Genomic DNA, 72,089 nt, shown 5'->3' on the forward strand with positions numbered 1-72,089 from the left:
GGCAGGACATTCTATTTGAGGTAAAAACTGGAACTCTGCCTCCAAACACTAAGTTTCTTTTTCATAAATCTATAACGGGTTAAAGAGTCAAGGTATCATCAGTGTAAATGGTTAAAAATTGTGATCATATTTACTGTGAAGGTAAATAAAATGGGTTAAAAAGTGTTTCGGGTCAGCCAAATCAAACTTTACTAGTCCTAATAATATGCTTCCATATTTTAAGTATTGGGATGAAAATATTGTTTTGTATATAGCTTTAACAAATACATTTTTGTATATTGGCATTTAGGTTTGTCTAATGTGAATAAAATCTTTTAAGAAAGTTTATTTTGTGCACTGTTTTCTGTATACATGAACAACACAACATGAATGTTGCAATAAAGGTACCAGGGGTAAATTGGTAACAGTCAGTTGTTTGACTTTATTTACTCAAACTGCAAGTGTTCGAAAAACTTGAATTAAATGGCTGCAGAATGATTACAAGGGGCATTTTAGTTATTGTGCAGGTTGAGGTTTTGTTACTTCCAGGTTCAGTTATGTTTACGGAGCAGTGAGTTACGGGTTATTTGTTGGTTTACAAGTGAAGATGTAAACACCCGTTGGTTCGGTTAATTTCGGACTATTTTGGATAGTTGTTTATGGTCGGTTTGTGCAAGGGCAATATTGGAATATCAAGTTTTTGGTAACACCAGGTGCATCAAAAGACTAAGATTTGTCTTAGGTGTGTATTGGCTAACATTTTGCTACATAATATGTTATATTTTGGCAATTATTAATTAATCAATAGGGAACTAAATTGTTAATGTGTCAGTTCTGTTTTTCAGTTTAGTTTAAATTTGTTAAAAAGGAACATGGTAAAAAGGGTACTTTGGTAAAGAAGGGGTATTTTGAAGTGCATTTTATTAAAACAAAAAAAAGTAAAAAAGGAAAGGTATCTTGTAAAAAAACGGGTATCTTGGTAAAACAGGTATTTTAGTAAAAAGGGTATTTTGGTATAAAGGGATACTTTGGTAAAAAAAAGGCTACTTTGCTTATTGTTTATGACAAGGTGTCAGTTTAAAATAATCACCCCATCATTAATCATTATATGTAGTAGTTCTACATATTTGTAAAACAATTATGTTCACAAACCTTAATAATCGTTATTTGCATATGTTTATAAAATGTACACATACCTTATATACCCAAAATGACACGTATTTTATACTTAAAATTTAGTTTTTATTGAGTTTGCTAAACTAGGAGTGTATTGTTCGTTCTCAGGGTTGGTTATGGGAATGAAAGAAAGCAAGGCGAATAGGTCAGTGTCCATATTTTTGGTGGAAGGTGATGAAAATGATGGTGTCTCAAAAGAGATGGTTAATAATCCAGATGAAAGTAAATATAATACCTTTTGGTGAGTTTATATTGAATTGGTTTTCAGTTCAAGTTGAAACAAGCCAAAGTACCTGACTGGGCAAAAGGGGATCCGTGTTGTTAGCGAGTCAATTTTGTGTTTGTCAACAAATTGTTTATAATGATTTTTAAATGTTTAGCAGCGAATTACTCCAAGAATTTAGTTGATTTGTTTATGTTACAAATGTTTCTTTCTTGTATGTGTATACTGTATAGCTTAGCTACTAATTATCTACGTGTGAATTCTAAATTCTACAAACCAATTAAGCATTGTCTTAACAGTTTCCTATTATTTCTATAATATTAACAAATTTAAAATGCAAAAAATAATTTTAAGATGATTAGTGCCATCTCTGCTATGTTATTTTCGTTTCATTTAGCTCATACACAAACCTGGTTTGCATATAGTCAACCCTACTTTAATCAAACATTGCAAGTCCTGCTAAAAAAACCATGTTGCCGTAGCATCGGGCTGGTTTTTTAAGTTTATAATGATTTTAATCATACATACATTGCTATAGAATACATATTTTAAGATGTCAAACGTTGGGTAAGGCAAAAACATACAACCCGTTCACATAACGTGGATTGCATAGTAGAGCAAGAAACAAACCTAAAAGATATCAGTTAACACGTCAAAGTATAACCATGCATACGCTTATTGTTCCCTATGACCTCAGTATTTCATATGGCCTGTCTTATGCTCATTTAAGTTAATTAATATAAGCGTCGCATTCCTGTGTTGATGTTCCCGTCCACCGGACGGGTAAACTACTAGTTAGTTAATGGTCAAGCAGTAACATTTATATGAAATATTAGATTGGTAAATCATATTATTGTGTTTAAATACCAAGGTTTTATCAATTGACTAATCATAATAATATGTTACAATATGAGTGATTATTGATTAATATCAAGTTACGGAGTTATTTTGTTAAGATTTAGCGGTCAACATAATTTGAACAAATGTTTAAATACCATTAATAATCAAGAAAGTAACAAAGCAAGCCATATTCATTACCTCATCGGCTCATCATAAGTCATATAACTGTTTATTTATTTGAATATGTCATAAAGTGACTCATTTTTCTTATGATAGCTGTGTTGCACCAAAACCAACTTGTTAGTATCGAAAAAAAAAATCCATAATAAAATACATAAATAACGTACACTTGGGTTTAGATACAACCATCTATACACTTTGTACTTACTGAATATAGGAATGTATATATAGTTATACAACCATCTATACAACCATGGTAGGCTACAATTGCGTATAGAACATGTAAGGTCATTTTAGGGTCTCCCATAGTTGGGATGTACGAATCTATGGTTTACACCGTATATTAAGAGTTTGTGAGTCTATGACATCTTTAAGATATTTAGAGTTTTAGAACGACAGGACTTTAAGTGAGAGAATGATAGAATGGTATACGAAGTTGCTATTTTTACTAAACTAGTAGCATCTAAACGTTTAAAGTATTTACTACACTTGTCTACAACACGCATTCAATATGCCTGGTTCTGAATTATGATGTATGAACAAACCATGTGATTATAATGGTGCGTTCAAACTATTGCAATAGCGCGTCTAAAACCGTATTCAATCGAATGGATGCATATATATCACATGAGGGATATTTCGTATGGTTCACACTTAACACTTTATATTAAAAGTCATATTATATTATTTGATAAAGATAAAGAATCTTGATGTGAGATAGATGCACATGAAGTGGCTTGAAAAGGCAGCATAAGCATTTTGGCCTAAATCACCGCCAACTAATTACGTATCCACTACTTCATTATCTGGAATAAATGTCATCCACTTGATGCGGAGTGATTGGCGCCTATCCCAGCCGTTGATTCATCACAACATACGACTAATTCTTTCTATGGTATCATTGCCAGGTTGTACGATGCCAACTAAATCATAAATTCTCTTGCCAAAAATAATATTATATATATAATTTATAAGCTAAATATAAAGTTTTATAATAAATACATTGAAAAATAACGAAACAAGTCAAATGGTTTGGTCGACCAAATAGGATCAACAACTACTTGACCAACATCAAGTGCGATCACAACAACTAGACGAGCAACAACCATGAGATCATCAATAACGGGTCGTCACCAAATAGGTTATCAACATTAACCAAGTTATCAATGATAGAAGCCAATTAGTGTCAGTTTTTGATGATAGAATAATAGAGACACTACTAAATATTAATGGCAACTGAATTTACTAGTCAGCCGTTGTAACCGCCGACTGACATACTCTTTGATGAAACATTGTTTCACTTCAATGAAAGTTTTGTGATGGTTCCGTAGCTATAAAACTAAACTTTTTGTACATGTTTTCTACAACATAAAAACACATGCTCTTGCTTTTTTTTTGAAACTCTCTAATTGAGACTTCAAGAGTATAATCGAAATAATTTAACCCGATACTAATCATACAAGATTCATAAATGTACATAATCATGGATATATTCATGTACAAGCCAAGATTCAATTTTTATGTCATATGCGACTTGTTTAAAATTATTAATTTCATATGTTGTGTTAAGTGGTTTCCAAGTGTGAAAACTTATGACAACGGGAAGAAATTTGGTACATTAAAGTGAATGTGTGCATGTACGTATCCATCACGTATCCATCATATTTCATATCTACTATTATAATAAACAAAAACCATAGTTGTGCCACACGGCGCATAATTTTCAATTTTTTGTTAAGTGGCATCGTTATTGTTCAACTTTAAAAGTCATAACCATCTAATTAATACAATTAATATATATTTTAAACATTCCATATTAATAATTTATCTATAATTTTATAGTAGTAAATAAAGTAAAATAAAATAGAATTAAAAGAACATATGTAGAACTTTTGAAATTCATTTTAGTGTGTGTAAATTAGTTTTGTATGTTTTAGTTTATTAGTGATCGATTCAGAAGATATCACGATTCGTCTTTACTCTGAGTAATACGAAAATGGTTCATCTCATTTGATTAATTTTTTAATATTAATTCTATATATTTTTATATGTATTGATAATTTTTGCTAAAATGACATAGTTTAGCACTCAAGGAGAATAGCTTGATTATTATAATAAACCTTTTTTTTTTAATTTTACATTTTAAGACCATAAAATGTGTTGTATGTTGTTAGTTTATTAGTGATTGATTCATAAGATGTCACGATTCGTCTTTACTCTGAGCAATACTAAAATGGTTCATCTCATTTGATTATTTTTTTACTATTAATTCTATATAATAAACATTTTTATATGTATTGATAATTTTTGCTAAAATGACATAGTTCAGCACTCAAGGATAATAACTTGACTATTATAATAAACCTTTTTTAAAAATTTTACATGTTAAGACCATAAAATGTACTTGACTATTATAATGATAGGAAAATGGTTGTATTTATCAGTGTTGCAAACCCATTTTATACAAAATCATTGTAATGATTAAGATCATGAGTAGGGTGTTCGAAATACTAATATGTTTCTTATAAGTTGGTTGTTTATTATTATGATTTGTTTGTGTTCTATCATATATACAAAAATCTCAAAATTGATTGATATATGGGAGGAATGACGGTTTGATTTTCAGTGAGATACTTATTTGTTGCGAATAAAATCTTTGTAACAATTTTTTACTATGATTTACGTAATGGGTCTTAACAAGTTTCACTTGAAACAGACCCACCATTAGTATGACTTGGAACATTTCGGGAAAGATCAACTTGTATTCGACACTTTAAATAAATGGGTCAAATTTGCTATTTGTGTTCTCTTATAGCTAGCAAAAGGGGCGAATCGTGTCAGTAGGCGCAACACAAAAGAATTGGTTTGGTCAGTACAAATTAGGGACAAAGCTGATTATTTTAAGAAAAATATTATTTTTGGTTCCGAACATGTTTTATTTACACATTTTTTTTACATTTACACACAAATATAAAACTCATTATAACTGTTTAGTTTCTTGTATTTCGTTGGAGTTGAGTAAATGTGTCAAGATCATCTAAAATTAAAAGTTTAATAAGATGACATGTTTGAAACTGAAAAAAAGTGTGATAAAATGCATATAACTTTATTAGTATTACATTTTTTTTGCCGATATTACCAAATATGTAGTTTTTCCTGCCTCTAATTTTATAACTTAAGGCATGATTTAAAAAAACAAAAGACATCAAGTAAGCAACACAAGTTTATTTTTTATTGGTTGGTTATAGATGGTTAATAATTTGATATCATTAATTAGACCCTCAATTTGAATCATTTGGTACTTTTTTTTACCGATAGAAACCCTTGCAACTGTTAGTTCAGTAGCAAGATATGTTGAAACTGATACAACAATATATTTAGGAGCATTTTTTTTTACATTTTTCAGCTCTTGAGACTTTTCAGCGGTTTTGATGTGATTTTTCTACATGATTATTGAAACTTGAAGAACCAGAATCGTACAATAAGATAATGAATAAGATTTAACTTTTTAAAACCCGTATAATACACGGGTTTACAACCTAGCAAGTAATAAACAGAAATGAACATTTATTAATGCAATGCATGCTTTATAGTATTTATTATGATATTGTATATCCTCAACAACACTGTTCGCTTTGACAATTTGGTCAATAGATCTTAAATGTGACTACGTGCATGAATGCCCTTAGTGGGAAGAAGTTGGCTCTTTTATTATGTGTATTATTATTGTAGAGTTTGGTTTTACAACCATCTATTCTTTTCGCACTCGATCTCGGTGTTAATAGGTTGTGTTCATGGGTTGGCATCAAAGTACATGTACCAAACACACGAAGCTATACACCACATGGGTTTTTTTTTGCCCTAACATAAATACAGTCCATGAAACCTGAAGTTCTAGTTCTACTTATTTACTCTTTTACGTATCAACACTATAAAAATTTAGTGTCTAAAATTCACACCATAACTATTAATAGTTAATTAATGATAATAACTAGATATAAAGAATACATGTTTTAGTTAGTCTTTGGATGCGCCTAATTAAAAGTGATTATTGTGATATAGAATTGACAATATGATAATTAGTTGCGTAAAGCTTGGATATATATGATAATTTGGACGCGTCTTTAAACTCGATGAGCCAATATCAATATCTTTTTTCGTAATGGGTCAACGACGAATTGTGACAAGTTAGAATGTAAGTTATAAGCTTAAAAGAATACATTTTGACCGGTTTTATTTTTTATTATTACCCTTTGTCTCTTTCTACTTTCTAGCTAAATTTTCGAATTGACCAAAGATAAAATACAACAAAATTGAACCATATATCATATGTGATATATGAAAACCTAAACAATATAGTCAAAACGAACTAAATTTTAAGGTAAGTTGGTCAGGTAAATCCACCAATGATCTTTTAATGCAGTGTGTAATTAATGTTTCATAATTGATTTCTACCAATAAAAAAATCAGGCACATTTGTAATGTGGTAAACACTTGATTCAAAATGTTATATTTCAAGGTAAACTACCTTATTTTACATGTTAAATAAAATTTAACTCAATTTTTTTTCGTGAAACAGTCTTAAGTTTTAATCTAAAACTCATAACTTTGTAGACACGTGACAAAAAGATGAGCATGATGACATTCTAACAACTTACAAAATAGTCATATTTTTGCAACCTTTTTTTGTATATAAAGTACAGATCATGGAAAATTGGAAATGTTTTGATAGAAGGTAAACATGAACACATGATATTGAGCCCTAAGGTGTTGGAATCACTTTTAGTGAGCTTACTGAAGCTTAATAAGTGAAGCTCATACTCAAGCTCAGGCTCGAACTTGTTTAAACTCGGCTCGATTTGAGCTTATAACGAGGCGATCTTGAGTAACTCACGAGCAACTAGTCTCATTGACACCCATATTCATTAGTGATTCTTCCTCCAAGCAATATGTAAGATGGCCATTTATTTAGATGTGTTGCTTGTGAGGACATTTTGTTCATTTCGACTCATTTTTCCAAGAATGCGTATCATTATAGCACCACCATCTACACCCACCAGACCACAACACAATACGCCGCCACCTCCATCTTCATGCACCACCGTTGATGGTTAAATGTAATCGGTTAGTCATGTAGTATATAGCCTTCTTGTTTTAAAGGTGTAATCACGTCATCTTTGTTTATTGTTTACTTTTTATAATTAAATTAAACAAATAAAAACTCATTAAATTAATTAAATAAATAAAAATATATTAAAATTAAAAAAGAAATACAAAAAAATACATAACAAAAAAAAACATAAAATTAGAATCTATAATATTCTCGCATTTTTTTACTCGTCATTTAACCAATAATGTGACCTCTTCGTTTAACCCGTTTGCAACGAGGAAATCGTAGTCTTGTCCAATTGCCGCAATTCAAACAAAGCAGCAAGGCGTTCGCGGTTTTGATTGGTTTGTTGGAGTGTAGCGGTACATTCCACGCGATGGGTTATGAAACGACCGAATACCTCGTGTGTAGATGTTCGCCTTCTTCGTTGACCCCCGCATTGGCTCGTGACGACGAAAACCCTCCACATTTTTCGTATTCTTATTTATTCTTCTCCCGCGGGGTCGAGCCATCACCGGTTGGGTAGACCCGAACACCGGCATGGGGTTGAGTAAGTTGACGTACATGTTTAAGTTCGTGTCGGGAAAAGGAAACAAATAGTTTATTTAGGTTAGGTTGGTTTTCAGTGTTCGGGAACCACTGAATGTTTAGCTCGGTTGATTCGGTTGGTTTTGCGGAACATGGTATTGCATAGAGGTGTGCACAATTAGGTTCGGCCCGAAAAAACCACAACTCTGACCAGTCCTATTTACTAATTTATAAATTTGGTCTTTAGTATCATGCCCAATCGGTTTCGGGTCGGGTCCATTAAAATCCAACTAAAACTGAATAACCGATGTTCACTAAGACATTTCATCAAACAGTTGGAGGATGTAATGAATCAAACAATAAATAAAACCTATATTAATGAATTAAGCACCCAAATTGAGAAATCATATTGTTATGATCAGTTATTTAAGAAGAATCTAGGAGAACATTCAACATATACTTCAAATTGAAAAAAAAATGATCTTGCATGAAGGTAATTGTACCTGTTGAAGACCCTAGTAATGGATTGATACTTGCAGTTGAATCCTCTCCAAGGATCCTTGCCTTAATTCATACATAACTATTCAAATTGTTGAATGTTTTTTGTTGGATATGTGCAAAGCATCGATAGACCGATTGTTTGAAGACCGATAACCGATCATTCCCATCAGTTCATACTTTGATCTTGTAATTTCAGTTGGATCGGTCCTTGGGTCGGGTCGGGTCGGGTCGGGTCATACACTTTGCACACCCCTAATATTTCCCAAAAGAAGGGAAATGATGGTTCAAGTTGTTTATAGGATTCATTTTTGTTTATTTTTTTTTGTAAGACTATATGTATTTTTGTATGATATAGGGATGAAGTTGGAAAATGAGAGGTATATAAAATCGGCCCTAATCGCCTTCATTTGCCGCCCACTATGTGTTAGGCCATGAATTTTATACTGAGGATCTTTTATCATTAACTGTCTTATGGATAGGTTATCTTTGAAATATATATCAGGATATAAAGGATCGACGATCCTCAGTATTACTTGTTTACTAATGATTGCGTTTAGTATGGTGATGTGTTAAACAGGTATGACGACTTTGAGACGTATTTGTATCAACTATCTTCATATAGCAACTTCTAGCTGAAGCATGGATCCAGGATCCTAATTCAACATAAATGATTATAGACGAATTCTCTAGAAGATTGATGATTAAATAATAGCAACGGCTATGAGACTCATTCTTCCGCTTATCTCGCTACTGGGTGGCTATTGGCACGTGGTCAAAGGTCGTGGAGCGGCTAGGTGGGAGACCTCCGAATAGATAGGACATATTGTTATTGTTATTATCTTATTTAAATGAGATATGATCGACTTAGGAAGACACATGTACTTACACACACACTAGAGCAGAAACTAATACTCTCTACACATTAGCATACTCTGTAATCTCGATCATATTCTCCACCACATTTGTAATCACCTTTCGTTCTAATAATATAATCGACGGTGATAGTTTTCACCGTCCGGGGGTGTGCCAGAGACCACGATAATCATATACTCATCGACCAAAGGTTACCTTGTTGATCATTGACTAAAGTAATCCGACCAAAGATTATCTTATTAATCCTTGACCGGAGTTATTTTACCAAAGATTACCTTGATAAGTTTTGACCGAAGTAAGACTATCTTGGTTAAGGGCTTTTTCCTTCGTGATCAAACCTTTGTGTTCACCAATATTACGCTTATACACTTATCATCATCGAGTTAGCACCTTACCTCACATAACAGATTTGAATACTTGATCCTTAGTAGATTTTTGTCCAAAACACTATGCATAGCCTTATTTGAGAGATTTGTAGTGTCGATGTAGGAGGGCCGGTGTTCCTATCATTCCCGCATCACCTCGCATAGCGTTAGTGTAAAAATCACACTTAGGCGTCGATTAACCGCTAGTCGGTACCCATCGACTAAGCGCTGATTAATTGTAATTTGGTTAAAATAAAAAAAGTGGGAAATTTTACATGTAAAATTTGGTGTATATATATGTACGTTTAACAAATTACATATAAATTCTTATCCGATTTATTCCGGTTAATTGTTAGTTTCTACCTCACCGCTCGACTAGTGTCTAGCGAGGTCGACAAAATTTCTTGAATTTGTTATATTAATTCGTCGGTTATAAATAAACAACGTGAATTTTGATAAATATTAAATCATAATTCAACTTTAACAGATGAATGCTTACAAGTTACAATGTATTTTGACCAACACCAATACCATTGAACCAAAGATTGAGGGTTTTATTTCTTAATTAACTTTGTTGTTCTATTTTGTATGTAAAAGAAACAAAACTTAGAGTTTTTTTCCAAAAGGGTGTTAATGGAAAAAATAATTATCAAAATAGTGTTCATTAAATAATATTTACCAAAATGTTGTTATTGAAAGTTGTTTGGGTTCTCACTTCAAAACTTATTGGGTAAACCTAAGATGGGACCAAGACATGTTTTTTTTCTAATAATATTTGTAATTAAGATCTAAAATAAATAATTAAAATTATATATTTTCTTCTTTTTTAATTAGTAATCGTTTATTTAAATAAATTCTAAAATGCTATACAAAATTGATGGTCAACATTTTTTTATTAATTCACTTATGTATTGAAATTATATATAGAAAAAAAGTTGCCGTGTGCAAAACTTTATTAGAACTACGTCAAGTTTTTTCTTGGGTATACTTAAATTAATATTATTTTTTTGTATACGTTAACAAAAGTTAATTTTAGTTTTGTGCGTTTTGAAAGTATAATATAAATATTTTTAATTTTATAATTACATAATTTAAATTAGTTTTACTTTATAATGCATTCCTAATTTTTAGTTGATTAAGATAATATACATGAAGTGTAGATTGAACTAGGGAGGATCTCCATACTAATATCGAAATTTGCAAAAAACGGGTACCAATTTTGATACCGGTAATGAAGAAAAAAATTAAGCAAAATACCGGTACCATATTGAACCGTATCGTATTAGTACTTTACCGATTTCGAAACCCCAAAAAGTTACTATCGAATGGTACTGGTTGTACCCAATTCAATACTGGGTACCATTACTCATCCATGAATCTAAATAAAAAAACAAAATTATAAATGTAAATGATGGATTTTATCTTAATAACTACATAATGGGAGCGTAAAAAGTATTAACATTTATTTTTTATTTATATGATAGTGTATAAAATAAGATAGGTATACTGTAATTATATTTGCATATCATTTTTTAATTTGTTTAAAGAGACGGTTTTAAAAAGAAGAAGAAAATATATAATTGTTTAAGAAAATTATATATTTTAGATTTTAACTATAAATATTATTTAGAAAAAAAAAGACATGTCTTGGTCCCATCTTAGATTTACCCAATAACTTTTGGAGTGAAAAACAAAAAAACTTTCAATAACATCTATATGGTAAATATTGTTTAATGAACACCATTTTGGTAATTATTTTTTCCACTAACACCCTTTTGGGAAAAAACTCCAAAACTTAATTGTTTTTTATTTCAATATCCCACATTAAATAAAAAAATATTAAAAAAAAACTTTTATTGAGAGGAAAAAACTAGTACAACAATCACGAATTTTGAAAATTTAAAGGATTTAGATTTTTGGCATTTGAGAATTTCTTTGGAATTCGATTTTTATTTACAATTTAATAAAAATTCATAAAGATTAGAAACATTTAAGACCGCTAAAAGCTCGATCCAACTCGAGCCGGCTCTCGAGTCTAGACGAGCCTGCCATTTGTATATTTTTTAACTAGTTTTTATTCCCCGTATTACGGGGGTTGGTTTATATTGTTTGTTCTAATATTTATTTATTTTTTGAATTTATATTTTTTTATTATATCAAAGTTAATAATATACTTATGGTTTGATGATAAATTGTTTCAAAAATAAATGAGATGTTATAACCCGGTTTAAAAGCTATATGGTTTTGATGAGACCCAAGACCCGTTTATTTTTTCTACTATAAAATTGGTTTTTTTAATTATAAATAATATTTATGAAAGTTAATAATATATGTATGGTTTGATGAGACCCAAGACCCGTTTATTTTTTTACTATAAAATTGGTTTTTTTAATTTAAATAATATATATATCTTTTTTAAAATAAATAAGATATTAATTTTTAGTGTATCCTATTTTATAGGATTTTTACATCAATAATTTGGTGAGAATAATTTTTTATTTAATGAGATGTTATAACCCGTTTAAGGAATATATGGGTTTGGTAAGATCCATACCCATGAATTCGGGTCAAATGCACGAGAAGCCTCCATTTAAAAGTCAAGCAAATCTGGTAACTCCAAAAAAAAGGGGAGCGGCCACATCGCGACACCTAGGATTTTTGGATCTTCGTTTATATATATTATAGATATATATTTAACAGTATTAATTAATATATATTATTTTGTACATAATATTATAATTGAATATATATATATAAATACTTACACATATAAAAGTATTAATTAATAAATACTAAACGAGTCGAGTCTGAGCCGAGCTCGAGCTCCATATAAGTTAAACGAGCCTAGTCGAGCTCGAGCTCGAGCTCGACTCGTTTGCACCCCTCGGAGTTGGAACAGTTCCACACCAACGGGTCAGAATGTTGCGGACTAAACTGTTGGTAGAAGTTGTTAGCCAACAAACAAATGTTTTTTTTGTATTAGTAATTGGTCTGTTTAGTCTGTTTTGCTCTATTTTAGTTCATGTAATTCAATATCGATGATCGAATGTTCATGATTTCAATAACAATTTGAGTGTTTATATATACTAACAATACTTCCTTGAAACAATAAGAACATTAAATTTGAAAACAATGATATAGCCTGCGCGTGAGGCGCCTTACGAGCTATGAGAATAGTAAAGCCTGCGCGTGAGAGGCGTCTTATGAGCTTTGAGAATAATAATTAAGCTGGCGCGCGGGGCGACTTACGAGCTGAGAATAATAAAGCCTGCGCGCGAGGGGCGTCTTACAAGCTGTAGCATAATAAAGCCTGCGCGTGAGGCGTCTTACGAGCTAAGAATAATAAAGCCTGCGCGCGAGAGGCGACTTACGAGCTAAGAATAATAAAGCTTGCGCGCGAGAGGCGTCTTATGAGCTTTGAGAATAATAATTGAGCTGGCGCGTGAGGCGGCTTACGAGCTGAGTAATAAAGCTTGCGCGCGAGAGGCGTCTTATGAGCTTTGAGAATAATAATTGAGCTGGCGCGTGAGGCGGCTTACGAGCTGTGAGTAATAAAGCTTGCGCGCGAGAGGCGTCTTATGAGCTTTGAGAATAATAATTGAGCTGGCGCTTTTTGGCTGCTTACGAGCTGTGAGTAATAAAGCTTGCGCGCGAGAGGCGTCTTATGAGCTTTGAGAATAATAATTGAGCTGGCGCGTGAGGCGGCTTACGAGCCGTGAGTAATAAAGCTTGCGCGCGAGAGGCGTCTTATGAGCTTTGAGAATAATAATTGAGCTGGCGCGTGAGGCGGCTTACGAGCCGTGAGTAATAAAGCTTGCGCGCGAGAGGCGTCTTATGAGCTTTGAGAATAATAATTGAGCTGACGCGTGAGGCGGCTTACGAGCTGTGAGTAATAAAGCTTGCGCGCGAGGCGTCTTACGAGCTTATAAGAATAATAACAGCTTGCGCGTGAGGCGTCTTATTGTAACACCCCGACCAAAGGCGGATTATACATCGGGGCGCCACATATTGTTTCATTACTCGTGACACTATTGGGTGTCAATATTTAATAAATACATTCATTCGCGCACGCGCAAAGTAAACATAAGATAACATAAATCATCATAAATCAATATATTATAAATCATAATATTCGAACAGCAATAACTTGTCTTGATACATTTTAATCTAGGTCAAAAATAAAGAACTTCCTACGTGTCCACAAGCTCCAAAACAGCTACTGCAAACCTGAACATGTGTTAAAATAAAACGTCAAACACTTGCGTGTTGGCGAGAAATCAAGTTTAATACAATACATAGATAACCATAAATCTGCGCGCAACATGTGTATGTCTGGTTTTCAACAAGGGTGTAATCTGATCGGGACCAACTCTAAGATTCATAAGACTGCCAGTGCTCACAATTGAGCTCACAAACAAAACAAACTGTGCATGTGTAAACAAAAGAGAAAATCATAAACGATAGTTCTCCCGTGTTCATCTAATGGTACCATGAAAACTGCGGAATAGACCGACAAGACGGTTAATGATCCACACATACAAATAAACAGCCAAGTCTACGTCCTCAACACATGGGATACTGCGCGACTAAAGTTCATAAACAAGTTTAAGACTCTAAGTTTGTATGAACACATGAACATCCCAAAACATTAAAAGCAAAAAGGGATTAGGTACGAGATTACTCACTTGATAATCGGTGCGGTGTAAGATAAAGCAAGAACCAACTTTAAACAAGCACAAGTTAACCTATAAATAAGATTGCTGTTTTAATGATTTGTTTTAAGTCTTGATTATAAGTTAGCATAATTAATAAGTAAATTATTACATATAATATATATTACCGGAAAAGTAGGGCAGAGGAGAGGAGAAAACGGAGGCAAGAGAGGGAGGCGGCAGAGAGCAAGGAAAACAGGAGAGAGTAAGTGTAGTGTGTGAAGTGTTAAGAAAATAGTACTATATATAGGCAAACCCTAGGGGACACAAACCCTAGAAAAGATCTCCAAAAGTAAAAGAAAAGATATCAACAGTAAAAAGTTCTGAAAAATAAAGATATCAAAAGATATGGTAGCAGGGAAAAAGAGAAAAAGGCTGACAGGATTCAGAAAAAGGCATGGGAGAGGACAGATAAAGTACTGGTCAAGCATGGCAAAAGCAGATTCTCAAAAGATTATGTCAGTCACTTTTTCTGTCAACCAATGGGGTTGGTGCGCATGCTGCGCCGAAAGTAACTTTTCAGACATAAAGCAGATTAGGTCAACAGCTCAAAAGATAAGACAACACAAAAGCAAACGGCTAGATTAAACAGAAGAAAACTCAAAGGGTTGAGCGCGAGAAGGCTAAGGCGCGAAGGCAGACACAGAAGGTCAAGAGAGCGCGAGCGCGAAGGCAGACAGAAACAACCTTAACGCGTCGCGGAAAGAACTATATTTCTAAGCGCGCCGCGGGAAGAATCACATTTCTTAGCGCGCCGCGGGAGGAACTAAAATTCCTAGCGCGCCGCGGGAAGAACTATAATTCTTCGCGCGTCGAGGGATGAACTACGATTCTTAGCGCGCTGCGAGAAGAACTACAAATCCTTAGCGCGTCGCGGGAAGAACTACTGTTCTTAGCGCGCTGCGAGAAGAATTAAAATTCTTAGCGCGCTGCGAGAAGAGTTCGTCTCGCGTATCGCTGAAACAGGTGGTCTTCACGCAGGATTCCTTGTAAGGGGTCTGGCGCGTGGAGCTGCGCAGACAACCTTAGGCGGAAAGGAACAAAGGACAAGCAAAGAGTTAGGAGAAAAAGAGGGAAACAAGGCGTAAGGGCGGGACGGCGACAAGAGGGAAAAGAAGGCGGAAAGAGAGAAGGAGAGGGACGGGACGGCGGAAAGAAAGAGAGAGAAAGAGGCGGGAAGGAAAAGTATATTATTATTAAAAGTAAAATATAAGTATAAATATTAAATAATAAAAGAAAGAGATAGGGTCAGAGAAACGGGTACCTGGGTCGGGTCGGATCAGGGCAGATGTCACAGTCTCCCCTACTTTAAGAAATTTCGTCCCGAAATTTATCTCGAAGTAGGTTGCGCAGAGAACAGGTGCGGGTACTTGATCTTCATTTGATCTTCCCTTTCCCATGTAAACTCGGCTCCGCGCTTGGACTCCCAACGAACTTTCACGATAGGGATACGACTGCGCTTGGTTTGCTTTACCTCGCGATCCATAATCTCAACAGGCTTCTCAACGAAATGCATAGATTCATCAACTTGAACTTCATCAAATGGAATGTGAAGGTTCTCGTCAGCTAAACACTTCTTGAGATTGGATACATGGAACGTTGGATGCACATTACTGAGAGCGGGCGGCAGGTCAAGTCTGTAAGCAACTTTTCCTACACGCGCGAGAATCTTGAATGGTCCAACATATCGAGGAGCAAGCTTACCTTTCTTCCCAAAGCGGACAACACCTTTCCAAGGCGACACTTTGAGGAGAACAAGATCACCAACTTGAAATTCGAGAGGCTTCCGCCTACGATCTGCGTAACTCTTCTGTCGGCTCCTGGCAGTCAGCAGATGATCACGGATCTTGGCGATTTTATCGGTTGTCTCTTGAACAAGTTCGGGTCCTGTGATTTGAGTTTCACCCACTTCGCTCCAACAAATCGGGGAGCGGCACTTACGACCGTAAAGTGCTTCAAATGGGGCCATACCGATACTGGAATGATAGCTGTTATTATAAGAGAACTCAATCAAAGGCAGGTGTGAATCCCAATTACCTCCAAAATCAAGAACACTCGATCGGAGCATATCCTCAAGAGTTTGAATAGTTCGCTCAGACTGACCGTCAGTCTGAGGATGATATGCCGTACTCATGTCCAAGCGAGTTCCTAGCGCAGATTGGAGAGATTTCCAAAAGCGAGATATAAAACGGCCATCGCGATCGGATATGATGCTCAAAGGAGTACCATGGCGGCAGACAATTTCCTTGACATAAAGCTGCGCGAGTTGCTCAACACGGTAGTTTTCACGAATGGGCAGGAAGTGAGCAGACTTAGTCAAACGATCCACTATTACCCAAATGCTATCATGTTTGCTTGCTGTCAAAGGTAACTTGGTAATAAAGTCCATCGCTATACCTTCCCATTTCCACGTAGGAATTTCTGGTTGTTCGAGCAAACCAGATGGGCGTTGGTGTTCAGCTTTTACTTTAGAACAAGTCAGGCATCTAGCTACGAACACAGCAATATCCTTCTTCATACCGGGCCACCAATAAGTAATGCGCAAATCCTTGTACATCTTATCAGCGCCAGGATGAATAGAATACCGAGATTTATGCGCTTCACTCAGGATATCAGCGCGAAGATTCTCATCAAAGGGAATCCAGATGCGATTGAGATAGCAGAGAATTCCACTCAGATTAGGGACAAAGTGCGCTTCCGCGCCACACGCTAACTCGGCGCGAAGGTTACCATTACTGATGGATGCGCGCTGCGCGTCACGAATACGCGATTCAAGGTTGCTTTGAATCGGCGCGAAGTGAAGCTGGGTGCGCGGCAAGATACAGTTAAGCTGGCAGGGTTTTCGGCTGAGCGCGTCGGCTACCACATTAGCCTTACCAGGATGATACCGGATCTCACAATCGTAATCGCTGATGAGTTCGTTCCATCGGCGTTGCCTCATGTTAAGTTCCTTTTGATCAAAGATATGCTGAAGGCTTTTATGGTCAGTGTAAAGGATACACTTAGTACCATAAAGGTAGTGTCTCCAGATCTTTAAGGCAAATACAACTGCACCAAGTTCGAGGTCGTGAGTTGTATAATTCTTTTCATGAACCTTGAGTTGCCTTGATGCGTAAGCGATAACCTTGCCTCGTTGCATAAGAACACAACCGAGACCTTGGTTGGAGGCATCGCAATACACGACAAAATCATCATTACCCTCAGGTAGCGCAAGAACAGGAGCTTCACACAACAAACGCTTGAGCGTTAGAAAGGCTTCTTCTTGCTTCGAGCCCCAAATATACGGTTTACCTTTGTGCGTTAGAGTTGTTAAAGGCAAAGCGATCTTTGAGAAGTTCGAAATAAATCGCCGGTAGTAACCAGCTAAGCCCAGAAAGGAACGGATCTCGGAAGGAGAGGATGGCGTAATCCAGTTCTTGATTGCTTCAATCTTGGATGGGTCGACATGAATACCCATCTTGTTTACAACATGACCAAGAAACTGTACTTCATCAGACCAGAATTCACACTTGGAAAGCTTAGCATAGAGTTGCTCAACTCTAAGCTTTTGCAACACCAACCGAAGATGTTGCTCATGCTCGGCCTTGGTCTTAGAATACACCAGAACATCATCGATAAACACAATCACGAATTTATCCAAGAAAGGCCTACACACCCGATTCATTAGATCCATGAAAACGGCGGGTGCGTTGGTTAAACCGAAGGACATGACCAAGAATTCAAAATGGCCATAGCGAGTTCGAAAAGCAGTCTTCGGAACATCTTCATCGCGGATGCGCAACTGGTGATAGCCAGAGCGGAGATCAATCTTTCTTTTTAACGAACAACACCGGAGCACCCCAGGGCGAAGAGCTAGGGCGAATGAATCCTTTAGCAGTCAACTCTTGAAGTTGGCTGGCCAATTCTTGCATCTCAGCGGGTGCAAGACGATAAGGAGATTTAGCTACGGGGGAAGCACCAGGGACAAGATCAATACGGAACTCGACTTCACGAGCGGGAGGGATACCAGGAAGATCATCAGGAAAAACTTCAGGGAAATCACGCACAACAGGGATATCGCGAAGCTTCTTCTCTTCAGCAGGTTTAACCACATGGGCTAGAAATGCAATACACTTCTTCCGCATGAGCCTTCGGGCTTCGGCGCAAGACATAAGTTTAAGACCGCGGGAGGGTTTTTCGCCGTAGATGTGAAGATCACCATTTTCTCGAGGTATGCGAATCATCTTCTTGGCGCAAATAACTTCGGCGCGATTATGCGTAAGCCAGTCCATACCAATGATAACATCAAAGCTTCCAAGAGGCATAGGGATGAGGTCAATCAGAAAATCGTTTTCGTTAAGGTTAAGCGTACAATCTTTAATCACCGAGTTAATTAAAACAGTTTCGCCATTAGCCAATTCAACTGAAAAATTTTCTTTTAAATCGCTGCGCGGTCGCGCAAGCTTCTGCTCGAAGGCGCGAGAGATAAAACTTCGATCGGCGCCAGTATCAAAAAGTACAGAAGCATAAAATCCGTTAAGCAAAAATGTACCATTAACTACGTCATTATTCGCTTGCGCTTGGTGCGCGATTATGTTAAAAGCTCGTCCACGCGTCACTTGGTTCGAAATCTGGTTCACCGGATTCGCCTGTGTGATTTGCACTTGTAGTCTCGGGCACGCGTTCAGGAAATGACTGGGATCACCGCAGTTAAAGCACGATCTGGGTCGTGGGTTTTGGTAGGTTGGTTGTGGGTTCTGCGGGTAGACTGGTGGTGTTGGCGCAATTGGGTTGGCGAGAAGGACTTTACAGTTTTCTGCAAGGTGACCAGTACGGCCACATCGGGTACAAAGTCGACACGGGGTTTGAGTTGGGTGGTGAAATCTACAGGTTGGGCAAAAGGGATGGTTTCCTGTGTAAGGTTTCTTAGTTGGCGGGGCAGGGAGTGCTGGATTGGTTAAGGCATAGTTGTGGACTACAGGAGGTGTTGGGTAGGTTGACAGAGGGTTAGGCGCATAAACTGGAGGTTGGTAGATGGGTTGCTGGACAATGGGCGGGTTGGTAAGCGCATAGGCCTTGCGCCTGCGCTTGAGGTTGTTATGGTTCGAGGGTTCAGGTTTGGTTTCTGTTGGTTCAGTGACAGTCTTGGTGAGTTTGGTCTTTTCTGTTCCCCGCAGGAACAGGGTTCCTGCTCTGACATGGTTGTCGCTGAGCACAGCGGCCAACTCGATGGCGTCAGAGAGGGTTACTGGGTTTCTGGCCCATACAGAATCTTGAATTTCCATGGGGAGACCCCCAAGGAATTTCTCTATGGCTCGGCGGGAAGGGGTAACAAGGTGAGGGACAAGCAGGCTTAGTTCATGGAAGCGCGTCGCGTACTCGCGCGCTTCACCGCTGTATTGCTTAAGATTCCAAAATTCTTCCTCCAGGCGCTTAACTTCGTTGGGAGGGCAGAATTCTCGCGTCAGAATTTCCTTAAATTCCTCCCAGAGCATGCTGGAAGCAGCTTCTGCGCCACGCGCATGAGCTACTCCATTCCACCATGTAAGCGCTCTAGATTCCAGGACACTGGAAGCATACAGGGTTCGTCTGTCTGAGGGGCATTGGGTATGGAGGAAAGTGTTTTCAATCTTTTCGAGCCATTGGAGCATCACGGTGGCTCCTTCAAGACCTGTGAACTTTGGAGGGTTACCCGCGTTAAAGGACTTAATGTTATAACTGGAGGTATTGTTTTGGCTCAAGGCTTGGGCTATCGCGGCGGCCATTTCCTGGGAACGTTGCTGTCTACGCATGCGCGAGGCTTCTCTTCTCTGAAATCGGCGAGATAGCGGAGGCATTCTATAAAAGTTTTAATTTTAGTTAATATCTTGGTTTTAGCGCAAAGTTTTAATCTTATAAAGCTTGGTTTCACGGATTTAGATGCTATCAAAAGTTAAAGTAAAATAAATGACCCTAATTGCAGACTTAATAAAGGTAACAAATTCGAATCAGAAATCGACAATTCATGTATCACCATGACTTTCCGAATTCCCAATTTAAAATATACGAGTAAACGAGTATTGGAGATTGACGATTCATGTATCACCATGACTTTTCAATCTTCAATATAAAACATACAAGAAAATGAGTATTGGAGGTTGACAATTCATGTATCACCATGACTTTTCAAGTCTCCAACCTCAGAACATAATCGTAAATGGAAATTGAAAATCAACTATTCATGTATCACCATGACTTTTCGGATTTTCAAATCCCACAAACGAATATGTAAGTAAAATCAATAAAAATCGAAATTCAGCAAAAATCGAAATATCGCGAAATAAATCATAAAATCATATACTGCGCAAGCGCGAGCATATTCATAAATAACGAGTAATTAACAATAAGCGCGCAAACATGAGATTTCTCTCATGCGCGAGAGGGGACTCTTAGGTATTCTAGGCCGTTACGTCTAACCACCTATCCTAAAGTCAACGAGCTCTGATACCAATCTGTAACACCCCGACCAAAGGCGGATTATACATCGGGGCGCCACATATTGTTTCATTACTCGTGACACTATTGGGTGTCAATATTTAATAAATACATTCATTCGCGCACGCGCAAAGTAAACATAAGATAACATAAATCATCATAAATCAATATATTATAAATCATAATATTCGAACAGCAATAACTTGTCTTGATACATTTTAATCTAGGTCAAAAATAAAGAACTTCCTACGTGTCCACAAGCTCCAAAACAGCTACTGCAAACCTGAACATGTGTTAAAATAAAACGTCAAACACTTGCGTGTTGGCGAGAAATCAAGTTTAATACAATACATAGATAACCATAAATCTGCGCGCAACATGTGTATGTCTGGTTTTCAACAAGGGTGTAATCCGATCGGGACCAACTCTAAGATTCATAAGACTGCCAGTGCTCACAATTGAGCTCACAAACAAAACAAACTGTGCATGTGTAAACAAAAGAGAAAATCATAAACGATAGTTCTCCCGTGTTCATCTAATGGTACCATGAAAACTGCGGAATAGACCGACAAGACGGTTAATGATCCACACATACAAATAAACAGCCAAGTCTACGTCCTCAACACATGGGATACTGCGCGACTAAAGTTCATAAACAAGTTTAAGACTCTAAGTTTGTATGAACACATGAACATCCCAAAACATTAAAAGCAAAAAGGGATTAGGTACGAGATTACTCACTTGATAATCGGTGCGGTGTAAGATAAAGCAAGAACCAACTTTAAACAAGCACAAGTTAACCTATAAATAAGATTGCTGTTTTAATGATTTGTTTTAAGTCTTGATTATAAGTTAGCATAATTAATAAGTAAATTATTACATATAATATATATTACCGGAAAAGTAGGGCAGAGGAGAGGAGAAAACGGAGGCAAGAGAGGGAGGCGGCAGAGAGCAAGGAAAACAGGAGAGAGTAAGTGTAGTGTGTGAAGTGTTAAGAAAATAGTACTATATATAGGCAAACCCTAGGGGACACAAACCCTAGAAAAGATCTCCAAAAGTAAAAGAAAAGATATCAACAGTAAAAAGTTCTGAAAAGTAAAGATATCAAAAGATATGGTAGCAGGGAAAAAGAGAAAAAGGCTGACAGGATTCAGAAAAAGGCATGGGAGAGGACAGATAAAGTACTGGTCAAGCATGGCAAAAGCAGATTCTCAAAAGATTATGTCAGTCACTTTTTCTGTCAACCAATGGGGTTGGTGCGCATGCTGCGCCGAAAGTAACTTTTCAGACATAAAGCAGATTAGGTCAACAGCTCAAAAGATAAGACAACACAAAAGCAAACGGCTAGATTAAACAGAAGAAAACTCAAAGGGTTGAGCGCGAGAAGGCTAAGGCGCGAAGGCAGACACAGAAGGTCAAGAGAGCGCGAGCGCGAAGGCAGACAGAAACAACCTTAACGCGTCGCGGAAAGAACTATATTTCTAAGCGCGCCGCGGGAAGAATCACATTTCTTAGCGCGCCGCGGGAGGAACTAAAATTCCTAGCGCGCCGCGGGAAGAACTATAATTCTTCGCGCGTCGAGGGATGAACTACGATTCTTAGCGCGCTGCGAGAAGAACTACAAATCCTTAGCGCGTCGCGGGAAGAACTACTGTTCTTAGCGCGCTGCGAGAAGAATTAAAATTCTTAGCGCGCTGCGAGAAGAGTTCGTCTCGCGTATCGCTGAAACAGGTGGTCTTCACGCAGGATTCCTTGTAAGGGGTCTGGCGCGTGGAGCTGCGCAGACAACCTTAGGCGGAAAGGAACAAAGGACAAGCAAAGAGTTAGGAGAAAAAGAGGGAAACAAGGCGTAAGGGCGGGACGGCGACAAGAGGGAAAAGAAGGCGGAAAGAGAGAAGGAGAGGGACGGGACGGCGGAAAGAAAGAGAGAGAAAGAGGCGGGAAGGAAAAGTATATTATTATTAAAAGTAAAATATAAGTATAAATATTAAATAATAAAAGAAAGAGATAGGGTCAGAGAAACGGGTACCTGGGTCGGGTCGGATCAGGGCAGATGTCACACTTATGAGCTGTGATAATAATGAAGCTGGCGCGAGAGGCGACTTACGAGCTATAATAATAATACCAGCTTGCGCGCGAGGCGTCTTAGGAGCTGTATTATGTCCCGTGCCAGGCGCAGATGTTGCATGCGCGTGCGTGTAGACTTTGGTATGTGTTATGCGCCACGCGCAGATGTTGCATGCGCGTGCGTGTAGACAGCGATATGTGTGAGCATGTGATGCGTAAGCATGTGTAATATGCGTGAGCATATGTGATGCGTGAACATATGTGGTGCATGAGCATATGGTATGAGGATTCCCAACCTTGAAGTTTGGCGCGAAGCCATATGGGATATTATGAGGATTCCCAACCTTGAAGTTTGGCGCGAAGCCATATGGGATATTATGAGGATTCCCAACCTTGAAGTTTGGCGCGAAGCCATATGGGATATTTTGAGGATTCCCAACCTTGAAGTTTGGCGCGTAGCCATATGGGATATTATGAGGATTCCCAACCTTGAAGTTTGGCGCGAAGCCATATGGGATATTATGAGGATTCCCAACCTTGAAGTTTGGCGCGAAGCCATATGGGATATTTTGAGGATTCCCAACCTTGAAGTTTGGCGCGTAGCCATATGGGATATTATGAGGATTCCCAACCTTGAAGTTTGGCGCGAAGCCATATGGGATATTATGAGGATTCCCAACCTTGAAGTTTGGCGCGAAGCCATATGGGATATTATGAGGATTCCCAACCTTGAAGTTTGGCGTGTAGCCATGTGGGATATTATGAGGATTCCCAACCTTTGAAGTTTGGCGTGTAGCCATGTGGGATATTATGAGGATTCCCAACCTTTGAAGTTTGGCGCGTGGCCTGATGCGCGCATGCACGGCGATGGAGTGGTGACTCGTGAGTGCGCGTGCATGGCTGAGGTCTCTTGCGCCAAACCCAGATGGTGGTTTCCGCGGCGGCATATGCACGGCTGCGGAGTGAGAATCCGCGGGGGCGCGTACATGGCGGCGGAAATCTGGTAATTTCTGGATCTGCAATTTTAGAGTCAGACCTGCAACCTTGGACCTAAAATCCAGGTCTGTAATCTAGACCTAGATCTGTAAATCAGATCTGGACAGATCTGAAGCTCGGAGCAGATTTAAAACCATCACAGATCCGGAGACCTGATCATTTGAATCAGGCCGTTTCTTCTTGCCCAGATCTGGAAGCCTCTTTTTAGATCTATGGATCTTTTTGAGCTTTAATAGAACAAGCCTTGAAGCTTTTTTCTGTAAACTTCCAGATCTGGGTTCTTCCTGGGAGAGATCCGACAGCCGAGATGAAGATCGAAGGGCAGTTCGTTGCCGTCCCACGGATGGCACCAATGTCGAAGCACGAAATGAATCTAACCTGATCCATGACGATGTTTCCACGGATTTTGAGATGAACGAACCACGTCTTGATCTTCTCCTTCAGCTGTGCTTGAGACCTGCGATGTTGAGGCCTGCCATCTTGAGACCTGCGATGGCTTTATGAGGGTGTGGAGGTGACTGCTAAGATATCCTGAGGATTTCTTGTTCACAGACACAAAAAAGTGGTGGTGGCTCTTATTGAGCATGACCCCTAATAAGGAGGTGGAGACCTCCTTATATAGAGAGTCTCATGGCCACCATCATGGTACCCTAATGGGCCTAGCCCAATTAGGGTTACCTCCACAAAACCCCCTCAGCCCAATAACATTGTATTAGTCCATGTAATAAAATAAGCCAAACATAATAGATTTAGGGTCGTAGAACCGGGTTTTAGTACCATACCCCTACAATCCCAAATTACAATAAAAAGTAAGAAAAAAGTTTTTACTGAGAGGAAAAAACTAGTACAACAATCACGAATTTTATAGGATTTAGATTTTTGGCATTTGAAAATTTCTTTGGAATTCGATATTTATTAACAATTTAATTAAAATTTTTTAACTATTAGAACCATTTAAGACTGCTAAATAGGTAATGGATTTGTAATAACTAGTTGCTTAAAAACAATCTATAAATTTTTGGATTTTAAGCATACAACGTATAGCAATTTGAGAATATTTAAAAACAAGAAGTTAAATTTATGATTTTTATTTTCGTTTTGGAATTATAACAGTTTATATTTGTCAACTAATATTTTGACCCGGGTGTTGTGGTTGTGCGAAACCGTAACCAAAGAAACTAACAATGTCCAAACATTATCACAAAATCAGTCGTTAGTTAACATTCTTTTATAACTTTCAAGACTGTTGTACGAAAAAGAAGCCATTGTATACACTTCATCATCATCATCAACCACCGCGAAACCACCTCTACCACCACACGACCGCCATCGCCAAAGAATAATACATAAACAGAAGAGAAAAAAAAAAGAACACAATAAGTTTCTCTGAATCTTTCATAGATAAAAGATCGAAAAGGTAATTTTTTTAAAAAACCCACATGGAATTTGCAAAACGTCTATCAATGTTCTTGTCGAGTAACATTCAACTTTCAATAATCTAGCTAACCTTCCACCTTTGTGGACGTTCCGTTTTTACCTTTATTCTTTTTATTATTGATTTTCAAAGTTTGGAACAATTTTCATTTATGTGAAAGTATTAAAAACACGCCTCTCATTTTGGGTCTTAAGGATGACATCAAGTGTCTAAATGTTTATCAATTCGGTTAGAAAAAAAAATTCCTCTATGAGATTTACTGTTTTATAGAGAGAGCATGTAAAGTGTTTTTGTAAGTAAGAGAGAGGTTGATAGATCAAAGGTCATTCAGGTAAGCATAACACACCAAACTCAAAAGGCTTGGACTTGTGTGTTAACTATTAAGTGTTTATTAACTAAATTTCAAATGAAATACAATATCCAAACCAACAAAAGTGCATCAACAATCAAAATTTATAGATTGGGAGATCTGTTGACATTAATCCTACGTGGTACATGGTCTTATTGGATTCATTTGAGCAGTAAACTGTAAAGTCTCTCATATAGATTGTTGGTTGTGTTCAGTCGAAGGGCGAACTTGGATTGAAAAGATTGATGTAGGTTTAATTTCGTTAACTTTTCATTATAGATTGTTGGCTATGTTGACTTGTCTTATATGGTAACTATTTATAATTTTTTGTTGGGTCTCTTACGGCTTGTAATTGGTTATTTTCTTTTTTAATGATATTGGTTTTTCAAAAAAAAGTAAAGTGTCCTATTTACGGATTGGTTAGACTCATCCTTGATCATTCGTCACTCATCCTTTGTCTAATGGAATTATGCTACGTATTCCTTCACACCCCTCCCTTCATTTGTGAGGTTACATCGTGATGTACTTGGTTTAGGCTAATCCCTAACCAAAACCATTATCTCATTTTTTTGGTTTACGTATGAGTTCAATTTGGTTATGTTCCATTTTACATGTGCAATATAATGCTGTGTTCGCGAGTCTTATTTAAACTTTAAAGAGGAGAGGGGAAGGAAAAGAGAAGAAAATGTGAATGAATCATGTTTCAGAGATTTTTTAAGGATGAGAGGGGAGGGGAGGGGAGGGGAAAGAAAAGACTAGAAAATTTAATTGTATAATCATCTTTTCAAATTGGAGAGATTATGAGAGAAAATGTGTTTGTATCATTAATTGCCTATTAACTCTTACATTATATATCCCTTTCCTTCTATTTTCATTAAACTCGGGAACACGAAATAAAGTAACACATTTTCCTCCCCCTCTCTTTCTTTTCTCTTTTAATTCTCCTCCTTTTCTTTTCTCTCCTTAAATAAAACTCGGGAACACAGTGTAAGCGTCTAGGCTCGAAAAAGTTAATGAAAAGTAATTAACTTGGCCTAAGATGTTTGAACTAGAGTTTAGTTAATCACTTATTAATGACTTTGAGTCCAACCTTACGCATAGATTCAACAAAAAACATTCAAACTAATTCAGTGTTGTTTGGTTTCCAGATTAGAAACAGTTCGATTGCTAAGGTTATTTGATTCAATTTGTCAAGTTTGGTTTTGGAACGAGGTATCAAAAATGAATGGCATAAATTTAACTTTTCAAGGCAAAACTCGAACCATTGTTTAATAAATTGTAACGATTGTTAAAGTTCGGTTTAGTCGGTTAATTCGGTTTCTCTTCAATTAATCGATTTTTTCATAATCATTATTATTTAATATTTATTGATGTAAAGATGAAAGGGGTAGATTAGGAAATACAATAATATAAGGAAGAAGAAAATTGGGCCTGATAATAATAATCGAAATAAAATACATATACACCGACGACCGAAGACGAGTGCCTGAGCTCCGATCTCCGAGCTTCCAATTTCATCATTTCATTGCATTCTATTCTATTCTATTCTTCAAGGTAATTATTATTATTATTATTATTATTATTATTATTATTATTATTATTATTATTTCTGTACAAAGTGTATCAAAAACCTAATCGATCTAGCATATTATATTCATTCTCTTGTGTTCTCGATCCTATCGGTTGATCTAACAGACAGATCGTGTGAATTGTGTGAGTATACATACAGTTGGAATAGATGATAGAGTAGATATTTAGATCTATTGGTATGTTGCTAGATGATGATATAATCATTTTGATTGGACGATCATATTGTTATGCTGCTCAAGCTATTATTATATTAGGTAGGTGTTATTGTAACCCTAACTCTAACACGTGTGTCTGCTTTTTTGTTGCTTCATTTTTAAATTGAAGAAGATATATTTTACCAAATTTCGGGATGAATTTGTTGCTTGAGAATCGAAACCCTAGGTTATTGTTAATAGTAGCTGCAAATGTGTATTAGTATTAATAATATAGCAACAACAATCGTGCCTGGTAAATACCACAAATAAAATATTTATTGGTAGGGTCGGATGTAGGCAGATATTAGTTCTAATCCTAGGTTTCCCTAGAGAAGCTGCTTTTAGAGAGACTCTCGACACCGAAAACAAATAATACAGAACTAAACAATTGGGAAATAGAGAGCTACCGAATTACAAAACAAGTGGCGGAAGAGTTACGTGGTAAATTATACACATATAACATCGTAAAACAACATAGATACAGATGAAGTGTACAAGCCCCTAAAACCTGAATCATACGTTTCCACGAAACCTTATCCAGAGAGAGGTGGAACTTTAGCTCATCCGCTCATCCCAAGTCAATAACTTAGATGCGTGTTATTATAACCTAGGTGAATTTGTGAATCTAGACCAATAAGCTTGTGATCTTCAAGTAACAGAATCAAACAATTGTATGTGTAAGTTGTATGTTTTGTTTGTTGTTTGAATTTAGGTTTTCAATAAAGGGGTACTTATAATACCCAAAGTTACACTTAATACCCTCTAACAATAGTTAAGTGTATAATGATCTGATATAACATAAGTGCATAACTTAATTAAAAAGGTGGTGAAAATAATGATGATTGATAGGATTATGTTATCTGGTTAGTTGCCGGAACTGTAATCAGAAAAATATTATGGGTTGGTCAGTTTGTAGAGGTGACATCGATTTGTTGTTTCACTTTGGCCTTATACATTCTCCTTTATTAGTTATGTTCTTTTTGCCATGAAATATTGATATACGTGCGCACTGCTTTATGTTTTCAGAGAAGTTGATATGAGGGCTTTGAATTAAGAATCAAAATTCTCATTTCTCCTTTCATAAGGTGGAGAAAAGCTAAGCTAAAGAGGTTAAGAGATGTTTTCATTGTTCTATGGACTTTGGGAATATCTGGTCAGTAAGACAGAGTTTCATGTACTGATTCTTGGAATTGACAAGGCTGGAAAAACAGTAATGTTTTCACTCTTCTTTTCTACCTTCTTGTTGCGCTTCAGTTTTGCATGTTACTTTTCATACAAATCCATTTTCATCAATTCCCAAATTCCCCTAATCTCCTTTAATAATGTTAAACCTGATATATATTGATAAAGCAAGCAACTTGTAATATGCTAATTTTGTTTTTAATTTAATGTGTAGACTTTACTGGAGAAATTGAAGGCACAATATTCAAACGTAGAAGGTCTTCCCCCTGATCGAATTGTTCCTACTGTTGGACTAAATATTGGTAGAATAGAAACTTCGAATTCAAAACTTGTGTTTTGGGACCTTGGAGGTCAGGTACTTAGATTGAATCCTTACTAGTAATTCTATATATTACTAGGTAATTTCTTTGTAACGTTTCATTTTTTTCACCTGTAAAAAGGCTTCTTGTTTTTCTTACTTTGCAAAGCTGTGTTACTTGTGTAATAATAAGTAATAACAAGCATCCCATAATCACAACAAGTCACCCAGACCCCTTATTGATGAACAATGCATATGATCTTACTTTGTAAATTACAAATTGTTAATTTCACATAGGAATATCCGTCTAATTGTGTACAATACACAGTTAACTGCTAGAAAAAGGGAGCATCATTTAGAGAGTTTGGATGTGTGTATTCAAAATGATTATTGTGATTTAAAGAATCAGAATCAGGAGATAATTAGATTGAAGTTATGTATATTTGGTAGTTTTACATTTATGTGGAATAATTAGTTTTCTTGCACTGGCTCCTTCTCCAAATCTGACTATTTACCCCTAAAATTCAGAATATCAAAATCAGTTTTGCTAGTCATATAAACTAAAAGTATTGCGCTTTCAGTTTGTAATAATCACTTTTGTAGCCAATCCAGAATATGTTCTCAGGCTTAAATTTTAATAACTTACTTTTATTTTAACCTATTTTCTGTAGTGCAAAGGCTCTTTTAACATAAAAACCTATAGTTTTAAAAGCAACAATAATGCATGTGGCTCACTTTACAAAGTGCAACTACATGCCTCTAGATCATGATTATTTTTTTTCACTGAGGCCTGATCTTTTATGATGTCAGCCTGGTCTTCGCTCAATTTGGGAGAAATATTATGAAGAGGCACATGCTGTTATTTTTGTAGTTGATGCTTCTTCTTCATCATGTTTTGAAGATTCTAAATCTGCCCTTGGTAAATAATACATATTTCTCTAGACTTAATTTCTATTTATGTTAGAATTTACCTGTTGTGGTAAATTATTATGACCTGAATATATATAACATATGCTTCCTGTAATATCAAACTCATCATTGCCAGAAAAGGTGCTTAGGCATGAAGACCTGAGAGGCGCCCCTCTTCTAGTACTGGCCAACAAGCAGGTAACCACCCCCACCTCCCCCCCCCCTTTTCCCGCGAATCTCTTGAAAATTGCCTAGACATTGCTGTTTAATAGCCAATAAGACGTTAATGAAATTTTTACTAATATTGGGTGCTAGGATTTCATTACTTTCATATAGGTGTACTATTGCAATTTAGGCGCCTTCTTTTTTCTTCAGATTATATTTTATAGATAATGGGTCAAACGGGTAAAACCAGAAAAACTACCTCAATCTGAAGCGGGTCAAAACTCTCCTAACATTTTAAGTCCTAAATTGTTTCATTTAAGATATTTATATATAGTACACAAAAATCTTAAAGAATGAACGAGAAAGTGTCAGTGGGTCTACCTTATTTTTCTTTCTTATATAATATAATTGTTTATTTTTATTTTTTAATTCTCACAAGTTATTAATGTGCACGATTTCAATGTAGGATCTTGGTGATGCTGTTTCAGCAGAAGAACTTGCTCGATATTTGGACCTCAAGAAATTAGATGAAAGAGCTTATACATTTGAAGGTGTTTCAGGCTATGATGGGTAAGTCTACAATATGTAACTTAGTAAATTTTTTTTATATTTTCATTAGAATAATTATCTAACTATATAGGTTTTAGTGATTTGAATCCACTCAAGACAACTTTCGACTCATTGACTTGTTTTCTTTTTACCCTTTTAACCTGTTGAATATAAAACATAGCCCAAATCAACCTGTTTGTCACCTTTCTTGAGTTTTTTAACCAAGGAAAGAAAAGGAAAGGAGAGGGAAGGATAAGAAAGGGAAGGAAATTTATTTTAATTAGGTGTGTTCTTGAGTTGGAAGGAAATTAGAGGAAAGGAAAGGATAACTATGTTAAAAATAGTTATCCTTAGTAATCATCCCATTTTTGGGAGGATAACTTATTGGGAAAATACATTAATTTAATCCCTCCTAACTCCTCCTACTCCTTTCCTTTCCATTCTAAAAAAAAAAACTCAAGAACACCCATTTTTTAACTATCTTAGTTTTCCTTTCCTTTCCCTCTAAAAAAAACTCAAGAACACTTATGTGGAATTTGTGAAATTATCATAAATGTATTGTTTCTTTTTCTTTTTTTAATACGCAGGACCGGAATAAAGGAAATTGTGAACTGGCTAGTAGACGTGATGGAGAGAAGCAAGCGGACAGAAATGTTGAGAGTGCGTGCAGGTGTTGCAAACAGCAGCGGTGCATAGAAGAGATCATATTCCCAAACAAGAGTCAATAGTTGACTTTTGAGTGTCAGATGAGTTGCTTTTTATCTTCAAGTATGATGAAAGTATTTATTTTGGGTAGAAAGAATCAATAACTGTGTTTACTATATAAAAAGGGTTTTAAAATAGAGTTATTTTGGAAGATAAAAAAGACGTATGTCAGATTCGAGTCTAAAAATTACTAGGTTATGACTTTGGATCTTTGATTAAAGTACTCTGGTTCAACTGGACTTGAAATGATTGATTGTATATTCGTCCGGTTACACAAACTAGGGTTTGAAATTTGTGTAACCACCAGTTAATAGAAAAACGAGCGATTTTTGGGTTGAACTTCATGGATGTTCATAATGTGACATTTTGGATTCCCTTTTCTTTGGTATTTTGATAGCATGTTGTCATATGATCATAGATGTGGATAAGCTATGTTAGGTCGCAGTCCAAATGGGTTGGGTTCTATCGGGAAAATTTTGAGGAACTGGCAGAGTTGGGCTGATATCGACACTTTTCGTCCACGTTTTATTAACATTTTATAAATAAGTAACAATAAGTTAATTAGGATCATAAAAACTGTCTTTTTATCAAATTGATTTGGGGCATGTTGTACATTTGGATGAATATTGATCTGTTGACTTGTACCATTGAATAATCGGACTGTATTAATGGAGTTTAATCTTGAAGATGTTCATGCCGATTCGACTCCCATGAAATTTAGGAAAGTTATGGCTTAACTTTGTTGAGAGTTCATCGCGAATTTCTCTTGATAGAGTTGGATGTTTTGGGGTTAACCGTTATCCTTTTTACTTTTTAGCCTTCAATGAAGTTATTATGATGTTTTGTGTATGGGTTTTTTAAGTGTAATTATTTTCATGAACTTAATATGCTAAAGATGATAATGTTAGCCAGAATTTATCCATACGATTTTCATGATAATGACTAAAGAATACTTGAGTTTAACTCTTCGACTACATCAAAAATCTAATAACATGTAAAATGTTTTCCCAAGTTGAATGGTCTTTCTACTGTTGTAAGATTATGGAAACAAACATTTTTAATCCATGTTGTGTCGTCTTAATTGTCGCAACGACAAGTGTTGAGAGGTGCTTGTCTGCAATGAAGTACAAGTTGTTTAATCGAGTATTTGAAAGATGAAAAAATGTAGAAAGATAGAAACAACCGTCATTATACTTTTAATATGTGACATGACCCAAAATGATCCGGATACAACCAAGTGAGACATTCAAACATTGAATATCAGTTGCACTTTAAGAAATAACCAAAATACCTGGTTGGTTGGACATGAATATTTGATGAGATTACAAACAACTATACAGGTAATGACAAATTAGAACTAGCATGTTCATCCTTATAACCATGAAATGAGATACATTGTAGGTAAACATTCATATATCAATAATATTATAACATTTTGTATTTACATGTATAATCATATTAATATCTTCTATTTAGTTGTATACTATGTTATATAAATACAATCAATAATAAGACTTCTTTAGGCTCACTAGCCTAATCTAGGAGTGTTCAAAATTTGATTTGAATTCGAAACATTCGAAATTCAACTCGATTCGAATATGAATATTCGAATTCGATTGGTTGAATATTCGAATTAGATTTCAAAATATTCGAATTCGATTCGATTCGTATTCGAGTATAGTAATCGAATACGAATCGAATAAGAATCAAATACGAATTCATGATTTTTTATTCGATTCGATTCGAAATTCGAATTCAAATTATAGAATATATTAATATATATATTTAACTTATTAATTTTGGTGAATTATGTAAATAATAATTGTTCAAAACATAATAATTAATCCCAATAACCCATAATTTCTTAATTTTGCTAATACTTAATTTTGAACTTATTATCATGTGGTATTGTAGTTATTTTAAACTTATATTTATGTGTTTTACATTGATGATTATGGCTTTTGAAGTTTTTGACATATGTGAACTTGAATCGATTCGAATTCGATTCGAATTCGAGTTTCAAATACGAATAGAATCGAATTTCGAATATGGGAGATAATACGAATACAAATACGAATCGAATAATCCAAATTTTAAACGCACAAGAATCGAATACGAATAGTAGAAAAAAATAAACTATTCGAATTATTCGATTCGACTAACTTGAAAATTCGTTATTCGATTCGATGAACACCCCTAGCCTAATCTGGACATAACTGCTTTAATTAAATAAGCTTCAATTTAAACTCGAAAGGCTATAGAGATTCATCAATATAACATAAAAGAATAAAAGGAAAAATAAAAAAGAAAGTAAAATGGGTGTAAAATGTTGATATAGTACACTCATGAAATAAACATTTCCATTGCTCTCTCTCTCTCTCACCAAGGGATATTCTCAATACATCCCTCAAAACAAAAGATCCCACAAATAAGGGATTCAAAGTAACTAAACAATTGAAACATTTAAACTTTACCTCACATTTCTTCATAGAACAAAATGTAGGCCTCACACCCGAGAACCTCTTCCAGAGAAGCCTCACGGACGTAAGCGTCACTCGCATGGTACCATAAGGAATTGTCCAAATTGCCCTTCGCAACACCTTTTACGTAAGCCACATAATGCCCTCCCCTCATTGTCCCTGAATGCTCCACTACTCCTACCAACTGGTATTTGTACGTCTCTTTATCTTTACAGCAACTGCATCATCCAAAATTTTAGAAATTCAAAACTTGCAAATTTTCATCAGAACAGTTTATACGATGACCACAACTGAAAGTAGAAAACTGGAGTGCAAATGAACAGAACCAACACTAATGAGGCAAGTTCGTGTATGTTCATTTAACTTCAACCGAACAAACAATCGAATGAAAGAACGAACATAAACAAACAAAAGAACAAAGATAAACGCATTTATAAGAACGAATGTTCACGAACATAAATAAACAAACGACACATGTGTTCATTTTCGTTTGTTTAGCTAAATAAACTAAAAATTGTTCATCTTCATTCGTTTAATAAACGAACAAACATAAACCAACCTCCTGCCTGAACAGTTCACTGAACATTCCATTCATTTGCATGCCTAGGTAAAGGGTCAAGAAAGGATTTTTTTTAAGTAAGAGTTGGTCTGGGATGAGCAACAATTCTTTTTTTGTTAAAAGTCTTTAAACATAAAATATAAAAACTGTATTATTATGATAATAAGCTAAAGGTTTTTTTAATAATATAATTAGATGGCTTTATCCTTTTAAATACATTTCGAACTGTTTGAAAACCATTTTGGCCCACTTGTCCGGTTTTCATTTCTAGTAAAACCAGTTCACAACCCGTTTGACCTGTTAAAAATCAAGTCTGACCCAGATCGATCAATTTGTATATATATGGGAAATTGAGACCTCTAAATTCACACCAGTCAGATTTCTCAAGGGAGTAATAGGCATTTGCACATTAACTTGTAAAAAAAAGACAATAATTAAAATACTCTCTTTTATAGCTGTCAGATAACTAACTTTATATAGATGTAACATAAACTGGTATAACTGTCAGATAACTTTATATAGATGTAATAGGCATTTTCACATAAACTTGTAAACAAAAAGACAATAATAATAATACTCTCTTTTATAGCTGTCAGATAACTTTACATAGATGTAACTTTCTTCATATATTAGTCGAAGAATAGACATTGTTCACAGTGATCAAATATCAGATATTTAATAAAATTCAAGAGAAAAAAATAGAACATATACATACCTGGGATCCATGTAGGGTTTAAGATCAATTGTATCTCTAAAGTTGACATGACCATTTAATTTACTTAAACGTCCCCGAGCATCTTGGCAGAATCTTTTCAAATGAATGGTCAAGACCGGTGGAGCCCGGCTGATCAGAATCCTCTTAGATGCATCTCTTGCCATCACACACTTAGAATCCACCTCTTCATCCTCACTGCTATCTGGTTCATCTTGTCTTTCTAGAACCTTCTCATTCCCGTTCACACTGAAAGATTCAGCATCTTGACTTTGACCGTCGTCACTCTTTCCATTACCCAACACCACATCAGCATTTTCAGTACTTTGATCACTAAAGTTTTTGACCCCGTTAGAAACCACGTGATCAATGCATGAATCAGACGAAACACTTGAAATTCCATTTTCACCCCCATTCTGTACTTTGCTTTTTAATCTCGTTTTTAAAGATTTTGAACATTTTTCACACTGCCACGCATGTTCGGTTTTGGTGAGAAGTTCAGGGGTAGTGAAATAAGCCAAACATTTCTCCACAGAAACTGGAGAATCGGTATCAACTTCATCAGGATCAGATTCACTTTCTTCAATTCCATTTGGTAACGGGTTCACAGTGGGCCCGGGCCCATCAGCAACCTCAGGCTCGTCAAACAACCCACCAAACCCATCAAAATCCAATGGTTCTTGTTCACTGGTTGAGGTCACTTCCTTGTAAGGAAGTAACAATACTTCAGATTCTTGAACTTGCAACATAGGCTCATCTTCCCAAACGACATCATTACTGTTTTCAGAAACTTGAATTGCATCATTACTATTTCTAGAAACTTGAATTGCATCATTACTATTTCCAGAATCTTCAATCGCATCATTACTATTTCCAGAATCTTGAACTGAATCCTGAATTACAGATGAATCTTGATAATGTGATTCCATATTGTCAACCATAGAACTACTCGGTTCAAGATAATCCAACCATGATAGTGGTTCCTCTGAATCGACCGAATCAACATGGTCAACAGCTGTATCATGACCATTTGATACCACAGTGGGCTCACTATGATCCAACAATGATGAAGCATCTGATGGATTCACAGTACCACTATCATTATTATCCCGCTTGATTCCATTCTCCTGCAATTCTGGCTGCTTTAAATCACCTGAATCAATGTTGTTGTCGGTTTCTTTTTCAATAGGGTTAATGGGTTGCGCTGACTCATTGCTGGTTGAAACATTTGTAACTTTCTTACTTTTTGGTCGAAACTTTCCCTGTCTTTTTGGAGGAAGTTTTGGTTTCTTGGATCGAGAAACCGTAGTGGCCCGTTTAGATTGAGAATTTTTGGTTGGTAAAGGTAAAGAGAGATCTAAACACGGTTCATATACTACAGACGCGTGCCCACATTCCAAACAACTAACCGTGCTAGATATTTGCCCCCCAAATATATTATCTACAAAAGTAGAAACATGTTTTGGAGAACTTTTATCATCTTGTGACCGTTTTTGTACACGCGATTCCTCAGTGCACAACCCATCAAGCAAGCAACGAAGCAACTCATGACTATCATGTTGTTGAAATCCCTTAAACTGTGGAGCTTTTGCACAAACACACCCAAAAAACGATCTTGGGTTGATGACATTCCGCACACCTGTTGATGGGCTCGTTTCAACAAATAGCTTCTTTAAAGAAGATGTGAGAGGCCCAACGGGCCTTTCTAGTTTCATGAAGTAATCACGTAGAACATCCATTGATAAAAGATTTTGCAATACTGAATTGAAGAAACATGTGTTGCCTAAATTTACCAAACCTCTTATCATATATCTATCTCCATTTTCTACAGAACTTGTAAGTGTACTTACTGATTTTATCTCACTTGTAACACTACCACCACCAAACCAGATATCCTCAACGTCTACACGCGTTTCTGATGATGATGATTGATTTTTAAATAACTTAACAAATTCAGATAAACCGTCTTTTTGTTCTTCGTTTTCAAAACCATGAACTGGAATAAGTTTACTACAAGGAAAACACCATCTGAGATTAGGGTTAGAAAACTGGATAACCAACGGATGGCGATTTTGTTTTGAATGTCGGGCTGCATGACTGTGTGGTGTTGTAGGTAACCCAGCACCACCACATGAAAAATGGCCACATTCCAAACACACCCAAATGGAGATAGATTCGGGTTTTGAACCATTTGCTTTACCTTTTCCATGTTTTGATTTTCCTTTTTTTGCCCTTTTGTAACCTGCACTATCCCTACAATCATCACACTTATGGGACTCGAGTGATGAAAGTTTTAAAGAAATTTTTTCAAAATCGATGCCATCTTCAAGATGAGGGCATGTTTGTGTCTCTTTATTAACTGAAACGCCATCGATGACAGCGTCGACGTCAGTGGCTGGAACAATCTCCGGTAAAACTGTTTTGGGAGAAGAGGTTTGAAGCCGTTTTTCCTTTTCAGCACGCGCTGCTCTCTTTTTAACCTTTTTCCCCATTAAAACCTAAAAAAAACTAAAAAATAAGAAATGTTACCGCTAGAAAAGTAATATATTATAACTCTGATAATTACGATGATCCTAAATACTTTTCTTCTCAAAAAGCATCAAATATATCTTGGAACTATAGTTGTTAGCAAACTCAGAGTAAACATGCTGCAGGTAAAAAATAATGTTGTCACGAGAAAAGTATTATAATATGACTCACTAACACTAATTACAATTATCTTAATTACTTTTTCAACTCAAAACACATCATATATAACTTGAAAAATTCTTGTTAAAAAACTCAGACAAACATGCTGTAGGTAAAAAATATGAAACGCTGCCACTAGAAAAGTATTATAATATGACTCATAATACCAATTACAATTATCTTAATTACTTTTTTTCCTCAAAACACATCAATATATCTTGAAAAATAGTTGTTAACAAACTCAGAGCAAACATGCTGCAGGCTTGACCTACAAAACCCTAACAGATTATTTCCTGAAAAAAGTGAACAAACTGAATGATTTAGAGACCGATTACCAACTTTGAATCTTTGATAGCTTCCATTGATCTATCATCATCCATAGTTTTCAAAGACACAAGGCGCACTCAAGGCGTAAAGGGCAAACCTTAGGCCTAGATGCAAAACGCTTAAAAAGTGAGGACCCGAGATGAGCAAGGCACATAGCATAAACATACCATTTTTAAAGTTTGACATATTTGGGGATAGTTTGAAAAATCCAATGCCATTTTTGGACGTTTTGGACCAGTTTGCCTAGAATTTGTGGAGTGTCACACGAAATCTGACAAAATCTAGTCGGAATCTCATTTAAAGGTCGTCAGATTGCCTAAACAAATACAAGGTGCTTCCCCTGCACCTCGTCTCGCCCAAAAGCCTAAGTGGGCACGAAGGCCTTCTGACAACTTAATCATCATCTTGATATTGAAGTTTTAACAGAGTATTTGCAGTGGTCCTCACTCCTCACCTCAACAAACTTAATTACCTAATAATAACCCGTATGTCACCATAACTGACTAGAAAATATAAACCATGAGCTGGAATTACAGCAGCACCACCAGGATACAGAAGATAATCCGTACATACATATCAAACAGCTCATAATTCATAATCACAACTCTTAGTTCCAATTTATTAATGATATTTTAATACCTAGTATCCCAAAACACAAAAGCTTAGCAGCCTAGGGTTTTAAATCCATCAATCGGGAAAAAAAACTACAGACGCGACTTTCCGATTTCCGATATTCATTAACACAACTAATCAAATCATAACTGAATAGAATATATAAACCATGAGCTAGAATTCCAGTAGTACTAGCAGAATACATCAAATAACCAGTCATAAATCATAGCCACAACTCTTAGTTAGCTCCAGTTTATTATTAATAATAATCTAATAACTAACTAATATCAAAAAGCCTAGCAGCCTAGGGTTTTAACTTTTAAATCCATCAATCATTTTACAAACACAACTTTCAGATTCCGGTTTCCGATATTCATTAACATAACAATTAACACAACTAATCAAATCAAATAATAACAATCGATAAACAATCAGTAACTTTCGAACATCAAAGTAACCAGAAACAGGTAATAATAATAGCGTGTGCAATAAGAAACAAACAACGAAAGAGCTTACTTAGCAGCCGGAAGATGTGGAGGAAGATTGACCGGATCAACGACGGCGACGGCGGATAACGGCGAGCCGCCGGAACGGTATGACTCGAGTAGTACGTCTTGACTGTGGAGTATGGCTCGGTGTTGGTGGTGGTGGGCGAGGGTTTGCCGGTCTGGTTTTAAATCAGTGGGTTCAGGTTTTCATTTTCATGAAATCACCACTAAACTTATCAACATAATGTTAGTTATAAGTTTGTTTATATTTGTTCGTTTAATAATAAACCGAACATGAAAAAGAAATTTTGTTTGGTAAGTTTAACGGATGAACACGGACGGAGGTCGAGTTCTCGTTCAATAGTGTTCGTGAACGTTTGGTTATGATTATATTTTATGGAATTAATATGTACTCGTTTATGTTCGTTTGTTCATTAGAGTCATTTTATGTTTGTCCATTAATGTTCATTGTTGTATGTTGAAGATCGTTTGTCCATTAGTGTCTGTGTGTTTGTTTGTCCATTAGCGTTCGTTTACAATATTGACGGACGGATACAAACAGACACGGACAAACTCAATTCCTTAATGGACGAATACATGCACAAATTTTTCGTGAACCGTCCGTTTTTCCGACAAAAGCTTAACGAAAGAACACAGACAAGGTCTCGTCCAGTTCAGTTCGGTTCGGTTCGGTCCATTTACAACCCTAGAACCAAGGTTGTCAGTTCGAATCCCGAACTCACCCGGATTTTCATCTCACACCAGAGAGTTTTGTTCTTGCGGTGGCACAGCGACTGTCAAGTGACAGTCGGCGCCCAACGGTATGGTTTTCCAAGGAAACACCTAAGCCAACTCTGTAACCAGCGTAGCCCGATTAATATAACATAGTTTGGCCATAGTGAGACAACGAAGCTTTTAGTGTGGTTGCCTAAACACAAAAAAGTCATTGTTCTAAAAATAATTTAATCATTTGATAAATTATGAAAATGTATAGCAAAGGAAGTAGATCTGATACTTGCTTTGTTGTGTGTTCTATTTGTTTGCCTATATGTTTTTGTCATTATACTTGCTTGCCTATATGTTACTAATATAGTTATCACACACTTATAATTAGGAGCGCTAATACTATTATTAGTAGTACTTTTTGTGTTGTTGATTTTGTATCATGTAGCTACACTTTAAGCTATATGACTATACTTGATATGTCAAAACGGGTTTTTAAAGCTAAGAGTCTTTGGGAGCAACATCTTTATCCAATAGAGGAAATGTATGCATTCGTTCCATCATCCTCATACCCTACAAGTAGTTTGTGCCTTGAGTGAGACTCATTGTCTATTTGAACCAAGCATTAATTCAAGACTTCTCATTTGCAATTGGGTTATTGCTTAAAAATAGTAACACTACTTGATTTTATTTATCTATTTATAGAAACCAACTATAGAGTTTTGAAAAAGAGAATAGTCTTGCAATCTTTACATGTTATTTTATGTGATTTTGTTTTTCCTTTTTACCTGCTATCATCCAATAGTATGTTGACCTTGGAGTTTTGAAAAGAAATTACTTTTACTAGGTTTATTAATGTAAAAATGACTATGTTATAAAACTAATAATTTAACACAACCAATATACCTTATCAAAAAATAAATAAATAAATAAACATCATATCTATTATAGAATAGGCTTGGCATTTGGAAGAGTATGATTGTTGATTGGATTAAGTTATCTATTATACTTGACACATTATTATTAGATGCTATCTTTTCTATTCACTGTCACCACCTGAGCGGCTCTAAACTAAGTCTTAAGGCTTTGAAAACCACCTCACGATTTTTCGGTGAAGGGTATTTTTTCCAATCTTCATGTTGAGCATGACAAACATTATTTTGATCGAGAGTGTGACCAAACATGTGCACCTCTAACGTCCATGCGATGACTCTTTTGAGTGTATACCAAACACCACCATTTTACTTTAGTAGCTTGTGTTTTTTAGAAATGAAATCCTAGTCCTCGAAATTTTAATAGAAGAAGATGAACATCACATTCCAAAATAAATTTTCCAAATGTTCTTTTGACTGTGATCAAGAACGAAGCTTAGTTGGGGCCAGGGGTGGCCCCGGCCCCCTCCGTTTTTCCGCTCGATAGTGTAAATTTATCTTTTTACTGTTAAAATTTTTATTAATAGTATAAATTTACCCGTTTATGACAGAAAATTTGAGTCCGGGCCCCTCCGTTTTTCGCTCGGTAGTGTAAATTTATCTTTTTTTTTCCGAAAATTTGTATACATAGTGTAAATTTACCCGTTTCCGACCAAAATTTTGAGTCTGACCCCTCCGTTTTTTCGCTTGGTAGTGTAAATTTATCCTATTTCGGCCAAAAATTTTTACACATAGTGTAAATTTACCCGTTCCGACCGAAATTTTGAACCCACGCGCATCTAATTTATGAAACTTTTTATACGTATTGAGTCCAGCCCTCTCGATATTTATGTCCAAGCTTCGTCATTGGCTGTGATGTTTCAGCCCATTCCTTTATCGGCTCACATAGCTCGCTCCTTTATTGTCTTTTGGATTTGGAAACCTACTAGTACTTTAATCAACTTAATTTTTTTTCCTTTAAACTAAATAAATTTGTTTATAAGCATAAATTTCATTGAAATTCATTATGTTTTACTAAGTAATTTAGTACATATTATTTTTCAAAGATTGTTTTAAATGTATGTCAGGTTATAACGATTTCATAAGTTACCTTAATGATTATAATTATTAATTTAATAATATATATGACTAAGTAATATAGAAAACCAACCCACTTTCTGCTTATTCTCACAAAAATCACTCAATGATTTTTTTCACGTAAAAGTCTATCTACATGTTAAATTTGAACACAATTATGAAAATTTATTTTTAAAACAACTTAAAACCAAGTCATCCAAATTGTTTTATAAAATAACTAGAATAATATATATATATAATATATATATATATATATTAATACTAATAAAAGAAAATATTGAAGCTTAGGTGTGAAGACTACATTTCTTCTAATTCATAATCTCTCATCTCATTCATTCTAGCTATTCATGGGTCATGGGTAAAAACCATTTTGTCAAGTGGGTTATAACATAGTGTGGATTTTATTTATTATTGAATTAAGTTTCATTTTCATACTTGAGGTTTGACCAATTACACAACTTTAATATTTATTTTAGACAGAATTACAAATTTTGTCCTTTAAAATAAGTCGAATTACGGTTCGTGTCCTTTGTTAAGTTTCCTTGCAGGCGGTGTACTTTAAACTTTTTTTTCCTACAAGTTTTGTCCTTTACGCTAACTGGGTTAGAAAAAGTCAGTTAAATGCCCTCACGTGAGATGCATGTGAGGGCATTTTTGTCTTTTCGTCTGCCCTGCAACTTCTTCTTCTTCGTCCTCTTCTTCATTTTGCATATCACAATCAACTCCAATTACCTTCCCTTCCTTTCTCTCTTATTTCTCTCTCTACGCCACCACCATCACCATACCACAACCACTCCGGCCATGGATTTCCTCAAACACCATCACCACCGCCACCACAGCTCCTCCACCAGCCACCGCTCCATCTCCGTCACAGCTCCGCCACCAACCACTCCGGCCATGGATTCAGATCTGCGATTTCGATTTTTCAGATCTGCATCTTCCGGCGAGGCGGCTCATCGGCGACAGTATACAAATAAATAATTAAACACAAACAAAACCAGATCTGGTCAAAGTCAACCAAAAAATAATTAAAAACAAATCCATACCGGAATATACTTCATCTTCCGGCGAGGCGGCTCATCGGCGGCAGTATCGTCATCATCATTGGAATGATCGGCGGCAGTATCGGAATATACTTCATCTTCCGGGTGTGACGTGGATCCACTTCTTCTTCCACGGTGAACTGCCTGTTTCAATTTAGGGCTTTTCGTAATATTATTAAACACAAAATCAATCAGGCTGAAATTGTAAGTTATAATGTCTGTCATCCTTTAGCTGAAACAACCTCAATTAGAATTTATATTGTTTCTTTTCTGATATGAATCTTATTGCTAAATGTTATCGAAATGATTGTGTGACTTCAAAATTTGTAATGTCTTAATGCCTCAGAAGACGGCGGCGGTGGCTTGCCGGAGAGGGAATCCGGTGGCAGGCAAGGGAGGAACGGACGAAGGGGGAGACAGGGGTGGGTTGGGTTTTGTTTGACTTCAAGGGGTTTTGTTTGCAGGGTAGACGAAAAGACAAAAATGCCCTCACATGCGTCTCACGTGAGGGCATTTAACTGACTTTTTCTAACCCAGTTAGCGTAAAGGACAAAACTTGTAGGAAAAAAAAGTTTAAAGTACACCGCCTGCAAGGAAACTTAACAAAGGACACGAACCGTAATTCGACTTATTTTAAAGGACAAAATTTGTAATTCTGTCTTTATTTTAAAATTTCTTAACGTTTCCATTAAAACCATCCTATTTTAGTACTTTTTGTTAACCATTCGTTTGTTTTTTCCATTAAATCTATATTAAATTAATTTATAAGTATTTTGAGAATCACAATTGAAATAAATGATCTAATTTATTTTTATTATTGACAGAATTACAAATTTTGTCCTTTAAACAAAGCCAAATTACGGTTCGTGTCCTTTTTTTAGTTTCTTTGCAGGCGGTGTCCTTTAAACATTTTTTTCCTACACGTTATGTTCTTTACGCTAATTGGGTTAGAAAAACTCAGTTAAATACCCTCACGTGAGTCGCATGTAAGGGCATTTTTGTCTTTTCGTCTATATCATGTTATTTATAACACCTTCCCCTCCTTTGTGCACCACCACCATCACCACCACAGATCTGAACTTATAAGGGCAATTCATACTATTTCCAAATCGAAGCCCCAATTCCAAATCAAACCTGCAAATCGTGACTTATAAGGGGTCGAATTGAAGATCTGAACTCGTTTTTCTTTGTACTCACCGGAAACCTGCACCTTGTTTTTCCGGCAAGTAGATCTTAAAAGGCTTGCGGTGGTTGCAGGTGGCGGTTTACGGTGGTAGCATGTGTCGATGGTGGTTGAAGGTGTTGGCCTGATAAGGTTAGGGTTAGGGAAGTTGCAACTTGTAAAGATATTAACTACTAATCTTGATGCCAGAATCTTCAAATCGAACCCATCATAGATCTACAACCTTCCATCTCAGTAAACCCTTTCCATCTCAGCAAATCACAAGAACTATTATCAAGTCCGTTCGCCGGACTTTCCACCGGTGTTTCGCGGTGTTGGCGGCGACGGAAGAACTGGAAGAGCTGTCAACACCACCACCACATGCATCATCTTCGTTGTTGTTGTTCCACATATGGGTCGGTGTCAGATTTTCGCTGGAAGCAACGACGGCGGAGAAACTTGCTACGGCGGTGTTGGCAGCGATGGAAGAACTGGATTGCCGCCGGAAGCAACGACGGCGGCGGTGGAGGTGGAAGAACTGGCGGCGGCGGCGGTGGAGGTGGAAGAAGTAGGAGTGTAAGTAGGAGTAGAGTTAGAGTAGGAGGTGGGTGTCATTTTTGGAATTAGGGTTTGGGTTTGATGGGAAAAAAAAGTTACAGGTTTGGTTTCTTCAATTTATGAGAGAGAAGAAAGGAAGATACATAGACAGTGTGAAAAGACAAAAATGCCCTCACATGTGAGTCATGTGAGGGTATTTAACTGAGATTTTCTAACCCAGTTAGCGTAAAAGACATAACGTGTAGGAAAAAAATGTTTAAAGGACACCGCCTGCAAAGAAACTAAAAAAAGGACACGAACCGTAATTTGGCTTTGTTTAAATGACAAAATTTGTAATTTTGTCTTTATTATTTGATAAATCCTGTGTAATACACGGGTTCAAAAGCTAGTGTATATATATATATATATTGAAGAAAAAGGACACGTAAAAAAAACAATAAGAAGTACCGGGTCTAGGTTATTTATTTTTTTTTTTCACAATTGTTTTTAGATTTATCGTGTGATTGTGGAAAAACTTTGTGTTAAAAATTTTAAAGGGGCTTTTGTATGAAAATTTTAAAACATGTTGCCACCGGATTAGATAAATAGATGAATAATATTAAAGGAATGACATTATTGTAATGTATATTATAATTTTAAACATCTTATGGGTTAGTAAAGGGTATACATCACTTGAGAAAAGTTTCACCATGCTTGCGGTGCGCGCATATAATATATATATGTGTGAATTCTCGGGTGGGTAAAAGTGAAATTGCACTAATTTGACGTTATTTTACTAATCTCGTGAAAATAACGTTAAAATGGCGGAAGGTTAATCAGGCATCATGTGGTGGCGTTGATAGCCGAAAGACAAGGGCGCATGAACCAATTGGCGGTGTCCCGATGGTTGAGTGTTATGTGTCTTATGTCCAAGGCTTAATGCAAAACTACTATCGAGCCGGGAGGTCTCACCGGAAGTAATCTCTCTATTCCTAAAGGGTAGATGTAAGACTGTCTACATCTTACCCTCCTTGGACCCTACCATAGCTTTGATATTGGTGAGATATACTGAGGACGATGATGCTGATCATTGAAAAAGGAAACTCCTTTAGAAAAAATAAAATAAAACATTCTTAATCATGACCTTTGTTACCAATTTCATCCAAAAATTCGGTTTTAATAAATCTCGAATATAAAAAACTGACAGTGTAAGAAGGAAAATCTTGAATAAATATGTAACTTACTCAATTCAAATGTTGACACGGTTTTACATTTAAAATAAAATATTAAACTGTTGAAATAGGAAAACCGATGAATTTGAAATTGGAGCTTCACATGAAGCAATTAGGACTTGAGAGTTAGGAAAACCGCCTATGCCAATTGATCAAGCGTTCGCCTTGATGAGATATTCTTAACAATTGCTTATGGACCTTGTAATTCCAGAAAAGAAAAACACGAATGTTATGCATGTTTTAAGTTGGTCAAAAAAAAACGAGTCTATCAAATCATTATTCAACTTTGCATCACATGGTATATCATGTGCTCGCTAAACTTCATGCATAAACAATGTCTCTTTGAGATTGTAGTCTTAGTTGTATGTGATTAAAGAAATTTGTGTTATTATAAGCAAATCAACCACAACCATTTCTGGCATCAACTCATACTTAATCTCATGCCTTACCATCAAATCGTGAGCATGATAGTTCATCTCCTGCGTTTGATCATCACTACAATGATACCTCAATGTATAATCAAAGTCTAATCTTGTCACTTCAATGTACACTTATGAGTATAAAAACACTAACGGAAAAAAGGTTATATGAATCTCAATATGCATCGTGTATTGACCAATGATTGATTCGAAAATTTATGTTTGGAGTAAAATACTTGGTAAGTTAAATAAAACAAATGGTATAAAATAAGAAACATTTTAATAAAACTTTAGAAATAAACTTAAAATAACTTTGTTAAAACTTTTTGCAAGAGCATATGTTCCGATGAGATAAATGGGTCTTGTCTAACTGTTCTTGGGCCTAAAATATGAAGGTCCATGAAAACCCTAGCCACATGTTGCCTATATAAAGGATACTCCACGTCTCCACCTCCATGATAAGACAATTTATTCGTCCTCAATACATTACATACTAAAATATTATATGATGATAAATCCAATACATAGTTGAGCAATTGAGCATTAGAGAGTGGTCCAGAGACCTCGGTCTGGTCTCTGCCCTTTTAACGAGTTTTTTATGCTTTTGCAGATCTGGATTCAGACAGAGAAAGCGAGGTGTGGTCATGATCTCTTGTTGTAGACGGATCAAACCTATAGGTTCTGATATGTTCCTTTCTAGAAGCATATAAAAAGATCATTCTACGAATGAAATATAGAACATGTAGCAGCCTGCGACTGTTGCACTAAAATATTGTCTGCTTTGCCCCTAATAGTACCCATTCAACAACGCACAGTTTTGTTTTCACCCATCGAGTTGCTCACCCAGGTGAAACGCGTCTTGGTAGGGAAGGTATCCACCTCCGTATAAAAAAAGTTTATTCCTCCCCAACTGATGTGGAATATTACAAAAAAAAAAACTAGTAGTAATTTACATCCAAGACCTCGTCCCCCATAACTGTATTAAAAACACGATGAAACTCTTAACACTTTACAATCCAGGATATACTCGTATGACTTCTCTCCCATAAAATCATATATGAATATATGGTAAGCTCTACAGTAGCTAGCATAAAGCCAACTTTGTGTTAAAAACCTTCACCAACATTGACCTTATATTTACCAACATTGAACTCACATTCATCAGCATTGACCTTATCTTTACCAGCATTGACTTTAGCTTTACCAGCATATACCTCACATCCACCAACATTGATCTCATTTACAACCTCATCATTGACCTCATTTTCAACCTCATCATTTACCACATCATCAACCTCTTTTTTTTTCAGCCATGGCATAAGGAGCAGATCGAGTTGTATCAATAACATCCTTTTAGGCAATCTTTGGTTCATGTATTCTGTCCAACTTACTTTTAACAAATAACTTCCATGTAAGAATCCACCTCTTGCTTATGATCTGTAATAATAAAAAAAGATACAATAAAAAAATATTATTCTAGAATAAATAGATGAGAATACATGCATTTGAACGCTTTGATTATTCATAGCAATTATGTATTGCCAACTCTATCATAAGAAAGATAGTGTTATAAAGCACGGACGGTTTCACTTTTTGTATGACACAAATTTCAAACCAATAATATATGGTTGCCCCCCTAAATAGTGTATATGAATAGTAGTTTTTGGTATATAAATAGCGTGCGTTTGTAACGAAGGTTGATATACTAGTAGAATCAATAATTCTCACATATCTTTACTCACTTGTTTCTTAGTTAAAAAGTTCAATTATCACTTCAATAATCTTGTTATAATTAGAGCTAATATTATAACACGTTATCAGCTCGAGCCGCTTATATCCTAATCAAGAAAGGTAATAGACACAAAGGTATCTACATAAGCATCATAAACACTTCTTTAATTATGTACATTAGAAATATATCTATGCATATACATATACTAAGTAATAGCAATAATGTGTATAAACATTGTTATTAAAATTTGATAACTATTCTAACTTTTATTTATATATGCACACTAATATCTCATTTAGAAGTTAGATTTATTTACACTAACAATTCTATTCTTATTATTGTGCATACAAATTATATATTTTATAAAATAAACTGTATTTAATATCTTATTTATTATCTTACTTTAAAATAATTAATATTATATATTATATATACACACACACACATACAAACGGTAATGTTACCGTTATAAACGGTAATGTAACCGTTGTAAAAAGGTTATAAATTTTCACTATAAATAACAAATTATCAACTCCATTTCATTTACAACAAGCATTCTTCTTCTTAAGGTTATCCAAGATAAAGCTTTCAAGATGATTCATCAAGTTTTAATGTTAACTACCATAATGCTGATAATCTTATTGTTCTTAATTTGTAATCTCCCACCTAGAGAGTTTAATCTTTTCTTTTTCCTTTATCTATTTATAGCTCTACCTTTGTATTTTCTTTCAACTTTAATAAGTATGTAATCCTAATATTTATCTTATTTGTGTTTAGTAACAAAATGTCAAATATCTCAAAACTCGAATTCCCTGCACTCAACATTTCTTGAGATAACTATATGTCTTGGACAGCAAATGTCAAAAGACATTTGAAATCAATGGATGTGTTAGATACAATCCAAGAAGACAATGATTGCTCTAACCAGGATAAAGCAAGAGCTGATGTTTTCATACATAAACATATTGATGAATTACTACAACATGAGTATTTTAATTGTGATAACCCATATATGATATGGGAATATTTGAAAAGCAGATTTGGTCATCTAAGGGAAGTTTTACTTCCTACTTCTAGAGATGAATGGAACAGTCTTAAGTTCCAAGATTTTAAGAGGGTATATGATTACACCTCTGCTTTGTACCGAATTTGCTCAAAGCTAGAATTTTGTGGGTATCCCATAACAGAGGAAGAAAGTTAGAGAAAACTTTCTCCACGTTTCATGCATCAAATATAAACTTGCAAACACATTATCGTTTGCAGAATTTTAGGAGATACTCTGATCTAAATGCATTACTCCTTGTAGCAGAGAAAAATAATGAATTATTGATGAAAAATCATCAATCTCGTCCCACGGGTTCATTAGCAATACCAGAAGCACATGTTGCTCACAAACATTTTCATAAAAATTCTGGTCATAAATGGGAACAAAGTCGAGGACGAGGCCGTGGACGTGGCCGTGGTCATTTTGACAAAAGGCATTTTAATAATCGTAAGCATTCATTCAAATGGAACAATAATTCTTACGGTAGTGGTCGTGGCCGTGGCCGTGATCGTAACCAGAGAGCCAATAATTATCATGTCCCACTCAATACCAATTCCAACCACCAAAATAAATGGAATGAAGCTGGTAGGTTCGAAAACAATGGCACTTCATGTTTTAGATGTGGAAGTACAAACCACTGGGCAAAGGCTTGTCGCACAGCTCCATATCTGTGTGAATTGTATCAAGCCTCCCTAAAAGGAAAAGAGAAAGAAGTGAACCATGTTGATAACTTTAATAATATCAATGCTGAACTGAGCGTTGAAGACTTTGAGGTGGAACTCTGAAACAAAGTTGTTTGACGACTATAATTAGATGCAATTATTAAGTGTGTTCTCATTATCTTTAATTATGTAGTTCCTCTTTCATGTATTGCTTGTGTTTCAATTAAATAAAGTTCTTATTAAAATATCGTATGTCTTCGTTATACACTTATTATTTTTCTTAATATTTTTCAAGATTTAAAATAAAATCACTGGAGCACAAGATCAAACAAATGAAGAAGATATATGTATAGCGGATAGTGGAGCCACGCATACTATACTTAGATCTAAAAAATATTTTCATAAACTGAAACCGAAAAAAGGGATCATCAATACAATATCAGGTCCTACAAACTTGATAGAAGGAGTGGGAAAAGCTAATTTAGCATTACCAAATGGTACAGAGTTCAAAATAGAAAATGCTTTATTTTCCCCAAAATCAACAAGAAATTTGTTGAGTTTCAGAAACATATATCATAATGGATATGATACTCAGTCAAGGACTGTTAGTAATGAAAAATATTTGCATATCATAAGCAAAGATCAAATATTGGAAAAATTGCCAATGCTCCATTCTGGTTTGCATTATACATATATAAATGTGCCTCAAGCACATATGGCAGTCAAAGAAAATTGTTGCGATTCTGGTATCATAAACTTATGGCATGACAGATTAGGCCATCCAGGATCCACAATGATGAAAAGGATCATTGAAAATACACATGGGCATCCACTGAAAGGTCAAAAGATCCACAAAATAGATAAAATGCCTCAATGTACATCTTGTTCTCTTGGAAAATTAATTACAAGGCCTTCGCCATTAAAAGTCGATAAAGAAACACCAATGTTTCTTGAAAGAATTCAAGGTGACATATGTGGACCAATTCATCTACCATGTGGACCATTTAGATACCTCATGGTCTAAATAGACGCATCCAGCAGATGGTCTAATATCTCTTTATTATCGACTCGTAATGTTGCTTTTGCAAAATTTCTTGCTCAAATTATCAAATTACGTGCACATTTTCCGGATTATACCATTAAAAGAGTAAGACTTGATAATGCGGGAGAATTTACATCACATGCTTTTGATGATTATTGCATGTCTGTGGGGATTGTTGTAGAACACCCTGTTGCTCATGTACACACACAAAATGGCTTAGCCGAGTCGTTGATCAAACGCCTACAGCTAATAGCTAGACCATTAATAATGAGGACAAAACTCCCTGTTTCTATTTGGGGTCATGCAATTATGCACGCTGGATCATTAATCCGCGTGAGACCAAGTGCAAATCATAAATACTCTCCCACACAACTTGTTTATGGAAATGAGCCAAATATCTCTCATCTTAGAATTTTTGGTTGTGCTGTGTATGTTCCTATTGCACCACCACAACGCACAAAAATGGGTCCCCAAAGAAGGTTGGGAATATATGTTGGATATGAAACATCTTCCATCATAAGTTACCTTGAACCTTTAACAGGTGATGTATTTACAGCACGTTTTGCTGATTGTCATTTTAACGAGACAATGTTCCCGACATTAGGGGGAGAAATGAAAAAGCAAGAAAGAGATATATCATGATGTGTGCCATCATTGTTACACCTAGACCCAAGATCAAAACAAACTGAGACAGAGGTTCAAAAAATAATACATCTATAAGAAATTGCAAATCAGTTACCTGATGCATTTACTGATATAAACAGGGTCACTAAATCTCATATACCAGCTGCTAATGCTCCAGCTCGAGTTGAGATTCCAAGCAAGCAAAACCATAATAATGCACCTCATGAATCTCAAAAACGTTTAAAACGTGGAAGGCCAATCGGTTCAAAGGATAAAAATCCTCGAAAAAGAAAGGGTTCTGAGAAGGATATTGACCCTAAGGAAGGAATTATTGACAAAACCTTCCCTCAGGAAAGAATAAATGATATAACATTTCCTCAGGAAGAAATAAATGATTCCAATAAAGAATTGTCAATAAACTATGGTAAATCACATATAATGTGGGATCGAGATGAAATGGAAAATATTGATGATATATTTTCTTATTCTGTGGCAAGCGATATCATGGAAGAAAATGATGACCCTGAACCAAAATCTGTAGATGATTGTAAAAATCGACAAGATTGGAACAAATGGAAAGATGCTATGCAAGCTGAATTAAACTCACTAAACAATCGAAAGGTTTTTGGACCTATTGTCATTACACCAAAGTCAATGAAACCTGTAGGATATAAATGGGTTTTTGTGAGAAAACGAAATGAGAAAAATGAAGTTACAAGATATAAAGCAAGACTTGTAGCTCAAGGTTTTTCTCAGAGGCCAGGAATTGACTATGAAGAAACGTATTCTCCTGTCATGGATGCTATTACGTTTAGATATTTAATCAGCTTAGCAGTCTCTAAAAATTTAGAGATGCGCCTTATGGATGTTGTCACAGCTTACTTGTATGGATCACTAGATAGTGACATCTATATGAAAATTCCCGAAGGATTTAAACTCCCCGATGCAATAAGCTCAAAGCCTAAGGAAATGTATTCCATCAAATTACAAAGATCCTTGTATGGACTGAAACAATCTGGAAGGATGTGGTACAATCGTTTGAGTGATTATTTGATAAGCAAAGGATACACAAATAATCTTATTTGTCCATGTGTCTTCATCAAGAAGACAACATCAGGATATGTGATCATAGCTGTGTATGTTGACGATCTAAATTTAATTGGGACACAAAAAGAAATTAATGAAGCAATTGTTCTTTTAAAGAAAGAATTCGAAATGAAAGACCTTGGAAAAACCAAATATTGTCTTGGTTTACAAATTGAGCATATGCATAATGGGATACTTGTGCATCAGTCAACTTATACTGAGAAACTCTTAAAACGTTTCAATATGGACAAAGCAAATCCTTTAAGCACACCGATGGTTGTTAGATCACTCAATGTTGACAATGATCCATTTCGTCCTTGCGAAGATAATGAAGAGATTCTTGGTCCCGAATTACCATACCTCAGTGCAATTGGAGCACTTATGTATCTTACTAACCGTACAAGACCTGACATTTCTTTTGCAGTTAATTTATTGGCAAGATTCAGTTCATCCCCTACTAAAAGACATTGGAATGGCATTAAACATATTTTTCGGTATTTAAAAGGAACTGTTAATTTAGGTTTATTTTATCCTAACGATTCAAAAGAAGGGTTAGTTGGTTATGCAGATGCATGTTATTTATCTGATCCCCATAAAGCAAAATCTCAAACTGGATACGTATTTAAGAATGGAGGAACTGCGATTTCATGGCGTTCTCAGAAACAAACACTCATTGCAACATCTTCAAATCATGCTGAAGTCATTGCATTGCATGAAGCTTCAAGAGAATGTGTATGGTTAAAATCTATGTCACGACACATATTGATTTCTTGTGGACTAGAGAAAGATCGAATTCCAACTCCTATCTATGAAGATAATGCAGCTTGTGTCTCGCAAATGAAGGAAGGATATATCAAAAGTGACAGAACAAAGCATATACCACCAAGATACTTTGAGTATACTCGAGACCTTATTAAAGACAATCAGGTTGAAATGAGATATGTCCAGTCCAGCAACAACTCAGCTGATCTTTTCACAAAATCACTTCCCACAGCAACATTCAGGAAACATGTTCATGATATTGGCATGCGCCATGTACGAACAATGTAACGACCTGCAATTTGAGGGGGAGCTATATACTGCACTCTTTTTCCCTTAGCTAAAGTTTTTTTCCCATTGGGTTTTCCTTTAGCAAGGTTTTTAATGAGGCGGTACTTCAAGACCCCGAAGTTTTGAAAAAGTGTCATCCAAGGGGGAGTGTTATAACGCACGGACGGTTTCACTTTTTGTATGACACAAATTTCAAACCAATAATATATGGTTGCCCCCCTAAATAGTGTATATGAATAGTAGTTTTTGGTATTATAAATAGCGTGCATTTGTAACGAAGGTTGATATACCAGTAGAATCAATAATTCTCACATATCTTTACTCACTTGTTTCTTAGTTAAAAAGTTCAATTATCACTTCAATAATCTTGTTATAATTAGAGCTAATATTATAACAGATAGGTGTTTATCTTTTCAAAACTTTTTGTTAGTGGGTTCAGCTTTATACATCTTCTGCACTACATGAGAGTCAATTGTTAAAAATCAAACTCAAGTTATTAAACAGAACTTATCAAATATTTCCAGTCTACTAAATCAAATTCAGTTCAAAATTTGAGTAGGTAAAATATCATTTAAATCAGACACAAAAACATACCACATCAAATCAAATTAGTACAAGCAGTATAGTAGAGGTGTGCACGGTTCAGTGATTTGGTTATTAGCCTTAAACAAATTAACGAACATGTTTTTGGTTTGATTTATTTGATCTCGGTTAATAAACACAATTAAATTTAGGCTTCAATCCGACTTTGAAATACTTGAAGTGAATGATTAAATACGTGTAACTAGTATAAACACATGAATTTCACATGAATAAATACGTGTGTCATGAAATAACCGAGTTTTGGTTATTGATTAATTTATGTTAATAACCAAATTTAAATTTGGGCTAAATTTTGATTTTGAAATACTTGAAGTGAATGCATAAATACATGCAATGAGGTATAAACACATGAAATAACCGATAACCGAATCGATTGATTTCGGTTCGGTTATTTCTCACCTTTATAAAATGGAAAAAAAAGCGAACGATAGTTTAAATCAAGCGTGAACTTATTCGGTTATCAAGCTAACTAATCTATATTATTTAATAAATAAAACTTTCTATATGCCACATGTCATCACTATATTCATCCTTACAAAATTTTCCCTCCTCTCTCTCCATTAAATACATTTCTCTTTTTAATATTTCATTTTCAATTTTTTAATAATTCCATCCTAACTTAAAAGAATTAATATCATCATAAACATGTTAATTTATTTAATATAAAATATATTGCATTAGTTATTAATATTAAATTTTTATAAGTAACCAATACGAAACGGTGGGTTTCTTAACTGATTAAAGTATCAAAGATTGTTCATGTCAAAACAATTTAATATTAAAATGAGTTTTGGTCCACGAGTTGGTTTAAAAAAGTAGTCATTTATACCTAAGTTTTGATATAGAATATAATAAAGAAATAATTTATGATTTATGAATTTTCTAACAACTTTATATTTTCAAATTACGTAATATGTAATTTTTTTACCGTATAATATATTGTCACACCCCGGCTTAGGGCATAGGCGTATGACCAATAGTTGGTACCTGTTTTGTAAATACATCAGAGTTGCGTGTTATTTTAGCGGAAGACTTTGGTTGAATAGAATATTAATTTATTTGAAAACTTCTCGGATAATAAATACCCGGTGTTGATTTATAAAGCTTGTTGAAATACCGTTTGTAATATTTTAATAATTAAAAACTGAGCCATCATTACCTTGCGAGCATCTAACTCCATGAATGTCTTGCTACATGTACTAATCTGTATTCCCTGAAATGTGGGGAAAAATACGTCAGCTATATGCTGGTGAACATGTATGACTCGATAAAATATTTTGAATGACATTATAATACAAATATAGTTTTCTCTACAATCTCAGCAGAAGCATTTCTACTTCTGGTCTATGTACCACTGCCCTACACACACAATTGTTCCCGAGCCACGTAGCCCTTATAGGGAGACTAGTTATGACCATTAGCCCGCGGCCACGTAGCCTTTGAATGATTAGGCTGAACAGTTATGTTTGGATCCAGACACATGTGTATTCGGTCTGAGTTGACTTTATTTTCTATTTTGTATTATAAAGTTTTTAGAGATTACTCGATCTCATATAGACATTTGATTGACTCGTTAAGACAAACACCCGTTCGTCTTAATGAGTATAAATATGTTTTGACTGATTAAAAAGGTTAACGTATTCACGTTATAAAAGGTTTGAACGTATTCACCTGTGATTGTCTGTATTGAATGATATGGTGATTTCGTTTGAAACCTTGACTGTGAATGAATGATTGATTGACTGACTGATTGAATGATTGATTGACCTATAATAAAATAGGTATATAAATATCCGGATCGTCTCTTGATCCGGCTATAGACCTTTAGTCTGGTTTAAATAGCTTTAAACCTTGATTGATCATTTGTTTGAATGAAATATTTAGACTTGTAGTCTCTTTGTTTAATTACTAAATCATATGTTGAGTTTCTTTTTTTCATGAAGAAACATCCATAATCTGTTTCTTCTTCAAGAAGAAACATTCATTAACTGCTAGTATTGAATGTAAAATCTTATGTTTCTTAATCATAAAGAAACAATGTTTTTACTATATTCCTTGTGTATGAAATGTTATGTTTCTTAATCGTTAAGAAACTATATCTTGACTATATTGTTATGAATGAAAAACATGTGTTTCTTAATTGTAAAGAAACATTATTATAATCCTTTGAATGTTTAAAAGCTTATGTAAACATAATTATGATCAAGGTTTGGGCTATACCCCTGACTATGGTCCAAGCCATATAATAATAATACCATAATGATTTAGGTCAGAACCCTTACCTTACACGGGTATTCGAAGTTAGATACCTAAGTTCGTACGAGCAGCACTTCTACTCTATGTCGCGTACTGATGCTTAGATTTTTAGAACTTCAGGGCTTAGCACGAACTTCGAGGTTGGCACGCAAAACGAGGCAACATATGGTGGCCGTCGTGATGTGCACGTACTTCGAGATAGAATGTCGGGTTATTTTTGGATGGCACACACTTCAAGGAACACGTCGAGTATTTGCACGGATTACGAGGTAATGATTGTCGGGTTGGTGGCACGCAAAACGATGCTTGGCACGCAAACCGATGTAGAGAGAGTGGATTTCTAGAGAGAGGCTGTGTTTGGTGTGTGGGGAATGAGCTCGTGGCCTCCCCTTTTATAGCTGATCTCGCACTCCATCGCGGTACGCGATGGAGTTCTTCCATATGGCCGTCGCGTAGCGCGATGGGTCCTTGAATATTATTTTTCACTTTTAGTCCCTTGTATTTGATAGCTTGTCATTTATAGTCCGATTCTCGTTGTCCAAAAATACTAAGGCGGCTTGCGGTGATGCGAGCGTGCGAAGTGCGAAGTGCAAAGTGCGCCATCAAAGCGCCACATTGCGCCCATCGCCCGAGCCCGTGCCCGTGCGCGTGCGCGTCGGGTGCTTCGCACCCTTCGCTAGGACCACTGGGTGCATGCTAGGCATATAAGAATATTATTATGGAAAATCTCTTCCTTATAAAGAGCTCCCATTTCTTTACCACTTTCCATGTAGGATGGGTTTTAATTTCCTTATTTATACCTATGTGGAATTCTTCCACTTTCTTACATCTTTCAATGTGAGATGGAATTTTTTTATTCCATATCTTTAATATTAGATGACCTTATTTATGGGATTTTTATTTCCTTATCGAATGGTTTTGTTTTTCTTTAAATTTTCCCAACACTTATTTTAGGGAATAATTTTGATCCTTCAACTTTACTTAGTTGTCAAATTTGGATCGAAATTTTGGGGATGTTACATATATCTTTATATATGTGATACCTTTTTTTGTATTTCACATTATGTTATTATTTAAAAAAAATACTTATTCTAACCCGTGTGCTACATGGGTAACTAACCTAGTTAATGTATATAGCTAACCTAATGAATCAAATTATTCAAACTAAACCGGATGAATTAAAACTATCATCAAATTTCATGTTAGCGATCATTCAAATCAAACATAAGTTTATTCATCAAAATGTGTTTATGAAACAACTAGGTTAGCTACCTGTATATAACACGGGTTTAACAAATTTAATTTTTTAAGTTCAGTTATTCGAAATATCAATAATAAAAACTAATGATAAGAAAATTTGGGTATTAAATATAAAAGGTAGAAACATGCATTACTGATACATAATATTATCTTTTTACTAATACATTGATCATAAGGCAGGTAAACTATTATATTATCGAACATATATAATATATAATACAAATTATTCATGTCATGAGTTAAAATAAAGAAAAAATGCGTGAACTTATAATTCAATTTGTCTAGTTGAACAGAATGTGTATAGTATTTAGGTGATTTAAAATTGAAATTGTAATTAATAATATTTAAATCTTTTTTAAGTATAAATATCCTGTGTTCATGGATCTAAATTGGAATATATAATCCATCACATGTGACCTAGTGATAAGAAGGTTTGGGTTCTTCAGTGGAGACTCAAGTTCGATCCTTACTTGTGTTGCTTTGGGTGGATATTGGTAATGAAGGATTTGAGGTAGGCCTTGCGAGATTGTTTGTTTGGATCCCAAGCCCACTTGGGTTTTCGTCTCATCATGGGTTACGTTATAGAGTTCTGCTCTTATGACGACATAACGACTGTCAAGTGGCATCTGGTGGTATGGTTTCCCGGCAGAACGCCCAAACCAAACTCCGAAGTCATCGTAGACCCGGTTAAGACAACATAGTTTATGAGAAGTAGGGCAAGGGGGCTCTTCAAATTAGAGAGTGCGGTGACTTAACCACAAAAATGAAAGTCATCGTTAAAAAAATCCGAAAAATAATTACAGTATGTGCATATACTAATCCAAAATTTAACGATTCTAAAGTGTAAATTTTTAATATATATTTGAATAACGTTCCTTTATTATTCAAAATCCATAAATGTGTATGCATAAAAATTTTGTAAAGAAACATAATATAATATGAGCATAGTAAAAAAGGATAATAAAAAAAGAAATTGTTTGTATCGATTAAAAAACTTCTACTTCTCTATTTTTGGAATTAACCATTTGTTAATCCAAGTTGCATCGAACACATCCTTTGAGTGAATCTTCGTTTATTAAGTTGATGATAGAGAAAATGAGTCGTCAATGTTGAATACATCTTCAAAGTTACGCTTCATATCAACATTGATGTGTTCTAACAGTACTGTATGCTTAAATAAATAAGCTACATTGTATGTTTACATTAGCTGACTATAACTAAGGTGTAGAATAGAATGATAAGATACTAAAAATAGTTAGCATGATAATTAAGTGATTTTCAGAAATGGTGAAAGACATACTAAGGTATCCACCGGATCACTATCTATCTTCTCTTTTTATTTTTATCTCCAAATGTTGGAGATCATATAATGGTAATACCAATCTCTCCATGTATAAATTAGATATCACCAATTCCTAGTTCATAATTACCCAAATTAGTTGTAATATATATGCATATATTGATTTAAGGGTGATATCTTTAGCTATACATATTTTTGCATTTAATAAAAAATTAGTTCAATTTGCGCTACATGCTACTACAATATTCTATGACATAATAATAATAATAATAATAATAATAATAAGCGATTTAAGTTACAGTACCTGACCCTACTAATTACATATGACAATTAACAACTATATTTAATATGTAACCAATCTGTAAATTTATAACTTATTTTAATTACTTTTACAGTGTATTTCACTAATACATCTATCAATAATCAACAATTATAATAACTGGTTTCAAATTTCGAAACCAAAATGTACCATCTATAAATAGATGTTTCCTTATGGGGTTTGTTAAAGGAATGTGATGGGAGGCGGGAATTTAAGAGAAATGATGGGCTAAAAAAAGGACATGTGGCGTAAATAAACCTTTATTTATTAATTAACATAGATTAATATATATACAAGATCTAACAAACTCAAATATACGTTGATTTGAATCAAATATATATACTCAAGTTAGAGAAGCTATTACTAGGGGTGTACACGGACCCGGACGGACACGAACGAGACATTGTCCGTGTCTGTCCGTTAAGCTTTTGACGAATAAACGGACGGTTCACGAACACTCTACTGAACGAAAATTCATGTACGTGTCTGTACATTAAGAAATTGAGTTTGTCTGTGCCCGTCCGTTAATATTGTAAACGGATGTTAACGGGCACTAATTGACAAATGGACACTAATGGGCAAACAGACACTAATAGACTCAAATGGACAAACAAACACATGAACATTGATGGACATTAATGGACAAACGAACATACGAACATTAATGTACAACAAACACTAATTCTGTCATTCACAATGGACGGACATACACAAACCTATCCGGACGGATGTTACCGGACGTAATCGAACAGACCTTACCGGACGTTCAGGAACACTATTGAATGAACCCGGCCTTTGTCCATGCTCGTCCATTAAGCTTACCGAACAAATGTTTTCTTGTCCATGTCCGCTTGTCTGGTTCATTTACTAAACTACAAACACAAACGAACTTCTTGCCAAACGGACGACCTGACATTCAATTCGCTTACAGCCCTAGCCATTACCAAATCAAGCTCAAATTAGGGAATTAACTTAGCACGATCGTTTGAATCAAATATATATACTCAGATTTAAGAAAGCTATTACTACATGACCAAACACAAATGAGGTATAAATTAACACATGAAATATGGAATAAAAACATTAAATAACCGTTGTCTGAGTTTCGGTTATCGGTTGATTCCATTTCGGTTATTGCTTACCCTCATAAATTAGAAATAAAAAGCTTAATGATCTTCTAAATCAAACTTAAACTTAAACTTATTCATCCACTAAAATCGGTTAATTACTTGTCAAGTGAGTGTGCATAATAACCTACATTAAACTATTGGTTGGTTACTACATGAGTTCTATAATTGTTCAAGAGTTGTGTGGGTTAACAATTGATAATTCAAGGTTAATCTTTTACAACTTAACTGATCTTAATTGACATTTTAAGTATAATACAAATGTTATTTTTACTAAAATATCAAGGGCAATTCACTTAGTAATTTAAGGGATTGTCTTATCTTTAAAGTAAGTTATCTTATAAATACTTTTTATGAACTATTTGCTTACATAAAATGATGTTTTAGTGGAGATCATGAAGTTATCCATATTTCTTTCTTTAATTAACATGGAATAACGCGACTTAAGAATAAGGTGTTATTCTCACATTTAATCACTATAGCAAGCTCATATCATATGTTTATCAATTAATTGTCTAACCAAGTTAAGAGAAGTTTTAGCCAAGATGATACACTTTTATCATTGATTATCTCTTTAAAGAAATATAAAAATCCAAAACTATTGTCTTTAATTTATGTCTTTAAAATTCTTTTAAAACATACTTGTCAAACCAAAACCACTATGATGTTTACTTCCAGTTAGAATAAATACAACGATTTAGTAGTAATAATTAAACAAGTGTGTCCGTGGATCGATACTTGGTTCTTACCTATACTATTCTACATAAACGATATGTACACTTGCTTATTTGTGTATGATTTAGTTAAGATAGAAAACATTTTTATAAATTTAAAACTCGACATTGTATGAACAAACTTTTGAAAAACGTAACACCTTTTTCTATACCTATACACGCACACCAGTAAGTACTATGCTTTTTCTTGTTTAGTTTTATACTCTAACCAATCATGGTTTTCAACTAGTTTACATTAAAACGTCTATGACCACTAGAATAGTTTGTATATTTAAAGTCATGACCTCGTGGTTGAAAGGCATTTTTAACAAGATACGCTCTTCTTATGTTACCTATTTAATTAGGATAATAACTAGCAATAGGTGGTACATCAGAGGGATCCGAAAGAAGATCATTCAAATCGATTGTATTTCGTATTGAAGGGCTTAAAGCCGAAGGAATATTTAGACCAATATTATCATTTTTCTTGCATATCATTCTCAATATTTGAACGTGGACCGATATGTTCATTTTCTTGCATATCATCAACAATATTTGAACTTGGAGTTGGAATATTTGAACTTGGTGTTGGATCGATATCATCAATTTTCTTTTCTTTTTCATTTAAACAGATTGCTAAAGCAATAGTTGAGTATGTTTCCGTTTGATGTTTCTCGTTCACTAACAAAAGAAAAAAAAGGGTTAATGAGTTTTATTTGCTTTGGGCTTTAAAATTCGTCGGGGATTTAATTGTTTTGAACTTCTAAATTGGTTGAGGTTCAAACAAGCAGGGGTAACGTAATTATTTTCAGGGGTAGCGAAATATGAAAACAAAAAAAACTTTTTGCACTGCCGTCAAAAAAAGTTGAGGGGTAGCGGACGTTACCCTTAGTTGTGAACTAGGTCCGTCCTTGCCACATACATGACTTTTACTACTTTAACTCTTTTTCTTTAGTCACCCTGAAGGCACTAGGGTGTGATGCTTGTTGGGAAAAACGACCACCTAGCCACGAACGGTAAACAAAAAGTGCGGAATTAATCTTCGTTTGGCTAAACTTTTTCCCGACCCGAATGAACCAATGAGGATGCAAACAAATAGGGTATACTAAAAGTAAAAGTGACACAATAATTTTTAGCGTGGAAAACCTCTCAAGGCGAGAGTAAAAACCACGGGACTACTAGAGCCGCTTCAAATCCACTATCACCAATAATGAGCAATACAAAAGTTCTTCTCTAGGTAAAACTAGAGGCATACACAAATCATTATATACTTGGTACAAACTAACATCAAGTATATGGAATCAAAACTACAAAAGAGTAACGAGTAAGAGGTATAACCAACAAGAGAATGAATCGATCTTTAGCACGTCTCTTATCTTCACCAAAGTACCAAAAACCTTGGAGTTGTCTCTGTTGATCTTTGGCAGCAACAAAGGAACTCCAAAAAAAACCCTTTCGTATATATTTGTGTTTTTCGGCAGAATGCATCAAAATAGAAAAACCAATTTATATATGTCTATGATTCTTGTTATCCACTAAAAGCCCATGTCAGCCCAAGGTCCAAAACCAAAATCACCAAGTTGGTTTTGGTGTATATATCGTAAAGTAGCAAAAGATATATATTATTATTTTCTTTTCTTTTTTTATTAAATAATAATACTAGTAATAAAACCCATGTAGGATAATATTGTTGGGTTTTCTCATGGGCAAAAATACCCCAACAATGCTTCCGTCGATAACACCGGCCCAACTATTTTGACCCCAAAAAAAAGTCACCACACCAAAGGTATACATGTTGCTTCTCCCGTTCCCCTCTCTTTGTTTCTCTCTATCTCTCTCTACAATTCTCTCTCTATCTATAAATGATGGTTGACAGATGGATTCAGACGATAGATGATCATTTTCGTGGTTGAAATATGGTTAGGGACATAATGGCATAGCGCTGACGTAGAGGTTATAGATGGTTAGGTATGGGATGACTACTCCCACCACCCTAAGACAATAGGTAGTGTTTACATGTATATGAGTACCATGATCTTTCCCGGATAAAAGATAATGCACTTGGGAGTAGGTCGTAAACGAACTGAACATTCGATAAACTGTTCGTGAACCGTTTGGCGGGAAGTTCGTTTATGTTCATATATTTAATAAACGAACGAACATGAACAAAAAGTTTGTGTTAGTTTAATTAAATGAACGAACACGAACACATGTTTCGTTCATTCATTTGTGTACGTTTATTTATGTTCGTTTACATATTAATAGAAAATAATTAAGTATTATCTTGAAGAGTCGTTTATTTATTGGTTTTATATTTAGTCATTTGTGTTAATTTAAGTGTGTTCATTTATCATTTATGTATGCTTGCGTTTATTAGCATTTGTTCTTATATGTTCATTTATGTGTGTTTATTTTTGTTCATTTATGTTCGTTTAGAATTTGTACAAACGATCATAAACGAATACGAACATGCTTATTAAAAAAAACAAACACAAACACAAAATACGTGTTTGATTAAGTGTTCGTGTTTATTGGTTCATTTCCAAGCCTACTTGGGAGTGTTGCGGTATGGATCTATAGCATAAATAATTATTTCTGATCTACATTGTCACACAAAAAATTCAACTACTTAACCATTTTGTCAATTTAAAAGATTTGTTAAAAGAAATTGGTTATGAAAGTTTGCTTTTTATTATCTGTAAACTAAACTTAATTTCTAAACATTTTAGACAGAAAATTATATAAAACGCAGTAATTTAATTTCTTCAGCTATAAACCTTTCAATTTATTATTGTCGTCCCAAGTACGATTAAAAGATAAGGGTTTATAACGACAGCATTCGTAAAAGGGCCCCAATTATTTTTATTACATTGGGCCTTAAGATTATGAGTGTTTAAATTTGGATATCTCGAGTCTTGGATATCCGAATTTTGAATATCCAAAAACTTCGAATAATGGATTATAATATCTGAAACAAAATTTCAGATATATAAAATTTCGAATTTAGATACTGTAACGGATATCCAAATTAATAAAAAGTATAATAAACTAATTAATATTTTTTATATAAAAAAGCTATTTCATATATCTAAAATTAGGGTACACAACTCACAAGTTCGAAGCCAAAACTAAAAATAAACATATTAGTATTTATGGGCCAAGTTATTCTACAAAGGGGAACAAAAATGAGAAGGATGAGAAACCATAGTTAATTGACATGTGACAAGTATGGAACAAAGGAAAAATGGTATAAAAGTAATATTACATATTTTCTCTCTTCACATGCAAATCACATGTTGATTCCCTCATCATTTTTAAACGTCTATAATTTTTTCTTATGATATTTTTTTAAAAAATAAAATTCACCATAATAACAAGCGTTTTTTTTACCTTTAATATGAGTATAATTTTGTTATATAATAATAAAAAGTAATTTACGTCATTGTGTCTTTTTGCGTACCATTGTGTCTTTTTTCGTCATTGTGTCTTTCTGTTTGTTATTGTGTTTTTTCGCCATTGTGTCTTTCATTTAATCATTGTGTTTTTTTAAATACTAATAACACCGTTGTGTATAGTATATATATAATGAAAAATACCAACAAATTATCTAATACATAAAACACAATGATGAATACATATTACACAATAACTTGAAACGTAAAACACAATAATGAATACATATAACAACACAATGGTCTGAAACGTAAGACACAATGGTAAATACATATAACACAATGGCTTGAAACGTAAGATACAGTGCTAAATACATATAACACAATGGCCAGAAACGTAAGACACAATAGTAAATAATATAACACAATGGCCTGAAACGTAAGACACAATGGTAAATACATATAACACAATGGCCAGAAACGTAAGACACAATGGTAAATAATATAACACAATGATAAATACATATAACACAATGGCCAGAAACGTAAGACCCAATGGTAAATAATATAACACAATGGCCTAAAACGTAAGACACAATGGTAAATACATATAACACAATGGCTAGAAACGTAAGACACAGTGGTAAATAATATAACACAATGGCCTGAAACGTAAGACACAATGGTAAATACATATAACACAATGGCCAGAAACGTAAGACACAATGGTAAATACATATAACACAATGGCCAGAAACGTAAGACACAATAGTAAATAATATAACACAATGGTAAATGCATATAACACAATGGCCAGAAACGTAAGACACAATGGTAAATAATATAACACAATGCCCTGAAACATAAGACACAATGGTAAATACATATAACACAATGACCTGAAATGTAAAACACAATGAAATCTATATATTACACAATGCCTTGAACGTAATAAACAAACAACATAATACATTTTTTCTCAAATTAAGTGAATATTGAACACAATGACTAAAGCACAAAGATAAGTATAAAGACACATTCTCAAAGACACAATGATGCACGAAAGACACAATGACGTAATCTTTGTGTTAATTTTTATCTTTAATATGAGTATCAATTGAAAAACACAATGACCAAAATTTATAACACAATGTATAGAAAAACCCAATTAAAAACACAATGGACAACCAAATAACACAATATAAAAAAAACCCACCAACTTTTTTTTATTTTTATATAACAATATGATATTCATATTAAACATAAAAAAACGCTTGTTATTATGATAACAAAATTTTTTTAAAAAAATGTTGTATAAAAAAGTTATAGACATTTTAAAATGATGGGGGAATTGACATGTGCCTTGCATGTGGAGAGAGAAAGTCTTCATAAGTGGGTTATTACCTTCATGCCCTTCTCATCTATTTTTATTTAATTTTTATTCTTGAATTAATCTCCACCATCCAAATCTAAGATCAATGGATTAGATTCCTTCTCACCATTCTCATTTTTATTGTCCTTTGTATTTAACTTTACCCTAGTATTTATTAATTTATAATTAATTTTTTTGGATTAGCATCCAAATTATCATAAGTTTTTTTTAAAAAACTGTCTGAAACTGAAAATTCATATATATAAAATTTTCGGATATTTTAAGTTTGGTTTGACACATGATTCTAATCTTTTTACGCTCCCACCTAATATGGGTGAGCCACCCTTAGTTCATCCATAGATTGTATGATGGATCCATATGTCAAACCCGATAGAGATACTAGTATACAACTTTGTATAATTTTTTACACAAGGCGAATCAAAGTCAATGTCATGCCATGTGATAAGTTTTTCGTGAAAGTTGGGTATAAGCGTGTTAGCCAACTATATGAGTCCAAAGCACCCAAGCATATCTTAAACAAGCATGCTATCAATATTCTTATTTAGGGATATTAAGAGGGATTTAAGCACATTCAATAGCACATGCTTTAAGTTAAAGGTAAAATAAATAAAGAATAAAGCACTATTAAATTTTAGAATTATTAAATTTTAATAATAATAATCTCAACTTTCATCTATTATTCTAAATTATCCTGACCCAAAATATCTATCTATCTATATCTATAATCTATATAAACGAAGACATAAAAATCCTACGTGTCACGATGTGGTCGCTTCCCCTTTTTTTGGAGTCACTAGATTTGCTTGATTTTTAAATGGAGACTTCTCATGCATTTAACCCGAATTTATGGGTATGGGTCTTACCAAACCCAGATATTCCTTAAACGGGTTATAAAATCTCATTAAAATTAAAAATTATTCTCAACAAATTATTGATGTAAAAATCCTATATAATAGGATATAATAAAAATTGATATCTTATTTATTTTAAAAAAGATATATATATTATTTAAATTAAAAAAAATCAATTTGATTAGTAAAAAAAATAAATGGGTCTTGGGTCTCATCAAACCATAAGTATATTATTAACTTTTATAAATATTATTTATAATTAAAAAACCAATTTTATAGTAAAAAAAATAAACGGGTCTTGGGTCTCATCAAAACCATATATCTTTTAAACTGGATTATAACATCTCATTTATTTGTGAAACAATTTATCATCAAACCATAAGTATATTATTAACTTTCATACAATAAAAAAATTATAAATTCAAAAAATAAATAAATATTAGAACAAACAATATAAAACAACCCCCGTAATACGGGGGGATAAAAACTAATGTAATATACAATTTCACTTTTAAATGTATTTTCCTTCAACATTCTAATGTTAACATAAAAGGTAACCCCGTTAGCTTTTTGATGATGTGGAATATACGTACGTGATTGCTGAAGAAAAATGCATTCAAAGTTAGGTCTGTCTGACTGTCTGTAACATTTCCTAAGTTAAGATTAATCTTGTCCAATAGTTGAAAGTTAAGATTAATAAGATCCAATAACCAAATATTTTGTTTTTAAAGGCATTATATATTCATATGTTTAGCTTTTAATATATTTATCGGTTAATCCTGTTTAATAAAACCGTTAATTGCTTACACAAAAATAGTTGTGGATCCTTATCATTACAAACATAAAAAATTAGGATCTCATATTATACAATAAGATAAAAGATACAATACAATAACAATGGCTTCATACATTAGGTAGAAGAGAACCTATATTCATTGAATCACATCAAATAATCTTGAAATCATTAGTTTATATCTAATTAATTATCAATTCATTCAAACAACCATATCTTGAACGTTAATCTATCAATTTTTGACTTGTTCTTAGTGAGAAACGTATTTTAGTGTAATTATGGACTTTGAGCGTAATTATGAAAACATATATGGATTTGAGTGTAATGGACTTTAACATTAAGCGTAATTTGCAAATACACTGAGCGTAATTCACGTATTTAATGTACGATAAGTAATTATTGCATAGTAACTCATCTCTATATGAGAATATAGGTTCTTTTCCCTTTAGATCTTGACAAATGTTTACTAAAATAGATAGAAAGTATGTAGTGTTTGGTATGCATGAATGACAGGGGGAATGTAATGATTCATTACGTGGGAATGAAGAAAGTGGTGTTTGGTTGCTCAATGGAATGAAATCATTCATTACCCATGGAATCTCATTCAATCAAAACCATTCTTCCCACCCCTTCTTTTTGTTCATTCCATTCCTCACTCACCATACTTTCTCAACACCACCACCACCTAAAAACAATCACCACCACTACCATCGCCACCACCACCACCTGACCGTTACCGTCGCCGTCGCCACCACCTTTGCCGCCACCACCACCACCGCTGTCGCTGCCTGACAACCACCTACGTCACCGCCACCCTATCATCGCCATCACTACCAATGCTACCACCGCCACCCCCACCACCAAAACCACCCCGCCTGACCGCCACCACCACCATTTTCCTCGACGAAGTCACCACCACCGTCGCCATTTCAGTTTTTTTTTTTGTAAAAAATATATATTTTGGGATAGGAATATTTTTATTATATCTATTTTATTTCTACAATTTTTGGATACCAAACAACATAAAATAATTATTCATTTCATTCCCATAGATTAACCAAACAAGACAAATGAATGAAATTGATCCAATTCATTCAATTTTCTCTCTCATTTGATTATCTCTTTATTCCATTACTTCTAACCAAATCTATAAATCTTTTATTAGTTTAAAGCCATGTATCAAAAGAAAAGAAAGAGTCAAACTGTCAAGTCATGACCTGCCTTACACAAATTTACTCGGTTTCCCAGTTTACGCCCCGGGCAGGCGGGTACCCTTCGTTCAAACCAACCCTGACTCGACTCGTGAGAGGCGGATCGGGCAAACAAAACACAAACGACAAAGTTTCCCATCACCCAAATCCCGTGGCGCTAATCTCAACCGCCAAATACCAAATCAACGGACACGATTCCCTACGCGCATTTTCCTTTTACACTCACGCGCTTCATCCAGCGGTTTCACAGATTCTTTAAAATCCGCGTGAAAAAGAATCTTTTTCCCCAAAATAATAATAATTTCAAAAGTGTGAGTTCATCGTCACGTATCCCATGCGCCTGAATATCGAGTGAGATTTCGTTTTGTTGCGAATAATATCATATCATAATAATAACCTACTCAATATCCTCTTCGTGCGTACGATTTAGGGCTCAGATCTCAATCGCTCATTCGCTGAAGGTAATTCGTTCGGTTATATGTTTAGTTTTTTGAATAATTTTGTTGTTGAAGAGTAATTGATGGTAGAATGGATGATTTGAAGGTTTTTTGATAATGAATTGTTGTTGTTTTGGTACCGTGTAGTGATTTTAAATATTTTTTATGTTCGTTGATGTATGTAGTGTACGGATCTTAATTGTTTATTCGGAAGGTCATTTTGTTGATTATACGTTTGGTTTATGAAGTTTTTGTTGTTTAATTGTAATTTATGTTAGAAATGATTATTTGAAGGTTTTTGGATCATGAATTGTTGTTGTTTTGGTATTGTGTAGTGATTTTAAATTTTCTTAATGCTCGTTGATGGAAAAAGTGTACAGGTCTCAATCGCTCATTCGGTGAATGTAATTTTGTTGACTATATGCTAGGTTTTGTGAGTTTAAGTGTTGTTGATGATAGAATGGATGATTTGAAGGTTTTTGGATTGATAGGTGTTGATGTTTTGGTACTGTGTAGTGATTTTAATGCTTGTTGATGTAAAAAAGCTGATAGGAGATGGTTGATGATATTGTGGTGAAAGGTCTAGATCTACGCGAACGTGTTTATTTTGTTTTTAATCGTGTTTGGAATGATGCTTAGTGTTTAGGATATGATTTATAAGAAAACTGTAAGTTTGTTTGTGTGAAGTGATGTTTAGGCCTGTTGTTGAGATTTTTGGAAGGAGATGATTTATGATATTGATTAGAAGAATGCTGTTCTAGATATATGTGATGCAGGACTGTTACAGTTGAGATTCACTTAGATTGGACATAGCATAGAAAATAATTTCAATTCGTAGTGGTTAGGATATGGTTCTCATGTAGTTTAATGCATCTATGCTTGTGACACCTTAGACAAATCTCATATCGTTATGTGCGGCTGTGTGTAGCATGTGTATATACACAGGATATAAAGAATGTTTTGCCTCAAATGCCTTAACGCGTTTTGGATGCATTGACTGTGAATGAGAGTATATCTCTATAGCTAAGTGTTCTTAAATGGGATCAATCCAATATGGCTGAGTTTTAATCGTGTAATCAAAATCAAATCTGTGAGTTGTTTATAGGCAAAATGGACAATAGTGACTGGTATTAGGATCGGATGCTACAACGCTCTTTGAGTATATAATTGTGTGTGATTGATTGTATTAACCATGGGCCATGTAATGAGTATCACTTTCTTGACTTCAAAACTAGTAGCATTTGTTAAATTTTTGTTAATAAAGGATTAGGATATTACATTATGCACCTGCTATTTAGCAAATAGATCAAAGTACTGATGTTAAACCTGTAAAATTGATCTATATTGATTGTTAATGTAATCATGTACGCATGATGTTGCAGGTAGATGCAGTGGACTGGTAACTATTAAAAATCTTGAGATCATTTTCTCTGTTATTCAGTTAGATCACATTACTCCTAAAATGGCATTTGCTACATCAAGTTTTTGGGGTCCTGTTACTTCGAGCACCGAATGGTGTGAACAAAATTACGTCTACTCGTCTTATATTGCTGAATTCTACAACACAATGTCAAATATCCCAAGCATTATTTTGTCATTTTTTGGGCTCGTGATCGCCTTGAGCCAGCGATTTGAGAAAAGATTTAGCATACTTCACGTCTCAAACATGATACTTGCCATTGGGAGCATGTTGTTTCATGCCACATTGCAACGTCTGTAAGTGTCCGCAATCCCACTTATTAAATTTTACATTGAAGTCTATAATTTGAACTGGGCGGTTCACAAGCCAAATCAGGCTCAACTAGGACTAAAAACTATTCGAGCCAGCTTGGCTCGGCTCGAAACCTCTCTAGGAGCCAACGAGCAAGCTTACCTTGGCTTGAAATTTGTACCGAGTTAGTTTGACTCAAGTTGATTTCTAGCAAGTTTGAAATATCTGAGACTGAATTTGAGAAACCAATTCGAAGTTGGAAATTCGACTCCGGGTTGGTTCGAATAAACCGTATTCTGAAAAAAAAGTAATATATGTGTAGTAAATACTAAATATATGTACCTGTTTATTAAAAATATAATTTTAATTAGAAAAATTAAATTTGGGTTGATTCGAATAAACCACATTATGAGATAAAAAAATATAATATATATAAGAAGTACAAACACGTGTTTTTTACCAAAAAAAAAGAAGAAAAAAGACAACAATTACATAATTTGAATTTTATTCAAAAACCAAATTTAGAATTTGGTTTCGATACTAACTCGGTTAAAAAAATATGATATCCGAATTCGAATTCGAATTCGCAATTCGATATTGGTTCGGTTCGATCTTCCGCTTTTTTTAACCGATTATCGACTTTATGGTCTATTTTAATAGAACCTCTTATTTGCATTCAGGCAGCAACAAGGTGATGAAACACCAATGGTTTGGGAAATGCTTTTGTATATCTACATTCTCTACTCACCCGATTGGCATTACAAGTCCACCATGCCCACTTTTTTATTCCTCTACGGTGCACTTTTCGCCATTTTTCATTCACAAATTCGTTTTGACATCGGTTTCAAAGTTCACTACATAATGCTTTGCCTTCTATGCATCCCAAGAATGTACAAATACTACATTCACACACAAGATAAACCCGCCAAACGAGTTGCAAAACTATACATTATCACATTATTAATCGGCCTCTCGTGTTGGATTTCTGATCGTTTGTTTTGTAAGAGTGTTTCTCGATGGCATGTTAATCCACAAGGTCATGCTTTGTGGCACTTATTCATGGCGTTCAACTCATATTTTGCAAACGAGTTTTTGATGTTTTGTCGGGC

At 34.8% G+C, this 72,089-nt stretch overlaps 3 protein-coding genes across 3 annotated transcripts in view; 2 read left to right on the forward strand and 1 right to left on the reverse strand.

Annotated features, from left to right (window-relative positions):
* Nucleotides 1-28,571: 28,571 nt before the first annotated feature.
* Nucleotides 28,572-31,721, forward strand: LOC143574979 (uncharacterized). Its single transcript, XM_077059462.1, has 6 exons — nt 28,572-28,784; nt 28,971-29,111; nt 29,865-29,973; nt 30,100-30,161; nt 30,595-30,698; nt 31,265-31,721. Exons 1-6 carry the CDS (start codon nt 28,692-28,694, stop codon nt 31,371-31,373), a joined length of 618 nt encoding a protein of 205 aa, XP_076915577.1. The 5' UTR covers nt 28,572-28,691; the 3' UTR covers nt 31,374-31,721.
* A 1,151-nt stretch (nt 31,722-32,872) lies between these two features.
* On the reverse strand, nt 32,873-37,628 carry LOC143574965 (ubiquitin carboxyl-terminal hydrolase 2-like). The gene is made up of 3 exons (XM_077059452.1): nt 35,137-37,628; nt 33,575-34,080; nt 32,873-32,906 (listed from the first exon to the last, which is right to left on the reverse strand). The coding sequence occupies exons 1-2, from the start codon at nt 37,623-37,625 to the stop codon at nt 33,858-33,860; spliced, it is 2,712 nt and encodes a 903-aa protein (XP_076915567.1). The 5' UTR covers nt 37,626-37,628; the 3' UTR covers nt 32,873-32,906; nt 33,575-33,857.
* Nucleotides 37,629-69,143: 31,515 nt separating this feature from the next.
* Nucleotides 69,144-72,089, forward strand: part of LOC143574966 (alkaline ceramidase-like) — a 3,302-nt gene continuing 356 nt past the window's right edge. Inside the window, exons 1-3 of the mRNA XM_077059453.1 lie at nt 69,144-69,293; nt 70,652-70,985; nt 71,661-72,089. The exon at nt 71,661-72,089 is cut by the window's right edge and continues 356 nt beyond it. Of these exons, the coding sequence (XP_076915568.1) occupies nt 70,732-70,985; nt 71,661-72,089 (683 nt within the window). The 5' untranslated portion in view covers nt 69,144-69,293; nt 70,652-70,731. The remainder of the gene's footprint in view (nt 69,294-70,651; nt 70,986-71,660) is intronic.

Source organism: Bidens hawaiensis, unplaced genomic scaffold, assembly GCF_021521415.1.
Source record: "Bidens hawaiensis isolate Kalapana, Puna unplaced genomic scaffold, B.hawaiensis_p1.1 tig00027229_1, whole genome shotgun sequence".
NCBI lineage: Eukaryota > Viridiplantae > Streptophyta > Magnoliopsida > Asterales > Asteraceae > Bidens > Bidens hawaiensis.

Excerpts from the sequence above, each read along its gene's own strand:
- LOC143574965 (XM_077059452.1), bottom strand. The coding sequence starts at position 37,625 with ATGGGGAAAAAGGTTAAAAAGAGAGCAGCGCGTGCTGAAAAGGAAAAA. Across the intron at positions 34,081-35,136 it reads AAACCCTACATGGATCCCAG|TTGCTGTAAAGATAAAGAGA; the intron begins GTATGTATATGT and ends TGGATGATGCAG.
- LOC143574979 (XM_077059462.1), top strand. The coding sequence starts at position 28,692 with ATGTTTTCATTGTTCTATGGACTTTGGGAATATCTGGTCAGTAAGACA. Across the intron at positions 29,974-30,099 it reads AGATTCTAAATCTGCCCTTG|AAAAGGTGCTTAGGCATGAA; the intron begins GTAAATAATACA and ends CATCATTGCCAG. Across the intron at positions 30,699-31,264 it reads GGTGTTTCAGGCTATGATGG|GACCGGAATAAAGGAAATTG; the intron begins GTAAGTCTACAA and ends TTTAATACGCAG.